We start from the raw sequence: 72089 nt of genomic DNA on the forward strand, positions 1-72089 counted from the left end.
ATCAACTAATGATATAATTTACCCTATATATTTAATTTGGAGATGTTGATTGCTTTTATTGCATTAGTTTATCAGGGACATTCCACTTTAATTTAACAATAATTTCTGTCGACTTCCAAGAAAATAATTCAGCTTTAATATAATGCAATAACATGCCAACAATTCATGTCATTGAAAAAAAAGAAAGAAAGGAAGAAAGAGGGGGGGGGGGGGGGTTCACTCTTTCAATTAAGTTTTTAAATTTTAAACCGAACTTTAATATAGCCTTCCAATCACTCTATCATTTAAAAATTGATTGAAAAGTTAAAAGGATAAAATTGTAATGTCCTGTGATTATTTTACAGCCTTTAAAATATGCTCAAATGGTCTCATCATATGAGTGAAGTTTGTTCATTTTTTTAAGGAAAACATACGTCTAAATTTTAACAGGTTATGATAATTAATAATATTTTTATTAAATATTATTAAAAAATATTATTAATTATTAATTTTTAATGATAGTTTAAAAGTTATCATAAAAAATGTTAGTAATTATGAGTTTTAAAGACAATTTAAAAAAATTATCATAAAAAAAACTAATTTTTAACTTTTAACGACAATTTAAAAAATTCGTCATAAAAAAATATCATTAATTGTAAGTTTTACCAACAATTTATAAAAATTATGACAAAAAAACACTAATTATTAGTTTTTAGTGACATGTGTAAAAAATCATCACAAAAAATTATTTTTAATAACGATTTTAGTAGGATTTATTTTTAATAAGACTTGATGAGAATTTAATCTAATTATTAGGATATATCATAATTTATATATTTTTATCTGTGAGTGACGGGAGGACTACGTGGAAACAAGTTAAAATTTTAAAGATTTAATTATTATAATTTGATATTAAAAATTAAAGTAAAATTAAATAAAAGGTCAAGGATGCAGGTGCAATTTAATCAAAAAAAAAAGTGACAACATTTAATATTCATATTTTATAGAGAATAGTGTACAAATCCAACGCACAAGACTCTAGACATTGGTTGGTCTAGGAATCTCGAATGCCAGATATACTTGTGTGAAAATTAATTTGGATAAGAATTTAAAATGATTGAGTTTCTTTTTCTATTTAGATTTCAATATGAGAAAATTGAGTGGTTAGTAGAGCTCATCAAGATTTTCATTTCGATGATTCAAACTATTATTTTGTAGGCTTTTAAATGCATGTTATTTATGAAAAATTTTAAGCCAATCCGACAATCATAATTGTTTCATTTTATTGCATTTATGTTTAAAAAATTGAATGGTCTATGTTAAAAATATATTTTTGCAGAGACAAATACAACATAATGAAAAAGTTATGATTATTGAATCAAACTAATTTTTTCATGAATAATATACATTGAAGATCTTATAAAATGAACCGTTCGGATTATTGAAACAAGACCTGTGGTGAGTCTTACAGATCATTCAAATTTTCTCACATTAAAATCTCAATATAAGAGAAACCCAACCTAATTTAAAAGGCAAAGGGAAATTGAGAAAAACTTTAATTTACATTTGTTTCATTATTCCTTTTCTTTCTTTCTTTTTTTTTATTATTATTTATAATTATTATCCAAATTTATAATTCGAACATTGCTTAATATCAATGTAGAGAGACTATTTCTTGTTTCATATTTGACAATCCATTATTAATTTTTTATTTTTTTTTTCATTTGGTTTTAATTAAAAAAAGAGATATCGATAATAGCATATTTGGCTAGGAGTGTTAATTAAAATAAACAAGGGACCTATTGGCATCAAAGGCAACAACCTTTGTTTACTTTTGGTGAGCATCTTAGTGGCAATCTCATTAAAGGGAATCATGATCTACATCTCCAATGAGACTCTACATACGAATTAATGAGAAAATTAACATATAATAGTCCCCAATGTCAATCAAGACCATGAAAATTTGGACTTAATTGTTTGTCTTTAGTATAGACTATGCATCGATCAGTCCATGTCTCAAGATTGTGTCTGGATTTTGGAATTTAAATATGCATAAATTGTTTATCTTAAATATAGATTAAGATATGCACTCGTCGGTCCATATCTCAAGATTATATTTAAATTTTAGATTTGAATAAGAATTTTTATCAATTTTTCCTTCTCTTTATCTCTCTAAACTTATATACAAATCCAAGATCAGGGCACTTTCTAACCAAATTCCATGATTTAGACATTCAATTTTGTGATTTTTAACAACTCATCTTGTTGCACCCTTCTCACTCCTTCACTTGATTATTAAAAATTATAAAAGGGACGTTTATTTTCCTTTCACTTTATAATGTATTGAATTTTTATTTTTTTTTATAAAAGTATGAAATCTGACATGGTATGGTTCATTGATTATCAAAATTATTTTAATCTTACAGATTAAAAATATCGGATGATTGTTCAGAAAAACAACAAAAATAAGAGCAAATAATTAAAATCCTCATCTTAAATCTTAAGTAAGTTTGAGCTTACAAAAATGATTTCACCATTGCCAGAATAATTTTATGAAAGTTTCTTTCAAACGATATTTTAGTAATCACTAATGATGAGATAAAGTTGGCTAGTCCAATAAGGATTAAAGAATAGAGAGCAGTCGGGGAGCCTAAAATTCAATATAGAAAGAGCATATACTGATCAAAATATTAAATTCATAATTAACAAGTCTAATTCTGCAAACTTAACAAAACACCTCATAATATGGAGAAGCAATCAATTAAACAAACCTTATAATAAGAAGAAAAAAAATGATCAATTAATTTAACTCTTGTCTATGACCTTCTATTGCAGAGGGTATAAAAATAGTCAAAAGAATCGAATATTGCACTTATAAAGTTTTACATGATTTAAGAATGGGTATGATTACAATTTTATGAGAAATAAATAAGAAATCATCTTTTTATGTACAAGCAAAATTTTTGTAAAGTTTGAAAAGGAGCTAGTTCATGCTTTATTAGCATTTAATTGGTGAATACTCTGATGAATTAACTTAATTTAATATATCTTTACACATCTCTACTAACAAAGGACTTAACCAATTGTAATGAAGCGAGTGCACCACCTAATGTTGTCCTTAGATTCAATGGTATTTTGAGGAGATAGTAAAAAGTTAATTTTTTATTTTTTTTTTATAATTTTTTAACTTTTTTATTATAAAAGAGATGATAAGATTAAAATACCCCTATGTAATATTCTTCTAAAGTGGGTGACAATGAATGATTGCATAGCACGAATTGAGCTTGATTCGGAACTTCAAATATGAAGTTTCAACATTTGAGTTTAACTAAATTTAAAATAAATAAATAAATAAAATTTAAAGTTATTAACACTATAAATTAATCAAATAAATTTAAATATAATACAATATGAATCACACACTGAATAAAGTGTACATATGTTTTGATTTTTAGCATCCTTAAATTTTTTTTTTGAAGTATGTGACATTATTATTGAAATTTAAGTTGTCACCAATTGTAGTGATCAGAATATTTGGACGAGATTTGACATTTAGGTGAACCATGGCATAATAATTGATCAATATTATAAAGGGTTATCAAATTCCAAGATTTGCTAGTCCATGAAGTGACATCTATACAGTTAAAAAGTGTTTTAGGTCTATTTTCATAACCGGGTTAAAAGTTATATTTTTAATTTTTTCATTTTTTTAATTACATTATTTTTTTATTTTTTTAATATATTTTTTAAAAAAATATAAAAAAATTAAATTTTAACTTACTTATCAAAATAGACCTTAATATATTTTTTAAGATTATGTAATTGCATTATGAATTTATGTATAAACTTTAAAAAGGAATGAAAAATGTAAAAGAAATAATAAGAAGTTTTAAATTATATTTCATTTATTTTTCGCTCAAGCAATTTCTATTTTTTTATATTTTTATTTAAATTTATAATTCAACTACAATTTAAAAAAAAAAACAAACAAACTTTTATATCAGACAAAACAAATTTTGTTTGCCACTAGGGAACATCTACTATCAACCTTGCAAAAAATCAATATCTGTGAAACATTAATAAATCACAAATAATGATTTTATGAACTATTTGGTCTTTTTTTTTCTTATACACCCAAAGGTCCCATTGTAATGCCTCCAAAAATACTATAATAAATCCAATCGTTAAAGCAAAGGAATAATAGAAAATAATATGCTTTCATTCATTAAAATTCATTTACAAAAGTTAACACATGCGATATACATTCACAAATGTTCATCGTGAATCTACAGCATGTGTTGCAATGTAAAGAGAATTAAAAGTAAACATATAGTCATATGCCCTATAAGCTTACATCTTTCTAAATCATTGCTTGGTTACACAAAAATGAGCCTAACTCAATACAATTTAAGTCCTTGGCTATACAAAATAATATAACAAAATAAAGAAATTCTTGCTCCTAAAAGTCCCTCGAAGCTATTGTATTGGCGGAGGCATGTCACCAACACCTGAAAATGGTTTTCCCATATAGAGTGAGTCAAAACCCAGTAGGAACAATCTAACATAATAAATGAGATTTAACAAAGATATAAATACAGTGTGCATATATAATGTTTACGAGAAGACATCCACATTTTATATGATCGTAAAGTTCCAAAGTTCATATTTCAATCCATTTTCCTTCAATTCATTTCAAGTTAATTTATTCTTCTCAATTCATGAGCCAATTTCATTATCTTTCAACAACTCAACTTAGACTACAACTCAGTGGTCCTCTAATCAACACAATTACCACACAAACACTTAAATCTGTCATTTTACGAAAATTTCGTCCGCGAGATCGACACCCATGTATATACGAGATTTCAGGACTTTCACCCTGGACACTTCGGCCAACTTAATTTCAATAGAGTACATCTCCTATCTCCTCCCAACTAATGGAGTACATCACATTTCTCCTACCAAACATCATACGTATACAATGTATTTAAAGCATAATCACATTCAATGACAACCAACATTAGATTAGTTTTGATTTACCTAATCATCATACAATTTCTACAACAATCTTAGTTATTCTCCACCGATAGCTCAATACAGATATTTCTAAACAGATAGACAATCTTCTCAATAGATAAATTATTCAAATTTTCATAGGTGAGAGACAACATGTGTCCAACTCCACCATTTACATCAACAATCATCCAATTGCACATTATCAATGTCAATTTTCGTTATTTATACAAAATAACAATTTAATCCAATTAAGGCAAAACTCCCAATTTTTCAAGTATCAACCCAAGTACCAAAATCAACAATTTTGACACAATATAACCTCATATTCAAACTTCATGCCCATTCATTTTACATTCACCAAAAAAAACCCCTCTTTTTATTTCACACCCAAACCGTAGGTTTGTTCAAACTACTTCCAAATCCAACCATTGTTATACAATGATAAATAACTAAGCTAAAAACCATATAAAGGTATAGAAAATCCCTACCTCAAAGAGAGAAGACGAGCCAAGCAAGAGTGAAACTTCAAAGATGTCCAAATCTAACTCTATTCGGATCAAAATAAAGATCTTGAGATGGTCTACCTTTTTATCAAAGGGATTAGGGTGAAGAAATTACTAGAACTAGGTGAAAAATTGAGAGAGAGAGAGAGAGAGAGAGAGAGAGAGAGAGAGAGTCTCAACTTTGGGTTTTAGGGAGAAAAGATCTGAAAAAGTGATGCAAAAAGTCATTTTTTCGATCTGATATACGCACAGTCTGCTCGAGTGCAAGAGTTGACGCTGGGGCGTCAGACATAATAAGTTGTTCCGCTCAAGTGCAAGAACTGACACTCGAGCGCAGAAAACACACATCAAGTAGTTTTGCAAACAACAAACCAACGCTCGAGCGTAAGAAAGGCCGCTCGAGCAGACACTCGCTCAAGCGTAGGAAACGCCGCTCGAGCATAAGAATCACTCTCCCAGTAGTTTTGTAGACTTGCAAAACTACTGAGAGTTTGCAAAGCCACGCGAGCGCAAGAACTGTTGCTCGAGTGAAGGACCAAAATTCTAGGCAACACAAGGTTTGAAAAAAACAAGTGACCAATCTATCCAAACACAACCACAGTAATCCAAAAGCCAATTTCAAAGAGATACAAGGGGAAGTAAGGGGTAAACAACAATATGAAAGCATTAAACCTGAGTCTGGGATACCACAAGAGTCAGATCAAAACCGGGATCGCTATAACATTCCCCCTAAAAGAATTTTGTTCCCGAAATTACAAATCACATTTCAAAACCATGTTTCAAACAAATTTTCACAATGATTTACAAATCAATTTTCAACACTATGACCCATCCACCGGTCACTCAATCCCATCACATGATGAACAAGTCTCAATATACATCTCAACATATATTTCCCGTAGTTTTAACCGATTTCAATATATATTTCATATTTTCGAAACATATTCAATGTTTACGATAAATTTGCATTTCCAAACATAAACAAGATATACAATGTTCATATTAAGCCTGCGTTTCCAAAACATATTCAACATATATAATGTTCTCATATTTCAAAACATATACAATGCTTTTACATTTCATTAATATAATCAAACCTCAATGTATGTTCAAACACCAACAAACAAGTTCGTATATTTCTCTCGGACTTCCAATTCATGCTCCTAAGTTGCTTCCTCAACCCTGTGATGTTTCCACAACACCTTAACCAAGGGAATCGTCTTGCTTCGTAAGACTTGGTCTCGAGTATCCAAGACCCTCACCGATCTCTCCTCATATGAAGTACCGTCATCTACCTCTAGGTCGGTCCAGTCCAATACGTGTAATGGATCTAGCTCATACTTTCGAAGCATACTAATATGAAACACATCATGAACCCTGAAAAACTGTGAAAGCAATGCCAAACGGTAAGCAACCTCTCCGATTCGCTCAAGGATCTCAAAAGGCCCAATAAATCGAGGGGACAACTTCCTAGTCTTTCCAAATCTCATCAAATCTCACCTAGTTGATATCTTCAAGAACACGTAATCTCCCACCTCAAAAGACAAGGGTCTCCTCCTACGGTCAACATAACTTTTCTGACAACTCTGAGCCATAACCAACCTCTTATAGATAAGTGTCACTTTCTCTGTCGTTTCCCGAACCAACTCCGATCCCAACAAAGGTTCATCACCCACCTTGGCCCAACATACAAGAGATCTACACGATCAGCCATACAAGGCCTCAAATAGTGCCATACCAATGCTCGATTAGAAACTATTATTATAGACAAACTCTATTAAGGGCAAATGCCTCTCCCACGACCTCTTGAAGTCAAGGACACAACCTCGAAGCATATCTTCAAGGATTTGAATGTTACGCTCGGACTGCCCGTCAATCTGAGGATGGTACGAAATACTAAAGGTCGTTCTAGTGCCCAAGGCACTCTGCAAGCTCTACCATAACCGATCTGTGAAACGTGGATCTGTATTTGAAACAATCGTCACAAGGACCCTATGCATCCTCACTATGTCCCTGATATACAGGTCGGCAAGATAGTCTACCGATTCACTCACGCGCATAGGTATGAAGTGCACTGATTTGGTTAACTATTTAACTACCATCTAAATGGCATCACTACCCCGTTGAGTCCTGGAAAGGCCCACAACAAAATCCATCGTGACATGCTCTCATTTCCACTCGGCTATAGGCAAGGGTTGTAACAAACTCGCTGGCCTCTGATGCTCGGCCTTCACTTGCTGACAAGTAAGGCACTTTGATACAAACACTGCCACATCCGTCTTCATACCTCTCCACCAAAACTAGCGACTCAGGTCATGATACATCTTTATGCCTCTCGGATGTACCGCAAGGCGTGAATGGTGAAATTATCCGAGTACTTCATCTCGGCAAGACTCCGACACGAACAAATAGTATCGGTATTTCACACCTTGGTTGGGATACAAATTCAAGCCCCTCTCCATTTTCCCACTGGAGATCTTCTCCCAGAGGGATTCCACCTCAAGGTCACCCGTCTATGCCTCCATCACTCGGTTCACAAGTGTAGGTTGGGTAACTACCGAAAACAAAGCTGCAGATTCAACGGACTCGCTATGATGCAAGTCAAACTCTCCAAGAGCACCCAACATCTCCCACTCTCGGATGGCAATATTAGCCACATTGCTAATAGATTTCCTACTCAAAGCGTCAGCTACAACGTTGGCCTTCCTCAGGTGATAATGCAACTCAAAATCATAATCCTCTATGAACTCCATCCACCTTCTTTGCCTCAAATTTAAATCTTTCTGTGTAAACAGATATTTCAGACTCTTGTGATCGGAAAACACCTCAAATCTCGCATCATACAGAAAATGTCTCTAAATTTTCAAGGCAAAGATCACCGCTGTTAACTCTAGGTTGTAAGTAGGGTAGTTCCTCTCGTGTGTTTTCAACTGCCGCGAGCCATAGGCACCTTTCCCCCAAACCTTCCCGTGAGGCATCACAATATACAGAATAGCACAAACCCTTCTCTGGAATAATCAAAACTGGAGCAGTAGTGACTCTAACTTTAAGTTCTTGGAACGATTTCTCACAAGACTCACTCCACACAAACTTGATTCCTTTCCTTGTTAGTCTAGTCAATGGTGAGGCTAGCTAGCCTAGAAAAATCCTTCACAATTCTATCGTAATACCCGGCCAACCACAAGAAACTACAAATCTTAAAAGCATTCTTAGGTAGCTCCCAATCTTGCACTGCCTCTATTTTGGATGAATCTGCAGTCACTCCTTCCCCGGATACCCCATGGCCTAAGAACTTAGGCCCCGTTTGTTTTGGGAGATAGAATGGAGGGGATTGATAGTGAAGGGATTAATAGTGAGGGGATTATTAGTGAGGGGATTGATAGTGATGGGATTAATAATGAGGAATTGTTAAATTATTTTTATATAAAAAAATAAAAAAAATTAAACATTATATTTAAAAAAAATTCCGAATATATAAAAAATAAAAAAATTTCTAATCCCCTCACTATTTTCTAATACCATCTCTATCTCCTCCTTACCAATCCCCCTTCCAAGGGTATTAGTAATACCAAGGGACTAATAGTCCCAAGGCTATCTCTGCAAACAAACAAGGGCATTAGTAATACCTTGGTATTACTAGTCCCAATACCCTCCCTATAGCCTAAAACAAACGGGGCCTTAACCTCTTTCAGCCAGAACTCATACTTCGCAAACTTAGCATACAGCTTGTGAGATAATGGATTAATAAAATGGGACGGAGGTTTCGTGTATATATATGGGCAAATTATAATATTGGTCCTTTTAGTTTTGAGTGAAACTAATTCAATTTCAATAATTTGAATCTTACATTTTTCATTTTTGTTGAATGTGATCCCTCTATCTTTGTATTTTTTAAAAAAATTCCACTTTGATCCTTCTAATTTTACATGTGTTTTTTTTGTGTTTAAAATATTGAGGATGCATGACAGAGTGACAAAATTGTTTTTTGGGTGCCATACCATAGGATGCTAGGGAGTTAATAAGTTAGATTAGGGCATCTTCGACGGTACATCAATTTTTTTTAATCAAATTTGAGTAAAAATTTGAGGAAAAACTCTCTTTGATATCAAGTGTTCCAACGGAAGGTTTTGTGGCTTCGTCGAACCACCGGTCGACCGGACTGACGATCGGGCAGATACCCCGTTGGTTCATCGACCAGTGCAAATTTTTTCCAATTTTTCTTCTTAAGGTGGTCATCTGAGGGCTCGACCAGGCAGACGACCAAGAGGACAACGGGGCGATCGACAGCCAGTGTAATTTTTTTACAAACTTTTACCTTGAGGCGGTCATCCGGTGAGGACATCCGGGGGACATCCAGTAGTAAAAATTCAACAGCAATGAACAATGATTTAATGAAAGACACATTAATTCTTAGTTTAATAAAAGAAAAATGAAATTCTAGATTTGATATCGATTTGATAAAACCGTTGGAGTTGAAAAAGGAATTATTTTTCATCAAATTCAAATTTGATGATAAGTTTGATACACGGTTGGAGATGATCTTACAACGGAAGGGTCATAGTTGCTCTATCGACTCGAACCCTTAACCTCTAACATTCTCACATTCTCAAGGTACAACTACATGAATAATTAGGCCAATCAAGAAAATGCTTTAGGTCTCAAATTTTCTATCAAATAAATGACCAAATGTCTCACATGGATGTGGGGTCTACAAAATTGTGGACCCACACCCATGTGAGACATCTGGTCATTTATTTGATTGAAAATTTGATATCACTAATATTACCCTGCCAATTATCCTGTCCAAGTGACAACATTATAATAAAATTAAAAATATAGAGTTAAAATTACTAAAAATAAAATTACGAAAATTAAAATAACATTTTAGTTAGATAACAACAACTAATTATGTAATTTACCCTATATATTTAATTTGGTGATGTTGATTGCTTATATTGCATTAGTTTATCAGGGACATGGCACTTTAATTTAACAATAATTTCTGTCCACTTCCAAGAAAATAATTCAGCTTTAATATAATGCAAGAACATGTAAACACTTCATGTCGTTGAATAAATAAATAATTAAATAAATAAATAAAAAATAAAAATTGGGGTTAAATTATACATTTCACTCTTTCAATTAAGTTTTTAAATTTTAAACCGAACTTTAATATGGTCTTCCAATCACTCTATCATTTAAAAGTTGAAAGAAAAGTTAAAAGGATAAAATTATAATTTCCCATAATTATTTTCCAGCCTCTAAAATATGCTCAAATGGTCTCGTCATATATGAGTGAAGTATATGATTGATCCGTCCATGATGTGAAAGAAGCTATTGGGTGGCTCAGGTGCAAAGCTAGTTCATGCTTTATTAGCATTTAATTGGTGAATACTCTGATAAATTAACTTAATTTAATATATCTTTACACAACTCTACTAACAAAGGACTTAATCAATTGTAATGAAGTGAGTGCACCACCTAATGTTGTCCTTAGACTAAATAGTATTTTGAGAAGATAATAAAAAATTAATTTTTTAATTTTTTTTATAATTTTTTAATTTTCTTACTATAAAAGATGTGATAAGATCAAGATACCCTATGTAATATTCTTCTAGAGTGGGTGACAATGAATGATTGCATAGCACGAATTGAGCTTGATTTGGAGCTTCAAATATGAAGCTTCAACATTTGAATTTAACTAAATTTAAAATAAATAAATAAACAAAAATTAAAGTTATTAACAATATAAATTAATCAAATAAATTTAAATATAATACAATATGAATCACATACAGTGACGTAGCGTATTGAGATTGGTCAAAAATCAAAAAAAAAAAAAAAAATTTTGGACCAATAGGAGCCGACCCCAGCACCCCAGCTGGGGTCTAAGGCATATTTGCACTGAATAAAGTGTACATATGCTTTGATTTTTAGCATCCTTTAATATTTTTTGAAGTATGTGATATTATTATTGAAATTTAAGTTGTCACCAATTGTAGTGATCAGAATATTTGGACGAGATTTGACATTTAGGTGAACCATGGCATAATAATTGATCAATATTATAGAGGATTATCAAATTCCAAGATTTGCTAGTCCATGAAGTGACATCTATACAGTTAAAAAGTGTTTTAGGTCTATTTTCATAACCGGGTTAAAAGTTATATTTTTAATTTTTTCATTTTTTTAATTACATTATTTTTTTATTTTTTCAATATATTTTTTAAAAAAATATAAAAAAATTAAATTTTAACTTACTTATCAAAATAGGCCTCAATATATTTTTTAAGATTATGTATTTGTATTGTGAATTTATGTATAAACTTTAAAAAGGTAAGAAAAATGTAAGAGAAATAATAAGAAGTCTTAAATTATATTTCATTTATTTTTCTCTCAAGCAATTTCTATTTTTTTATATTTTATTTAAATTTATAATTCAACTACAGTTTAAAAAAAGAAAAACAAACTTTTATATCAGACAAAACAAATTTTGTTTGCTACTAGGGAGCATCGGCTATCAACCCTGCAAAGAATCAATATCTGTGAAACATCAATAAACCACAAATAATGATCTTATGAACTATTTGGTCTTTTCTTTTTTCTTATACATCCAAAGGTCCCATTGTCATTAGTCTCTTGACTTTGTGTACAATCATAAGTTTTTTTTTGTGAACTTAATTTCTGTCCTTTCTTGTAAGGAAAGACATGTTCAAAAATCACAGCATTTTTAACTCTATAATAGTGTTCACATTTATATCAGGTATTTCTGATTTATAAGTCAAAAATTGATATGCACTATTATTCTGACTATAACCAATAAACACACAATCTACTGTTTTTGGTCATATCTTTGTTTTTTCGGAACAGGAACTTCAACTTTTGCCAAACACCCCCACATTTTTAAGTATTTGTAGGAAGGCGGTCGACCTTTCCACAATTCATAAGAAGTTTTTTTAGTTTTCTTGTGGGGTATTCTGTTAAGAACATAATTAGCAGACAATATTGCTTCCTTCCACAAGTTCTGCGGTAAGCCCGAACTTAGTAACATGACATTATTCATCAAACTACAGTACCCTATTCTCCACAGCAAAATTTGTGTCCTTAAGATAGATTCGTCCTCTCCACGGTGCTTTCAGAATATGGACATCTATCTCAAAGGATAAAATGATCAATCAACGAATAAATGTAGCATTATAATTTATTCGCACAATGAACACACTAAGTGTTTACACTCTTTCTCATAAGGAAATAATGCAGCAATATGTAGAGAATAGTTGCAGAATTATTTCGACGAAAAAATTGAATGAAAACTTCAAATGAGGGCTAGTCTATTTATAGATGTAGTGGCACCCTTTTATTTTGAATTGAACAGGTAACATACCTGTTTGAACAGGTACTGAACCTGTTGGGTTTGAATTGGTACTGTTTGGGCTCAAATTTGAATTTGAACAGATAAATCCCTATACAGAATTCCAATCGATTTTTTTTTTTTTTTGAAATTTAAACAGATTCAATTCTATTCGGGTAGAAAAAATTGGACCCAATTTTGAATTTAATTTCCAAAATTCAAATTCAAATGTTTTTGGCCAAAAAAGATAGGTATTGGGCCGGACAAACCCAACCCAACCTCACACCACGCAACCGCGACCAAGCCCAGCCCGATTGGACGAGCGGCGGCGGCAGCGCGCGTGTGTGTGATAATTTTTGGGTCCAATGGGTCTAGCCCATTTTGCCCATAACCTCCCTCTCTACAAAACTTGGGTGCCTATAGACTGCCCGGAACTCCGCTCCGCGCGCGAGGGCGCGAATCGTTGTTCTTAGCTACTACAGTTCAGACTCATGTCACGGTTCTGAATCTAATCTCACAAAGTGCAATGTAAGACTGATAAATCACCAAAGAGTCCAAATCCGGCATATTGTTTTGGAAAATCGATTTTAATCAAGAAGTGCCAAACATGGACTGCTTTGCCAGATTTCAGAGTCGCTACCTAAATATTTTGTTTTGGAAAATTTAGGAAACCCTGACTCGTGCCTAAGGCCACGTGTCTGTTATCACCAAAGTTGCCTCGGCTCGGGAACTTGGGTACGAGAGGGCAAGGTCCTGGAATGTGCACCCCCGCTCGCTCGATCAAAGATCGGCTTCTACTAAACGTGATATGTTATTTTTGAAAACACATGTGTTCTTATTCCGATTTATTAGCTAACCTTTACTATGTGATGCGCACAGCAAACAATTATAGACTCAATCACACGGATTGGAACAAAATGGCTCATGTTTGTTTTTGAAAGTGGTTTGAAAGTGCTACTCGCAAGTAGGCTAAAGCGTGGATTTGCCACCCTTAAGTGGGCTTTAAAAAAAAACATGATTTTGCCACTTCAAGTGGGTTTAAAACTCACAATCATCGAGTTGTTCCAATCTAGGTAATCAAACCTTCACCCACAGGCACTCATGCAGTTATATCAAATAAGCACATAGCCTCATGACAAGCATTCTGTCATGACAACACTCACACTCATGCAAGGATGCTAAAGCATAAACACTCACAGTGTACTCCGAGCTAAAACAGAAAACTAGTTAGAAATCAATGCATGATCCTAGTTATTGTAGCACGCGTCCGCGAGGGGCCCTCGCTACAGTTCGGACTCGATTTTGTTTGCAGTTCTAAATCTGAACCAAAGAGTCCAAATCCAGCAAATCGTTTTAAGAAACAGATTTTTGAAAAGAAGTGCCAAACATGGACTGCTTTGCCAGATACAGAGTCGCCACCTAAATATTTTTTATGGGGAAATTTAGGAAACCCTGACTCGATGCCAAAGGCCACGTGTCCGTCATCACCAAAGTTGCCTCGGCTCGGGAACTTAGGTACGATCGGGGAAGGTCAACTATGAGCACCCCCTCTCGCCGGGTCCGAAAACCGGCCTCTACTAACCGTGATATTCTGTTTTGAAAACGTTATGTGCTCTTAAACCGGTTATTAGCCTAGAATTACTATGTAATGCGCACAACAAACAAGTATAGACTAGATTGCCTAATTTGAAAATAAGCATTGCATATCCATTTGTTTTTGGAAAATGTTTTGGAATTTGCTACTCGCAAGTAGGCTGAAATATGGATTTCAACGAGTTTTTCCAACTCAGACAATCCAACCTTCACCCACAGGCATTTAAATAGTCTATCACATAAGCATCTAGCCACATGGTAAGCATGCTGTCATAATAGCATTCACACGCATGCGATATGCTAAAGCATGAAAATACTTAAATCGTACTCCGTGCCAAAACAATAAACTAGTTAGCCAACATGCATGGTCCTAGTTCATGTCAAATTAACTAATGCAACACATACAGGATGCAATTAGAGTAGGCTCGGCTAACCTAAACATGGCATGTGAAATGCAATCAATTGATGCACGTATTCAATTCGGAATTGAAGTACAAATGCAGTTAGCATGATGTACCGAGCCTGGTGCATGCGAGACAAATGTATGGATGCACGCATGCATAGCATAAGGTATGCTAATTTAAACATGCCCTAATCTACCTTCATAAGTAGGTAAATAAAAGGGAAGAAAGAAGTGGGGATTGGAAGACATGCACGCACACGCACCCACACTTATTACAAATTAGCCCTCGCTCGGAGGGACCGAAAGAATAATACAGTTCGAATAATGAATTAACTATCCTAGCTAATTAATCATTACAGACCAACTAAATTAATTGAGCAAATTGATTAATCTAATTAAGCAATAAACAGTTCCGGGATGAAGGTGCAGTACAGTGCGCGCTCGGTTTTGCTCGGAAGTACACTGCCATGCACAAGCTGCCTCTATTTTCCCTACTATACTCCTCTGGAGACTGCCAAAGTCTCAGGATTGCTTCCCTGGACATTGAGAGACACCACCGGCTGAGTAGAATAGCCATCGGCAGTGGTATGTGATCATCGACTGTTGGTGAAGCTATCGGCCACCAATGGATTGCCAGTCGGCACTAAAACACTGCCGGTCGGTAGAAAGTTCCTGCAGAATCTGCAATTGACAGCAACAGAGGGCAAGGCATAGCATGGCAATGTAATTCAAGCAATGTATGCACCAATCCTATCCCTCATCATGTGTATGACTCAAAGGGACATGGTTCTTGGTTCTCGGACCATCAAACGCGCATTTTCATGCGTGATAGCCTAAGGGACCAAGTGTGCATTTTTGATATGGAATGCCATGTACATGAACAAACCAATGGGACTCAACCTCTATCACAAGCATTTCAAGAGGCCAAGCATGCATGCGAATGGAATGCAATCCTAGGCATGTGAGCTAAGGATGCGACATGGCAATGCAATGCATTCATGCAATTATGCAAGCAAATATGCGAGGCAAACATGCAAACAAGCAAAGGGTGGACTTAAGCATGGTTTAGGCAGCCCTCACTAAGCCCAAAAACAGTGGCTAAGGTGCCCAAAATGAGGGACTAATGGCATGCAAACATGCATGCAAATGATCTCCAACACTTCAAACATTAAAGAGCAATTCTCAAGAACCACTACAAGAAAAAACACTTTTGGTGACCACCTATTTTTTTTGGTCGCAAATAGTCCACTTTCTGCGACTAAAATTTAACTTTTGGCGACCACAATTTTTTGGTCGCGAAAAATCACCTTTTGGCGACCAAAAAAAAAAGTTGGTCGCGGAAAGTATACTATTGGCGACCAAAGGCTTTTTTGGTCGCGGAAGATCACATTTTGGCGACCAAAAAAAAAGTTGGTCACGGAAAGTATGCCCTTTGGCGACCAAAAAAAAAAGTTGGTCGCGGAAAGTATACTATTGGCGACCAAAGGCTTTTTTGGTCGCGAAAGATTACCCTTTGGCGACCAAAAAAAAAAGTTGGTCGCGGAAAGTATGCTATTGGCGACCAAAGGCTTTTTTGGTCGCGGAAGATCACCTTTTGGCGACCAAAAAAAAAAGTTGGTCGCGAAAAGTCTACTATTGGCGACCAGAGGCTTTTTTTGTCGCGGAAGATTACCCTTTGGCGACCAAAAAAAAAAGTTGGTCGTGGAAAGTTATGGCGGGATAAATTTAAAAAAAAAATGATACTACAGTAATTACATGCTATTTTTCTATTTAGGCATTAAAAGTTTTATAAAATAATATATAACCCAATTTTTATGGGTTATATATATTTTTTTTGTCAAATATGAACAAGAAGTATGTTATTGGCAGAGTGGCAGAGTGGATTGGGTGCATGGTAACTCCTTGGTCAGGAGTTCAAGTCCCAGAGAGCACAAAAGAATTATTTTTTTTGGGTCAAGGCGCTGACTTTTGGCGACCAACTTATCTTTGGTCGCTAAAAGTTTACTTTTGGCTAATATGAATTGGACTTTTCGCGACAAAAAAAGTTGGTCGCGAATGGTCACTTTTAGCGACCAAAGGCTTTTTTGGTCACAGAAAACTATCTGTGACGAGGCTTTAGCGACCAACTCGCGACCAACATATTTTGGTCGCGAAAAGGTTTTAGCGACCAAATATGGTACTTTTCGCGACCAAACATGTTCGTCACGGAAAGTGTTTTTTCTAGTAGTGAACACTTAAGAGGATGCAAACATGGACATATAGCATGCAAATTAAGCCTTGAAAATCATGCAAGAACATGGTGCCAAACCAAGCAAACAAAGTAGGCTAAACATGCAACAAATGGCCCAAGCATTCAAGGCAAGCTAATGAAGTATTTGACCACACTTAACAAGACCAAACATGGCATGAATTTAATGACCAAAAACAGAGTTTTAGCACATAAAACAAAGCCAAAAAGACCACTTAGACGTCATCTAAATCGCTTGAATTCAAAAGCATACACAAATGCACTTTCAAGGAGCATACAACATAAGCTCATAAGGCATCAAGGAGGCATCCAAGGCAAGCATACAAGCATGCTAAAGGGACTGAAATGATGCTACAAATGGTGCCAAACCACTGAAATAAAGCGAGTAATGCATGCTATACACTCACATACTTAAGGCCAACAAACCAAAATGCAAAGGGGCTATACTAAACATGTCATGGCCGACCAAAATGACTAAGGACAGACCTCAAACATGGCAAAATAAGCACAAAAGCTTCACAAAGCTAAGCCTAAAACATGCTTGAACAAAGGTTTACAACCTAAGGCGTATTAAGGCCTAAACATGGCATTACAAGGTAGGTATGCTAAACATGCATGGTGTACCAAAACCAACATACAACAATGCTATTTCATGGCAAAATAAGCATAAATAACAGTCAAGACATGGTCAACATGAGGCTTAACTAGGTGCTCATTAAAGAGGCAAAAATGGCCCTTTTCAAGGACAACAAGGAGAGGGGGTGACCCTCTCCTTCTTGGGACCTCAAGGAACCATCCTCACCACTGAAATCCCTCAAGATTTCAGTGGTGAGGAGGCCCAAACACCAAGGTCTCGAAGCTTACACGAAATAGCACAAAATGGAGCCTCTCAAGGCTTAGGAGGGGTCAAACACCTCCAAAGCACAAAACACTCTAAACAAACTATTTAAAGGGCCTAAAAATAGAACTTTTTTATATTATACACTAAGCTCAAAAATAGTTCTAAGATAGGCAAAAATACAATGCAAAAATGGGGAATAAAGGGACAAACTTCTTACCCTTGAAGACCTTCTTCACAAATGAAGCTCCAGCAGCTTCTTGAGCTCCAAACTAGGTCCAAAACTCTGAAAACAATCTTTTAGAAACTCAATAGCCAAGGGAAGGTGTAATAGTAGGTGTTTGTGTGCAATACTATGAACAAATACACCTAGAACACTCAGGAGGGAGAGATATATAGAGATAGAATATATGTAAGCTCTAACCCTAGAACCAGAGATTCTAACAATGTTTTTCTCTCTAAAATGTCCAACCCTAAAGCCAAGAAGGGAGGGCTCCTCTTATAGAGAAGCCAATCTTGTAAAGCTTACTCAAGAAGCTAACAAGGAAGCCATCCCTCCATACACGTGTATGGAGGGGAACAAAATGCAAGCCAGCTGTATTAAAATATCTGCAAAAGCAGATGAACAGTAGTTGGCTGCTCAAAATTGCCATTTTGACAAAATGGACTGCCGACCGGCAACAAAGAATGCCGACCGGCAATAAACATTGCCGATGGCAACAAAACACCAGCCGGTGGCCTCTGGCCATGGCCGGTGATGTGTGGGGATGCCTCACAAGGCATTCCCTGCCCCTCCAAGGCAAAACACAAGTGCTTGGTGCAAAACCAGACACTAAACAGTCGAGTTCAGAGATCCTGAAGCAAGGCACGTAGCCGAGACCTCCGGGAACTCCAAACGAACACAAACATGGATGATCACCGGGTGTTCAAACGGTGACGTCCAAGTCTTGAGGACGGTCAAAAATGGGGTGTCTACAGTTATGTTATCAATGCCTAATGCAACACATGCAAAATGCAGCTAAATAGGCTCGACTATTCTAAGATGACATATGAATGCGACAATTGATACATGTATTCAAATAGGAATTGAAATACAATGCAGTTTGAATAATGCGCCGAGCTCGGTGCATGCAAAACGAATGAATGATGCACGCATGCAAAACATAAGTATGCTAATTGAAACATGCCCTAAAACTAACCATCGAAAGCTGATAAGTAAAAGGGAGAAAGACGTGGAGTTAGAAGACATTCGCACACACACGCACACTTATTACAACAATACGCCCTCTCGCAGAAGGGTCCGAATGAATTTAGCTAACTAGCTACGCTAATTAAACTAATTATTACAAATTAACTAATTAACTAACTTAGCTAATTAATTACAACACATGTAATTAACTAAAACTAGCTAGTAAAGCGGTAAACTGGCCTCGCGGGCGAGGAAAGCATGCATGCTCGGTCGTGTCCTCCCGAAAATCCATCACCTTGCCTCTAACTGCCTCTGTTTGCACACTTCTATATTTCTGAAAATCATGCTAACTTCCAGAATGTTTCTGACCCACCTTAGGAACATGCTGAGGGATGGTTGGCCAAGAGGGATAGCCATCGGCCAAAGTTAGCCATCGGCCAAAGTTGATGGCCATCGATCACTTCTAATAACCGATCAGCAGCATTGGTGGTCGGTCGGCAGCTTTGATGGCCGATCGGCCACTGCTTCCTGCAATTTCTCCTTTTTTCTGCAACAGAGCACAAACAGAGGCATGATAGTGTATTTGCAAGGGAATGTGTGCACCACCACACTCCTTATCATGCCTCAAGCTCAAAGGAGTGTGGTATTTGACTCTCGGGCCACCAACCGAGCATCGCAATTCATGAGGCCGAGAAGCCAAGTTTGTACAAGTCAATGAATGCACAAATAGACTCGATAAGCCTCCACCCTATCATGCATGATCAAGGGTGTCGGCGACTAAGAAATGAAGCACGTTTCATCACTTCAATGATGAAACGTCTCTCATTTCTTGTGTTTGGATTAACGTCCGATCCAAACACATGCAATGCAACACAAACATGTTATCTTGGCATGTTTTACTTTGATTCATTTTGTTTACTCATTTTAACATTACCAATCCATTCATTAATCAACTTGTCCAAATATGAGAGTCCTCTAATGAGAGAGAGGTCTATCAAAGAGAATGGTTTAAGGTATGGGAGAGACCAATGCCTTTGACTAGGAGTAACCCTTAAAAGAGGGTTGAAACCATTTAAGCATAGGCCTCAATCCCAAGCATTAAACACAACCTCAAGACTAACCAATCCTCAAAACAAATCAAAAATGAAGAAATGAGGGAGATGGCATATTTTTCAGTGCTAAAGTGGTATGATAAACAAGACTCTAACATGCAAACACTTCAAGTACAACATGCTAGAAGGCTTAAACATTGAAACTAGTGAAGGACACAACACTAGAACCATGCAATACAATGCTCAACGGACTAAACCAGCCCTAAACAGACCTCATGCATGCCAAAATAGTGGCCAAAATGAGCTGAGATGATAGCATGAAAGGCAAGAAAATGATGCTCATGCAATGGCTCACAAACAAGGCATAAAGGTGCAACTCTCAAGAGCACTTAAAGAGTGAAAAACATGGAAGTGTGACAACACTATATGCTCTGAAATAACATACCAAATGATGCCAAGACATGCAAATACCTCAAGCCAAGCATGCAAGATACCTCAAAACTCAAAGCTAGTTAAGGTCGTTGCACTACAAGCATCATATGACCAAGAAGGCTCAAAACAGAGCTAAAGCATGCCAAAGTATGAATAAAAGCATACTGGAGTATAGCCAAAATGAGCTAGAATAATAGACTAAAGAGACAAGTATGCAAGGCTAGCTAGCAAGGATTACACTACAAGTGTATAAAGCATGCAAGAGGTGAGTCCACCAATCAAAATCAGAGTTATAACATGCCAAACTAACACCAAAAACATGCTTGAACTAAGCTAATTCAAACCACAAGAGCATGCTACTTTGCAAGGCCACAAGTAGGATTACACTACAAGTGCAATAAGCATGCAAGGGGTGACCAAGACAGCCAAAAATAGAGTTATTGAAGGTCTGAAAAGTCACAAAAATGAGCCTAAACAAAGCCACAAAGAAGTAAAAACACAAGCTCATTTGGTGAGCCAACAACACATGCAAACAAGAGAAGAGGAGGGGGAACCACCCCCACCTATTTTGGCCCTCAAAACAAGTTTTCTACCACTAAAATTCCTTTGGAATTTAGTGGTTTTAAGGCTAAAAGGAAGTTGTTTGAAAAGCTTGAAAGTTAGCTCAAAAGGCCTTACAAGCCAAGGAGCAAAAGGGAGGACAACCTCCTAGCCAAACAAGGCACAAACCAACATTTTTAGGACTGAAAAACAGAGGTTTTAGTAGTTCAACACCACCCCAAAAAACAGCCCCAAAGTAGTGTGAAAAGATGGCCAAGCAAACATGCAAAATAAGCTAAAAGGGAGAGAGTTCTTACCCTTGATGCATAGCTGCAAAACAGCCTCTTTTCTGAGCCAAGCAACCTTCCAACAGCCCAAAAATAGGTTCCAAGGGACCTCATCCCAATGATATGCAACTTTGATGAAGGATGCCTAGGCAAACTAGAAGTATTTTTCTACTTCTATGCACTTTTATGCACAAAAGGGGCAAGAGAGAGTGAACTATAGAGAGAGAGGTAGAGATTTAGCTCTGAAATTTCTAGAGAGAGAGGACTTTTTAGAGTGAGAAGCTCTCGAATTTTCCCTAAGCCTTGAAAATGTTCTAACCCTTTGAATATGAGATATAAGGCTCTCATATATAGCAAAATATCAACTTTGGTCGAAAATATCTGAGTTAGGACAGAAAATATCTGAGTTAGGACAGCTGGCACAAGTTGGAAACAGCTGGAGGAGAAATATCTTCAAAAAAAATGAATTTGGGTCACTCTTGGCCTACCGGCCATCTTTGGTGCCGATTTGCTACTTGTGATGGCCGATCGGCCATCTCCATGGCCGACTGTGCACATTTGTGGCCGACTGCAAATTCTACTTTGCAGGTCTAATTTCAAATGGACATAACTCCTTCATATGGACTCCTTTTCAGGTCATTTTTGTGTCCAAAATGAAGCCCCAGAAGTAAAATTTCCAATGGTGAAAGCCTTGCATCAAAATTCCAAGTGTGCTAAGAGATATCCCTCTTTTAGTGAACGCTGCTCAGTTTCGGTCCAACTAGAATGATACCCAACTTCAACCAGTCATATCTCCCCCATCTGAACTCAGCTTTAGGAGATTCTTGAGTGAAAAATGAAGCCCCAGAAGTCTTCTTTCTAACGGTGGTGGCCTTATATCTTAAATCTAACTGTATAGACAGATAGGCCTGATTTAGCGAGGACCGTTCAACTCTCTCTTAGCGATTCATATCCACCTTCTTCTTCAACTTGGTTTCTTCCCTCTCCTCCAATTTTCTTTAACTCCAAACCCCTAAACAAGGTGTTTTGAAAGATTTTCCAAAGATTTCATCTCTCTTTCATTCATTTCCACTTTGTCCTTGCTCAGTTTACCGAAAAGCGCAACATTTGACAAAATGCAAGCCTCGGAACATCGTAGAAACTTCTTTTCAAAAATATTTTGAAAGAAAGGGTTTTAAAGTCTAAAAACCATTCAAAATAGTTTTAGTCCAAAAAAAAGGGGTGTGAGGTTTGGATTTGACGCTCTCCTTGCCAAAGAAACCGAACCTTTGCACTGCACACCTCATCACCAAGTAAACAATCAGTAGCGCCCAAGTCTTAAGGGCGGTCAAAAATGGGGTATCTACAGTGCCCCTTGGGGCCTACCCCAAGTTCCAACTCCAAGATTTATAAATCCACTCAAAGTTTCCCACCAAATCAATGTGGGATAAGCCATTTTTCAAACCATAAGGAATTTTCACCAAAAACTCCATTTCCATGGAGCTCACTTTGGCTTCAATTTTCCATTCACCTGATAATGGTTTTGAGTAACCAAATATACCACGTGAATCGCAACGCGACATAGAACGCGCTACCACTTAGACCTGCGAAATTCGGTGCATGGGTCCTACCTAAAAATTAGACCAAAGTTGATGAAAAAAATTTTGTTATCCAAATTTTTCAAAAACCATTTCTAACAATCCCCTACATGAATAGAATTTGATGACAACGGAAATGTAATAATATGCAAAATTTGTCGAAAGAGTATAAATCGAAAATATCATGCATCAAGATAGGTAGCTTTCGGCCTTGAACCTTCCCTAGTGATAACTTATCAGACTTTTGAGCTAACCAATAGACGCGATGCCTTGAATTTTTAACCGTTTGTGTAAGCCAAGAAAATAAATTTCACACAAAATATCTTCTAACGCATCGTGGTTCTCACTGTTGTGTTCATTTTGGCCTTGAATGCTCCTGGTTTTTATGAGTACTTTTTAGAGAATTTAGCCTCTTCATTCTCATAGAACCGGCCCCAGTTCGACACTCATATAGGTGATTCTTATTGTGAGTATCTCCTTATACTCATCTTGATTTTTATGCCTAAATCAAGATATAAGTAATCACTAAAAGCTAAGCTTATCCTTAGGCCCCTGCATACAACACATGTTACAGATATCACTCTTACCATAGGAATGTGTAGGGAATTTTAATCCCTTGGTGATTTATGCCGAGCCACACATAACTTAGTTGTCCCTTTGAACTTAGTTCTTGTTATCTCCAGTCATATAAGTAGGGTTACCATTATGATGACTCTTATGTAATAGGCTTTAATCCTATTCCCTTCGATAAACTATACACTTACTCTTTTGTCAAACCTTTTGTTAACGGATCCGCTATATTTTCTTTAGATTTGACATAATCTATTGAGATTATTCCATTTGAAAGCAATTTCCTTACGGTATTATGTCGACGACGAATATGTTGTGACTTACCATTATACATATGATTATGTGCCTTGCCTATTGCAGATTGACTATCACAGTGAATATAAATAGCTAGCACAGGTTTTGGCCACATTAGAATGTCTTCTAAGAAGTGACTCCAGCTTTGTCTAAAGCAATGAACTCGGATTCCATTGTGAATCGTGCAATGCATGTTTGTTTCATGGATTTCCAAGAAACAGCAGCGCCTCCCAGAGTAAAGACATATCTACTAGTGGATTTTGAATCTTTAGCATCCAATATCCAATTGGCATCACAATAACCTTCGAGTATTGCTGGATATCGAGTAAAGTTCAAACCATGATCACGGATAAATCTTAGATATCTAAGAACCCGAATAATCTCTTTTCAATGGTCTTCTCTGAGATTACTAGTGTATCTACTCAATTTACTGACAACATAAGCTATATCAGGACGAGTACAATTCATTAGGTATATTCGACTTCCAATGATTTGGGAGTATTTCAACTGAGACACCGCTTCACCTTTATTTTTCGATAAATAAAGACTGATGTCTATAGGTGTTCTACCTTCATTCATATCATCCTTGATAAAGTTACCAAGAATTTTCTCAATATAATGTAATTAAGATAATGCATATCTGTCAGATGTTTTAGTAATTTTCATTCGTAATATAACATCTGCAACCCCCATATCTTTCATATCAAATTTTCTATTAAGCATTTGCTTAGTTGATTTAATCGTGTTTGGACTGCTTCTATTGATAAGAATGTCATCCACATAAAGACAAACTATGACATATCCTTGGTCAGTGTTTTTAACATAGACGCACTTGTCACATTCGTTTATCTTAAACCCATTAGTAAGCATAGCATGATCAAATTTTTCATGCCATTGCTTAGGTACTTGTTTTAATCCATAAAGAGATTTTACAAGCCGATAAACTTTCTTTTCTTGCCGCGGTACTACAAACCCTTCGGGTTGCTCCATATAGATCTCTTCATTTAGATCACCATTTTAAGAAAGCTGTCTTAACATCCATTTGATGTATTTCTAAATTAAACAGCGCTGCTATAGCAATAAGCATGCGAATGTATCTTATTCTTGTCACAAGGGAATATGTGTCAAAATAGTCCAAACCTTCTTTTTGTCTGTAACCTTTTACTACAAGTCTTGCTTTATACTTGTCTATTGAACCATCTGTTTTCATTTTTCTCTTGAATATCCATTTATATCCAAGAGGTTTAAATCAAGGTGGAAGATCCACCAATTCCCAAGTCTGATTTTGCATAGTGGATTCAATTTCATTATTAACAGTCTCTTTTCACAAAGGTGATTCAGGACCTGTCATTGCTTTCTTAAAGCTTTGAGGTTCATTTTCTAACAGGTATGTCAGAAAATCTGGACCAAAGGATTTTGATGTTCTTGCTCTTTTACTTCGTCTTGGTTCATCATCAGTTAAATCCTGTTGGTCGAGACCATTATTAGTCTCTTGTGTTTGATTGTCATTAGTCTCTTAACTTTGTGTATAATCATAAGTTCTTTTCTGTGAACTTAATTCCTGTCCTTTCTTGTAAGGAAAGACATGTTCAAAAATCACAGCATTCCTTGACTCTATAATAGTGTTCACATTTATATCAGGTATTTTTGATTTATAAGTCAGAAACCGATATACACTACTATTCTGAGCATAACTAATAAACACACAATCCATTGTTTTTGGTCCAATCTTAGTCTTTTTAGGAACAAAAACTTCAACTTTTGCCAAACACCCCCACACTTTTAAGTATTTGCAGGAAAACGGTCGACCTTTCCACAATTCATAAGGAGTGCTGTTAGTTTTTTCTTGTTGGGGTATTTTGTTAACAACGTAATTAGCAGACAATATTGCTTTCCCCCACAAGTTCTGCAGTAAGCCTGAACTTAGTAACAAGGCATTCATCATTTCTTTAAGGGTTCTATTCTTCCTTTCAATAATTCTATTTTGCTGTGGAGAATAGGATGTTGTAGTTTGATGAATAATGCCATGTTGTGCACAAAATTCATTTAATGTTGCATCATATTCACCACCCCTATCACTTCTAACCATTTTAATGGTTTTTCCAAGTTGATTTTCAACTTCTATTTTGTAGAGTTTAAACATTTCTAAGGCTTCATCTTTATTTCTAAGTAAATAAACATAACAATATCTTGTACAATCATTGATAAATGTTATGAAATACTTTTTACCTCCTCCAGTTTGAACAAATTTAAGATCACACACATCTGTATGAATTAATTCTAGAGGTTCGGTTTTTCTTTCAACCAATTTAAATGAAGCCTTAGTTAGTTTCACTTCTACACAAATCTCATATTTGTGATTAAGATCAATTTCAAACTTTGGTATAAAACCCAAACCAATTAATCTATGCAAAGTATCAAAATTTATATGTCCTAATCTACCATGCCATAAATTCAACTCAAGAATATAAGCAAAATATTTGTTATTCTTATTAATTGTAACTTTTGGTACAACCGTCATTACATTTAATTTGAAGAGACCATCATTCATGCATCCCTTACCAACATACATACCACTCTTTGTTAATACAAATTTATCAGACTCAAAGACAAGCCTAAAGCCATTTTTACTTAACAAAGAATCAGAAACTAAATTCTTCCGGATGTCTGGTACATGCAGTACGTTGTTGAGGGTCAGTTCCTTCCCTAATGTCATGTTCAAGATCACCTTTCCTTATCCAGCCACAGTAGAAGTAGAAGAATTTCCCATGAAAAGTTGTTCACTATTTGCAGCCTCATTATAGGTAGTGAACATCTTCTTGTCCGCACATATGTGACAAGTTGCTCCAGTGTTAACCCACCACTCATTGAGATTTTCAACCAAATTAGCCTCAGACACCATAACAGAGAGATTAATGTCATTTACCCCGTCATAGATGTAATCTAATTCTGTCACATTGGCTTGATTGGTGGTCTTGCTTGTACTTCCACGATTCTTCTTAGGGTGGCAGCAGTCAGAAGCTTGATGTCCAGTCTTGCCACAGTTATAACATTTTCCTTTGAACTTCTTATTGCCATTGTTGTCGCCTTGTTTAGGACCATCTCTAGTAAACATTCTCTTTTTGTTATGTGGTTTGTGAACTTGTTCAACTACATTAGCCTTGGACTCAATGAGATTTTTCCCATTCCTCTTTTCAGCCTTTCGGTTATCTTCCTCAATTCTCAATCTTACAATCAATTCATCCATGGTCATCTCCTTGCGTTTATGTTTTAAATAATTTTTGAAATCTTTCCAAGCCGGTGGTAAACTTTCCACTAAAGCAGCGACTTGGAAAGCCTCGCTAAGAGACATACCTTCTGAATGAATATCATGAAAAATTATTTGAAAATTTTGAACTTGAGAAATTACCGTTTAGGAGTTTACCATAACAAAGTCCAGAAATTTACCGACAACCAATTTCTTTGTGCCGGCATCCTCTGTCTTGTATTTCTTCTCCAAAGAATCCCACAATTCTTTTGTTGACTTCAGAGGGCTGTAAACATTATACAACATGTTGTTAAGGCCATTGAGGATGTAGTTTCTGCACAGGAAACCTGAATGTTTCTAAGCATCTACAACGGCAACAACTTGCCGATCACTTTCATCCTCTCTCAGTACTGGAGCCTCTTCACGGAGAAACCAGGCCAAATTTAGAGTTATAAGATAGAACAACATTTTCTGCTGCCATCTCTTAAACTCTGTGCCATTAAATTTTTTCGGCTTTTCTCCATGATTTATCGGAACTTGAACATGGTTCTAGATAGGGACCAGAGTTGGTGTAACAATTGGAGTATCACTTCCAGTTGCAGTAGCCATAATATCTGATTACAAAAATCAGAAAAAACCAAAACACAAATTAATTTTCTAGTTACTAAAACCAGAAAATAAATTATAACACAAAATAATTTTGTTTTCATTGTTACTAAAATTAGAAAAATAAAATACTACAATAATTTTCTGTAACACAAATTAATATTCTGTAATTGTTAATGACACCAGTATATTACTGCTAGTTGTCAAAGAAAATAAACAGTATATTACTACTATCTGTTAAACAGTATATTACTACTATTTGTTTTCCAACCAGAATATCACTTTTATGAGAACACAGAAAATTAAATACAATGAAGACACCAAAAATTAATCTGTCTTAAGATTGTTGGACAATCTTCACTGTATTTAAATAAATAAATTTTGTTTGTGTACTAAACTACAAACAGAATACAAAAGAAAAATTGGAAATGAGAGAGAATGTTTGATTACAAAAATCAAATTGATTAAATTCTTGAATAATATTTTGATCAAGTCCAGTGTTTGACACTGTGTCCTTAAGACAGATTCGTCCTCTCCACAGTACTTTCAGAATATGGACGTCTATCTCCCAGGATAAAATGATCAATCAATGAATAAATGCAGCACTACAATTTATTCGCATAACGAACACACTAAGTGTTTACACTCTTTCTCATAAGGAAATAATGCAGCAATATGTAGAGAATAGTTGTAGAATTATTTGGGCAAAAAAATCGAATGAAAATATCAAATGAGGGCTAGTCTATTTATAGATGTAGTGGCACCTTTTTATTTTGAATTGAACAGGTAGCATACCTGTTTGAACAGGTACTGAACCTGTTGGGTTTGAACTGGTACTGTTTGGGTTCAAATTTGAATTTGAACAGATAACAACCTGTACAGAACTGTTTAATTCAAAATGAAGAGTCACCTTTACACCTCTATATAGACAAGTCTCTCACTTGGTTTTTCACTCTAATTTCGTCCAAAATATTGTATGTCTTCTTTGCAATTTGTTGCATCTAAATTTCTGTGAGAAAGAGTATAAACACTTAGTGTGTTCATCGTACGAAAAATTTATAGTGCTGCTATTTTTCGTTGATTGATCATTTTATCTTGGGAGATAGACGTCCATATTCTGAAAGTACCGTGGAGAGGACGAATTTGTCTTAAGGACACAGTGTCTAACACTGGACTTGATCAGAATATTATTCAAGAAATTAATCAAGTAAGTTGTTAATTTATTTTCTGGTTTATTATTTATTTAAATCAGATTTTGATTTTATTTTTGTAACAAAATAAAATTCTATTTTTTATTTCTTTATTTTTATTTATTGATTTAATTTTTGTAATCCAACAATCTCTCTTCTTTCCTATTTTTCTTTGGTATTCTGTTTGTAATTTAGTACACAAATATAATTTATTTTTCCAAATACAGTGAAAATTGTCCAACAAAAACAACAAAAATAAGAGCAAATAATTAAAATTTTCATCTTAAATCTTAAGTAACTTTGAGCTTACAAGAATGATTTCACCATTGCGAATATTTTTATGAAAGTCTCTTTCAAACGATATTTTAGTAATCACTAATGATGAGATAAAGTTGGCTAGTCTAATACGGATTAAAGAATAGAGAGCAGGGGAGCCTAAAATTCAGGCCAAGTTTGGCTAACAAAAAAAAGTGCACTTATTTCATCTTTTTATCTTTTTTGGGTCACATCAATCATCATCTTCTCTCTACTTTTTCTACACATAATACAAAAAAAATCAAAAAGTACACTTATTTAGTCTTCTCAAACTTGGCCTCAATATAGAAAGAGTATATACTGATCACAATATTAAATTTACAATTAACAAGTCTAATTCTACAAGCTTAACAAAACACCTCATAATATGGAGAAGCAATCAATTAAACAGACCTCATAATAAGAAAAAAAAATGATTAATTAAATTAACTCTTGTCTATGACCTTCTAATGCAGGGTGTATAAAAATAGTCAAAAGAATCAAATATTGCACTTGTAAAGTTTTACATGATTTAAGAACGGGTATGTTTACAATTTTATGAGAAATAAATAAGAAATCATCTTTTTATGTAAAAGTAAAATTTTATTTTTTTATTTTTTTGGGGGGGGGGGTTGTGGTTTCGGAGATTGATCCGTCCAAGAAATCATCTTTTTATGTAAAAGTAAAATTTTATTTTTTTATTTTTTTTGGGGGGTCCATGATGCATGATGTGAAAGAAGCTATTGGGTGGTTCAGGTGCAAAGGTAGTTCATGCTTTATTAGCATTTAATTGGTGAATACTCTGATGAATTAACTTAATTTAATATATCTTTACACAACTCTACTAACAAAGGACTTAATCAATTGTAATGAAGTGAGTGCACCATCTAATGTTGTCCGTAGACTAAATGGTATTTTGAGAAGATAACAAAAAGTTAATTTTTTAATTTTTTTTTTTAAATTTTTTAACTTTTTTAGTATAAAAAATTAGAGACGTGATATGATCAAAACACCCCTACGTAATATTCTTCTAGAGTGGGTGACAATGAATGATTGCATAACACGAATTGAACTTGATTCGGAGCTTAAAATATGAAGTTTCAACATTTGAGTTTAACTGAATTTAAAATAAATAAATAAATAAAATTTAAAGTTATTAACAATATAAATTAATCATATAAATTTAAATATAAAACAATGTGAATCTCACACAGAATAAAGTGTACATATGCTTTGATTTTTAGCATCCTTTAATTTTTTTTAAAGTATGTGACATTATTATTGAAATTTAAGTTGTCACCAATTGTAGTGGTCAAATTATTTGGACGTGATTTGACATGTAGGTGAACCATGGCATAATAATTGATCAATATTATAAAGGATTATCAAATGACAAGATTTGCTAGTTCAGGGTACGGAAGATTTTTCAATAACAAAAAAAAAAAATAAAAAAAAAACAGAGAAGAAAAAAAAAAGAAGAAGAAGAAAGCGACATCTATACAGTTAAAAAGTGTTTTAGGTCTATTTTCATAACCTGCACTGCTGGAAATAGGGCTTTTAGCGGCGTTTTAAAAACGCCGCTATATCTGTCAAAAACGCCGTTAATTAATTTTGTGGCGTTTAGTACCAAACGTCGAAGCTGCGGCCGTCGCTGTAGCTTTGCGACGTTTTAAAAACGTCGTGATATTAGTATAGGAGGCGTTTTAAAAAACGCCGCAAAATGTCTCACTATACACACGCTGACGTCACCAACGATATTTAGCGACGTTTTTGAAACGCCGTTGTATCTGTGTAAAAAATATGACCGTTACTATTGAGGGTTTAGGAGGCGTTTGTAGAAACGCCGTCATATCTTATTTTTTTTATTTTATTTTATTTTTTTTTGGTGAGATTGTGCTAATTTTATTTGATTAAATTAAAAAGAATACCTGTAAGAAAATATTGAATTTGGTTTCTCATTCAATTAATAAAAAAATACTTGTAATAAAACTAACGTACAAAATATTAACTCCCATTCAAATACCTGTGATAAAACTAACAGATAAAATAGTAACTCCCATTCAAATAACAAATAAAGCATTAATTCAGTTTCTCATTCAATTAATATCCAATCACCATTACCCACAAAATAACATATCCAAATCCAAAAACCATGTTTTTACATTGTCCATGTAGCTTTTGCCAGAAGGAAACAAACTGGGAGTGATTCCAGCTCTATGAAACATACTGGGTTGTCTCCTGTGCTTGAGAAAGAAAGGGGAGGCTCTTTCCCTATTGCCTGTTTGATAAAAGTGTCAAGTGAATCATTCCCCTCTGATTTCATAGCATCTGGGGTGCCACTGTCCTATTCATTTTGTATTAAACAAAAAGCTCCATCATATAACAACCTACCATAATAAACATAGTGATGACTTCACCTCTCATCCAACCACATCCATAAGATCACCTTCATAGAATTCAATTTTCATCCAAACTAGTACCTATAGCAATCTTGGATTAAATTGACAAAAGCAGGTGGCCATCAAAGTACAAAAACTTAATCTACCTATCAAGCACTCTGTGCCCATCATCTACGCAATATAACATTGGGTAAACTAATATCCCTAACAATTTGTGCTCATAGCAACATTGGATATCAAGTTATACATCATTCACCTTGAAGTTTGAAATTTTATGGAAGGAAAATTGGTTCATGGAAATCGAAGGTAATCTAATTTTATAACTGCTTATCTGGATGAAACATTTATCACCACCAGAAATGAGACCTGTGTAAAATCTATGATACTGCTATAGATGTCAAAACAAGCTTATTGACACATGAAATACTCAAGTTACTCAAGAGTATCACATATCTATAGCATTCTCTTTCCTATATCTATATCTTTAGAAGAACACTGAATGAACTTTCCTATAAGCCACTAATTGTCAGTAAGATTATTAGCATTCTCTTTGTTTTTCTATACGCATGCAATCTCTTAATATTTAAAACAATGATGCCAAAAGAGAAGAGAGTATTATAACCCAGTTCAATGTCAGACTATGTCCCTACAAAGTTCCACATAACCTCCAACAAACAATAAAGAATGTCACTGGCTATAAATCCTGAAACTATAAAATGAAAATTTCAAAACAGCTGGGTGTGTGCATCCTAGCACTTGAAAGGAGTTTTTCTTTCAAACTTCATCTCATTTTCCAGCAGTGGTTCTAGTTTAGATACTTCTGCAACATAGAGAAGCATACTGTACAGCCAACAGGAGAACATTCTCCAACAAAATTAATTACAACTACAGAATTCTGCAATAGTAATACAAACACAAGTTATAGATACAAGTATTTGTTTTCAAGTCAAGCACGGAGAAACTAAAAGCATTCACTAATCTACTTCAATAGGTTAGAAAGAAACTGCATATAACAAGATCCAACCTCCTTGGAGTCTGGTCTTAACAACCCACAGTGGATTTGCTGCAATTTCTGTGACAGCACCAGCACCTGAAGCAGCAATCATATTCGCACCAAATGTAAGTTGAGAACTGTTATTCACTGTATTATCACAGTATGAAATGTTAAAAGAAATTAAAACAATCAACTGAACAAAAATCAGCAATTATATTAACACGGAAGAAGGATAAAAACATGTAGCAAAACCTTATAAAACAATGAAAAAAATATTGTTGGGAGAGATTGGCTTGCGCCAGCTTTTAAATTAAGGGGGGAAAGTGAGAGGATTCTACTACATTTTGCACAAACAATTACCAAAGAGGTAGCTTCTAATATGGTTGTTTTCCCAAAATGACTGGATGAAACTAGAAATACAGATATTGCTTTGCCCCTGAAAGAATTCCCAGGGAGAACAGATTACTAGATAAATAAAGAAGAAGCAAAGGATAAGATTGGAACATTCATAAGACCCACATGCAGTAGTAACAACAAAAATTGCCTTAGAACACTGGTAAATGAGCCCGCTCCATGGGCAAAATCACACATCTTTTCATGATATTTGCATCAAACAAAATCACACATCTTCTTCACACATCTTCATCAAACAACCATGTAACTTATTTTCATGATATTTGCATCAAACAAAATCACACATCTTCTTCACACACACACACACCTAAACAAACCCACACAACACAAGCTCTTCTAAAAACATAAAAACCATAAACAGAGAGAGTGTGGACAAAAACAGTCAAGCATAGCAGTCTAACCATGGCAGTCATGAACAGTCTAGCACCTAAGCATAGCATTCTTGCATCAAGCAGACAAAGTTCGACAAAAACAGCAGCGAACTGTCAAATTTATCTAGTGATAGCATGCACATTGGACTACTTGCAGCTGCAGCTCATGCTGCTGCTACTAATAGCTGTTTCACTAATGCTGCTGCCTTACAAATCAAATGAACATAAACCACGAACCAGTGATATTAGTACGTTTACCTTGTTAGTTCTTCTTCTTCTTCTTATTCTTCTTCTCTTTCTTTGAAAGGTGAACCTATATTTAATAAGAGCAAGTATTGTAATTAATAAGATATGTTATTTGTCAAAAAAGCTTTGATTAAATGATTGCTCACCTCTTGGGATGAAAATGCATGAGATTGTTGTTGATGTGACATTGGCCGAACAGTGGGATGACTACTAAGTGAATCCACAACCTATCATTCAATAAGAGACTTAAATTGTATATTAGCTCTAGGCAATTTAAAGTAATAACTAGTAAAAATAATTAAAATACCTGCTGCCTATGTAATGGGTTTGATGGTGCAACAACTGGATCAACGGGCACGCCTGCAGCTTGCAATTGAGATTCCAAAAATTGAATTCGTGACTGAAAATCTGTGCGTATAGCCTGAATTTGTTTCTCCATTACTTCATTCATCTTCGACTCAAACTGCATTTGATACCGTTGAAGTTGCTCTTGAACTTGTTCTTGAACTTGAGTTTGGAAGAGACGATTCTGCTCTTGTGACCGCCTATATCCACCTCCAAAAACATCAGTGGGTGACGGTCCCAATCCAAACGTCCGAACACGACCAGGTCGCTCTGGGCCCATAATTTGTGTGAAGATTTGCTCCTGTAATGCTGCAGGGTCAGTAGAAGATCCCTCCATGTGCTCTGCTAACTCATTCATTTGAGTCTGCAAGTTTGAATTCAATAATTAGCCTCCAATATAAATATAAATCATATTAAAAGTCCAAAGATAAAGTAGTATTACATACCATAACCTCATTAACTGAATCACTATTTGACGTCCCATCTTTCATGTATGCGGCCATCCACACCTGTGACCTACTAGCAGGAACCCCATTGTTCTTTTTGGTCTCCTATAAATGAAAGACAACCAAAATCTTAAGATAAATAAGAAAATTAAATAATTAAGCAATTAAATATGTGAACAAGTGTAAATAAAATAAACAACTAAGCAAATAACATCTGTTTTTGTAGAACTGGTATAAATTCATTATGGTGCAAATTGTTGACACCTTTTTAGCACATATAGACAGCTATAGATGACAAAGAATGAAAAGGATGAATGGAGAGAATAATTATACCTCCAGTCGAACTACTGAGAAAGGCTTTCGGCCTGTCCTATGATGTAATGTCTTCTTCTTCCGGATTTTTCTATTCTTCTTGCTTGATTTCTGTCCAATATGAAATTTATTTAAGATGTTATAAAAAATTATCATATATAAACATTGTTTCACATAAATAAAATTTTACCGATGCACTCTGAGTGCCCCAATAGTAGACCAAAGCCCGCCACTGATCCTCATGTACTCTATCTGGTCGATGAGCCAACCTTTCTGCATCATTCTTGAAGGGTTTGTATCCCATTGTTTTCACTCGACTTTTCCAATCTCTCCATTTCTTTCCAAATGAAGCCATTATTGTTCTCTTCATGGATTCATCTGCATCCGTATGAGCCTGCATTACAATTATAGACACTTGTAATATGCAATGTCAACTACACTTGTAATATGCATTTCATATGGAATACAATTGTAACTTATTTCATATTAAATATCCATATATACCTTTATCTCCCTCCATATGTTATCTTTGTTTTGTTTTGGAACATAATGCCAAGTCGTAAAAGTGAGTGGTGCAAGACTCCCATCTCGTGCCAAAACGCCCAAATGTGAAGCAAGGGATGTGTGTCCTTCAACTACTTGATTCAACTCGTTTGGAACAACTTTTAAAATGCCATCTTCACTAGTACCCCATTGACCATGCACATATGTGGGACCCCTTGTCTGCTTTTGTGTGGCTTGACTTGAGCTAGGACCTACAAAACAATAGTAATAAGCTTCATATCAGTTTCTTTATGATGCAGTCAATTGGAAGCTTTCTTTTCTTTTGTGTGGGCCTTTTCACTGTTGATCCAAAAACAAGTAGCAAATTTCAATTTTGATTGAAGCTATGTGAAGGTCATACATGGAAGCTTTCTTTTCTTTTCTTTTTTTAACACAGCCATGTGAAAATAGAACTTGAAAATGATAGGAGGCCCCTCACATCACATGTATACTCATCACAACAGCCACTACTAACACAACAGACAGTCCAAGGAAAATCCATCTATATCAAATATATGAATGAACTATGCACTACCCTCTCTCTCTCTGTCTTCATTCACAGCACAGCAAGGTAGAGAAGTTGTAACAGCCCTTTCAAACACCTCACATGATTTAGGAGGTGCCTCACCCTCTATTACAGTGTTAACCTGGCAGAATAATATAGTTCTGTCAAAGAACAAGGCCCAAGGAGCCAACAGCACAATGACATAGCCATTTGCAACATAGAAAAAGAGACACCCTCAGAGTCTGGGTGCCTCGAGTCTGAATAATTCCAGAGGGTCTTATTGCCTGGTGGTTGCTAAGGCAGGTAATTCAGTGCAACAAACAGAACACAATGTAATAGACAGATGTGCCAAAACTGGAAGGAGACACCATCGCTGGCCAGTGCCTCAAGTCTGGAGGAGTTCCAGGTCTTATTCCAGGTGGTGGGTAAGGCATGTAATTCAGTGCAACAAACATAACATAATGTAAAAGGCAGATGCACTACTTCAGCAAACCTGCAACTGATGCTTGAAGGTTGAAGCACGTTCCCATTGAAACTAGGCTTATGGCCCAAGAAGTTGGGTACCAACCAAGTATCTCCAGAGAAACACTGATATGGGCTTTTCCACACCTTTAACTCACCAAACTTAGATCTGGTTAAGCATAACCACAAGTAGACTTATCAACAAGATATTGTGAGAGGGTACATGATTAGGCTCTTGACCCCTCGAATCCCAAAAAGACAGTGATATTGGAGCTATTTGAAGCCTGATCAGAGTAATACTGGTAAACACCGATTGGCACTAGGTTTGACCCAAAATTCTGGCAGTACATCTTCCATGGCATGGTTCATGACGACCAAAGATTATTAAAAGCTTACACAATTCATCATTCAGCCTGACAACATGTAACATGTAAACACAAAGCGGATGTGAAAAAGTCCTGTCATCCGAGATAACTACATACCAGCAGCCACTTCCATTGGAGGATTGAGGCTCAAAACATGCCACATATCGTCGAGGAACAAAAAGCAAAGGAAAGAACACCATAAATTCAACAAACCAACTTCTATCAAGGGCTAGAAGAGCTATATATCTCATTGCTATTATGCTCTCCAAGAACTAAACTATATACCTCTACATTTGAAAATGACAAAAAACAGAGGAGGCACAAATCAAGTCCATGAAAATTCCTTCTGTTTCTGGATTAATTCAAGTCGAAGCAGGCAAAATGGACACACACAAAAAAAGGCTTGTTTTCTCTCCAAACAGGCATTGGTTCTACTATGAACCAAAAAAGGTCTATGTGGTGGAACCTACTGCGCCCCAGATAACCCCTAAGATGACTACCAGAGTATCAACTGGAGCTAAAATCACTGAATAAAACACCTTAAATTACAGTTAAATAAACTACCAGATAGCTTTGTTCACTTTTATCCACCTAAAAACCAAATACACAAGGACAAACAAAACAGAGTGGTAAACATGACACTCTAAATATGGGCAGAAAAACCAAAATAAACATCAATGAAAATAAGTCGATACAGGGATTTCAAATGCAATTATCCACTATCATTTTTATTGTTATGCATGATGTACATAATTTATTGTTATGCATGATGTATGATAGATAGGACTACAAATCTAACTCAAAAACACCATAAGAAAATATCAAGCAAAGTTGATACATACCAGCTGAAACAGAGCCATGTGATGTACTACCGCTACGTGATGTGGTAGGAAGACTGCCTGGTGGATGCCATGATGCCGGTGGATCGGGTATGACTTTCATCTTGAGTGTGTTCTGAGTCTCATCTGAACTAAAACTACTAGAGCTTGATTGCTCACTTTCACTAGAAGAATGGTCGAAGCTAGAACTCATAGATAATATCTATAAAAAAACTACAAACATAAGAGTAAGGACATGATAATCTATAAATATCTACTGCATTCAAAACAAAATAAGAGTACATGAAAGGTAAAAATGGCCATTTAAAGAAAGGTACAAAGGTACAAAAGCAAAGATTTTATTAATATGAATATCCATACAGAAAACACAAATGTAAAAGTGAATATGCTGCCAATTACAATATCATATCAGTTCTTCGTCATCTTCAAATTGTGCCTCTGTCGATGCTTCAAGAGGTCCAATAGTTTCATCAACAGTTGTTCCATCAATACCCTGCCTAACCCAATCCATATCCTCCTCACAAGTGAAGGAAGCTACATCTAACTCTTGATCACCAAATCCTTCCACTTCGTTGTGATGTAGTCCTTCATCAATAGTTGGTTGTTCTCCACACACCTCATACAAGTCTCTAGGTTTCATCTTGAGTACAACATTCCAATCTTCATCAACAGAATCATTAACATAAAAGACTTGTTGTGCTTGAGATGCTAGGATGAATCAACATCATGCAAGTACCTTGAGCAAAATTATTGGGTCACGTTAATATCATATAATTAAAAAATATAATTATAAATTATAAATATATGATATTAACGTGACCCAAAATTCGCATTATTTATAATTTATAATGCGGAATTCTTTGTTGCTTCTTCTTAACATCATTCTCCTCCCCCTCAAACTGTTTGTATCTAGGCATATGACACACTATGCAATCATCCATACCAGCTGTTTCCTTCCAATATAGTGAACAATCCCTTGGGCATGCATGTACCTTATGATAATCGAGGCCCAAGTCCCTAAGAAGTTTCCTTGTTGCATAAAATGACTTTGGCAAAGTTTCACCCTTTGGGAACGAATCCTTCAAAAGCTCAAGCAACATCGTGAAAGACTTGTCACTCCATCCACTAAGGCACTTGATGTGCAATAACCGAACAATAAATGAGAGCGTTGAAAACTTCTGACACTCAGGATACAACTCTCTTTCGGCCTCTTTCAATAAACTGAAGAATTTTTCGGTTTTCTCATCTGGACCTTGTTTAATACCAGAACTTGCTGCCTCGTGAATAAAGCTTGGTGGAGGAAGTCCAAATCCTTCGTATAGCATTTCATAAGTTTCATCACCATCGTTCGAATCAGTTTGCCCGACATTCACATTGTGTGGCACAGGCGATGACAAATTCTCCCCATGAAAAATCCAACTGGTGTAACTTGGAAGAAACCCGTTGATCATTAAATGTTCCCCTAACAGGCCTTTCTCCACCAATTTGACATTACGACACCGTTTACATGGGCATGTGACTTCATTCAACAATGGCTTATTTTCGCATGCAAATTTAATAAATTCCTTAACCCCTTGTATGTATTCCGGGTGCAACCTATGTTGATTTATCCAACTTTTATCCATCTGACTCCGTCTTACACTACAAATGTCACTGCCAAATCAACAAAGTTTAAAATTACGATTCCATTTTAATTAATCTCAACTTCAATTAAGTACCTTATAATGCATGCGACATGACATCATTCACCTCTAACTGGTCTCTAATATGTTGGTTCATCCTACTTTCCCATTCAGGAATGCACGGTCTATATTGTAAAAAGCAGTTCATACCGCTTTGTTCATCTCTAACAAAATTTCGGCAGCATCTCCCCATGGTTCTCCAAATACACGACATAGACTAGGTGTACTGCTACACCTTGTCTAGTATGCACTCGGAGAACACAAGGAGTTGCTACACGAAATCTATACGAGATGGACTATCAGCAGTAGAACTACTAATTACAATACAGACTTGTGCTCCTGAACTGTCCAAACTGGACAATCCAAGAAGAGCTTCATCAAAGATGACTAGGTATCTCTAATGAAGATTCTTGGACGGGTCTAAGGCTATTTATGCATGCATGCACCATTAATGATTGCATCCCGGTAGTGCAATCTAAATTAGCACTATCAAGCATACTAGAAGCATATCTAGTATGAAGCATATTAATGAAGAAACCAAAAGTTTCTACAATGCTCTTGATAGATTATTATAGATTCAAGAAATACATTGCTCTCTCAAATCCATCAATAATAGAATAATTTTGGCAGGAACTCATGGATGTGGGAAGTTCAAACCCACTACCCAAACCAATAACTGTACCAAAGCTCGAATACTTCTGATGATGATTCAAAAAACACCAAAGAGCAGCCACCAAATGAGGAATCACATTCACAATCACAATCACAACCACAACCACAATCATATGATAGAACAAAATTATTTTTATCAACTAAAAGCACAACATAAGATGTGATAAGAAATTGCTTTGCTTCTAAATTAATGCTCATACAAGGACACATAAACTACCAAAGTCAGACTCTTGGAACTCAAGAGAAAGTGAAAAATCTATAAACTTAGTCATAGTTTTGATGAACATCCAATGAGAAAGACAATCATAGTTTCTTGAAAAATTCAAAACCCAACATAAACATAAACGCGCTACTAAAAAATAAAGCACAAAAAATAAATGAATTTTTTTCTGAGGGTAATTGAGACCAACTAAATTAACAATTCACAGACAAAATCACCCTATTATCATATTCAAGGGGGCAATCCATGGTTAATATCACAATAATTGATCATTACGGAAAAAAGATTCATCAAGCACTATATATATACACATATATTTCACAAAAACAAAGATTATAGGAGAGTAAGATAAAGGAATTGAGATCAAATAAATTAGTAACAATTAACAAAATCAAATACCCTATGAAGAGACTGGCACACCTTTGCTGGCAAAACATTGACAAAGAGAGGATTAAAAAGAAAAGAGGACCAGAATGAAAGTGTTTTTTTATTGAACAAAATAAACCTATAATTTCTAACATCATAATGAAAAGTCTAATTTTAGTTCAAAAATCATAATGAAGAGTGAGGAAGGGCATTGTTACCTCACTTACTTATGACTTCAAACAAACAGGGCATCAATGAAAATGATAATGGGTACTCATTAAAGAATGAGCAACTGTTGTATTCAATGACCAAGTAATCAATTGTTAACATTAAAATTTGTATTAATATGATCAAACTTGGAATATTCACTCACCTCTGGGCACAATTTTATGGTGCGTTAGTGTTTCAAATAAACATAATAACAAATTACATAGATCTACCCCACAAAGAGCTTTTAAAAGCCAAGTTTCTCCTTTCTTTCTAGTTAATAATTTTTCACAAAAGCTTTTGGCAACTAGTAGGAAGAGTCAACAATGCAATAACATTATATCTTCCCATGACCAAAAGTGGTGCTAATCACCAAATTTTAGAGACAAACAAGATTACTGTCTTCACAGAGACCATTTCACTACTATAAGAGCGATCAAAACATAAAACAGCTCTTATCACCAACCTAATTTCCATCCTACAATTTCCAGTTATCATAATATTCATCTGTATATGTGTTTATCATATCTAACCATCTATCTCTCTCTATATATATATACAAAGAGGAAAAAAATGCTCCTTTAAATTGCCCGCTTAAGAACAAGAGGGTCCTTTCCAATTGGCATCAATGCAAATGATGTCCAGGATTGACTTAGAAGATGGTGCATAACACTCCTATTTTGGAGTCGCCTCTTGGGCTTGGAGCCCAAATAGGCAACCCGTAAGATAGGCCGTTAGGTTCAAGGTTTCAAATAACTAACAGTATCAAAATATATATCAGTATCAATGATATAGTCATATATCAGTCAATATCAACTGTTATATTCCAAGTTTGATCATAAAATGGCCTTGCTAATAAATGTATTGACTACTCTCTTAGTAGGTTTTGAATTTTGTACCTACACTTGTGAACCTCAAAGTCTTGAATTAAGGATGGATTAGCAAGGCACATTCTGAAGCTTGGCTCTCCAATGAATTTTTGGTATCTCATAGATTGAAAAAAAAAGTAAAAAAAAAAATTATTCATATCATTATTTATATTAAATTAACCCTAGTTTATAAAACAAAAACATATAAAATAGGAAAACTAAATCAATATGAAATAGGGAATGTAACTTAAATTTCAAAAAATCTTCAAAAATTAAATCAAATTGAATACTTATGCTCTGTTTGAGTAAGTGAAAAATATTAATCAGAGAGCTAGACAATCTTAAATGTTAATCCCGAATACAAAGGAAAGCAAGCATTGTCTCTTACAGTTCAGCAACAGAGAGCTAGACAGTCTTCATTTTTCCCAAAAACCAGAAATAGAGCGAGACAGAGAGAGAGAGCGAGTACCGATTACAGTTCAGAAACAAAGTAGACTATTCAATGGAGGTTGAAATGCGAGTAATCGACGGGTCAGAGTTCAGATCTGAATCTTCGAAATCGCTTCAATGGAGCTTCGAAATCGCAGGCGATGGAGCTTCAATCTGAATCTTCGATGAAGCATAGATTTGAAAGTTCGATGGAGCTTCGATCTGAATCGATCTGAATCTTCGATAGAGCTTAGAGAGGGTTGAGAGAGAGAGACAGAGATCTGTCCGTATGTATTAAGGGTTGAGAGAGAGAGAGAGAGAGGGGGGAGAGATCTGTCCGTATGTATTCAGATTCAAATATGGTTCAAAAAAAAAAAAGAAGGAAAAAAAAAAAAGAGGCGCGTGTGGCTACCGCATTCGGAGGCGTTTCTAAACGCCTCCCATTATAAAACGGTGTCGTTTTGTGAAATAGAATAGGCGGCGCTTTATAAAACGCCGTTAAATACTCATAACAGTGACGTTTAAATAAACGTCGCTATAAAAACGCCACCACATCCTCTTTTTCCTGTAGTGCTGGTTAAAAGTTATATTTTTAATTTTTTTAATTATATTATTTCTTTATTTTTTTAATATATATTTTTCAAAAAAATATAAAAAAATTAAATGTTAACTTACTTATCAAAATGGGCCTTAATATATTTTTTAAGATTATGTGTTTGTATTGTGAATTTATGTATAAACTTTAAAAAGGAAAGAAAAATGTAAAAGAAATAATAAGAAGTTTTAAATTATATTTCATTTATTTTTCTCTCAAGCAATTTCTATTTATTATATTTTTATTTAAATTTATAATTCAACTATAGTTTAAAAAAAGGAAAACAAACTTTTATATCAGACAAAACAAATTTTGTTTGCTACTAGGGAGCATCTATTATCAACCCTACTAAGAATCAATAGCTGTGAAATATCAATAAATCACAAATAGTGATCTTATGAATTATTTGGCCTTTTCTTTTTTCTTATACATACAAAGGTCCCATTGTAATGCCTCCAAAAATACTACAATAAATCCAATTCTTAAAGTAGAGGAATAATAGAAAATAATATGCTTTCATTCATCAAAATTCGTTTACAAAAGTTAACACATGCGATATGCATTCACAAATGTTCATCATGAATCTACAACATGTGTTGCAATGTTAAGAGAATTAAAAGTAAACATATAGTCATATGTCCTATAAGCTTACATCTTTCCAAGTCATTACTTGGTTACACAAAAATGAGCCTAACTCAATACAATTTAAGCCCTTGGCTATATAAAATAATATAACAAAATAAAGAAACTTTTGCTCCCAAAAGTCCCTCAAAGCTATTGTATTGGCAGAGGCATGTCACCAATACCTGAAAATAGTTTTCCCAAATGGGGTGAGTCAAAACCCAGTAGGAACAATTTAACATAATATATGAGATTTAACAAAAATATAAATACAATGTGCATATATAATGCTTAGGACAAGACATCCAAATTTTATATGATCGTAAAGTCCAAAAGTTCATATTTCAATCCATTTTCCTTCAATTCATTTCAAGTTAATTTATTCTCCTCAATTCATGAGCTAATTTCTTTATCTTTTAACAACTCAACTTAGACTACAACTCAGTGATTCTCTAATCAACACAATTACCACACAAATACTTAAATCTTCCATTTTACGAAAATTTTGTCCGCGAGATCGACACCCATGTATATACGAGATTTCGGGACTCTCACCTTCGACACTTCGGCCAACTTAATTTTAATGGAGTACATCCCTTATCTCCTCCCAACCAATGGAGTACATCCCATTTCTCTTACCAAATATCATACATATATAATGTATTTAAAGCATAGTCACATTCAATGACAACCAACATTAGATTAGCTTCAATTTACCTAATCCTTACACAATTTCTACACAATCATAGTTATCCCCCACCAATAGGTCAATACAAATATTTCTAAACAAATAGATAATCTTCTCAATAGATAAATTATTTAAATTTTCATAGGTGAAAGACAAAACGTGTCACTACAAGAAAAAACACTTTTAGCAACCACCTATTTTTTTTGGTCGCAAATAGTCAACTTTCTGCGACTAAAATCTTACTTTTGGCGACCACAATTTTTTGGTCGCGGAAAATCACCTTTTGGCGACTAATAAAAAAGTTGGTCGCGGAAAGTATGCCTATTGGCGACCAAAGGCTCTTTTTGCAACAAAAAAAAAATGTTAGTCGCAGAAAGTATACCCTTTAGTGACCAAAGGCTTTTTTGGTCGCGGAAAGTATACCTTTTGGCGACCAAAAAAATGTTGGTAGTGGAAAGTATATCCTTTGGCGACCAAAAAAAAAAGGTGGTCGCGAAAAGTATACCCTTTAGTAACCAAAGGCTTTTTTGGTCGCGGAAAGTATACCCTTTGGCGACCAAAAAAAAATTGGTCACAAAAAGTATATCTATTGGCGACCAAAGGCTTTTTTGGTCGCGGAAGATTACCCTTTGGTGACCAAAAAAAAAGTTGGTCGTAGAAAGTTATGGCGGGATAGATTTTTAAAAAAACTGATACTACTGTAATTACATGCTATTTTTCTGTTTAGGCATTAAAAGTTTTATAAAATAATATATAACCCAATTTTTATGGGTTATATATTTTCTCTGCCAAATATGAATAAGAAGCATGTTATTGGCAGAGTGGATTGGGTGCATGGTGACTCTTTGGTCGAGAGTTCAAGTCCCAAGCAACACAAAAGAACGATTTTTTTTGGGTCAAGGTGCTAACTTTTGGCGACCAACTTATCTTTGGTCGCTAAAAGTTCCCTTTTGAGTAATATGAATTAGACTTTCCGCGACCAAAAAAGTTGGTCACCAATTGTCACTTTTTTGGTCGCCAAAAGTTCCCTTTTGGCTAATATGAATTGGACTTTCCACGACCAAAATAGTTGGTCATGAATGGTCACTTTTAGCGACCAAAGGCTTTTTTGGTCGTAGAAAACTATCTGTCACGAGGCTTTATGTAATAACCCATATTCTTGCCTTAGTCACGTTCATGTGCATTTGTATGATTTTGTCTTGTTAAGTTTGCATTTGTAGACTTTGACTTGTTTTGCCTAAGTAAAGGTCCTTGTCTTGTTTTGCCTAAGTAAAGGTCCCTGTCTTGTTTTGTACTTATGTGATTTGCTGTCTCAAGCCTAGGTCATGTTAAGCCTAGGTCATGTTAAGCCTAGGTCATGCCAAGCCTAGGTCATGTTAAGCCTAGGTCACGCCTTTGAACCTCTTACACCTAGGACCATCTTGGAACCACTTTGGTTGACCTACACCATCACCTAGGCATATTGGCCGAGATGTCATCATCTAGGCCGAGGTGTGCATCACCTAGGCCGAGATGTGTATCATCTAGGCTGAGATGTTATCATCTAGGCATCCTAGATCTTTGATCCCTGCACCTAGTGATCTTATGTCCAGGACTGGTATGACCTAGACTGAGGTATGGCACATGTAGGCTGAGGTGTGGCACAGCTAGGCCAAGTGTTACCCTTCCTAGCCGAGATCATTGAAACCTTCTTGCCGAAGCCTATGTCCTAATCCGAGATCATTGCCTTGTCAGAGTGCCTTGTCACCTTACTTGTTGTACACCCTTTGTTATGCTCTTGTCTTGTCATTCTGTCACCTTTTTTAGGAGAGCCAACCAGTCATTGCCACGTGTCCCAGCAGAGGGTTAAGTCAGCCGGCAGAGAGAGAAAACATATCATTTTCATATCTTTGTCCTAGGAAGAGAGAGAAGCTCTAGGGAAGAGGAAGAAGTTCTTAGAGTGAGAGAGAGCTAGATTTCCAAGCTTGATCTTCACACCTTGAATTGTTAGATTCGTGTTTTGAGGTTAGATTCTTGATCTACTCTTCTTGTTCTTTATGTTGATCCGATCACATTGCATGATCTAGCATGATTCATGAGCTATGCATTGATTTAAAGCTTGTTTTAGAAAGAGAAAATGATGTTCTTGTGTTCTTGAAATAAAACCATGTTTTGATCCGAAAGTTTGTATCAAGATCCATGTTTTTGTGTTTGTTTTCATAAGATCTTCAAGTATGGATATCCAGGTCCATGTTTTCGAACTCATCTCATGAAATCTCAGATTTTGAATAAAGAAGTTATGATTTTCGCATTCATGTTCTTCATGTTCATCAAGAGAGGGAAACCCAGATTTTCAGACCTCATTTCCCTAGGTGTGGTCGCCGAGACCACTCTTGCCTAGATCTCACACCTAGGCCAAGCATCGTATCTCACATTGGCTTACCTTGCATGATCACTTGCACCATTAGTCTATCTTGCATGCACACCTAGGCTAACCAGTGCACACCTAGGCCGACCATGGTACACCCTTGCCGGCACCTTGTAACACCTCGGCAGACAGCTGCACACCGAAGCCTAGGTAACCATACCTCTGCCAAGACCTCATGAGTTCACCCAGCTAGGTCATTTTTGCCTAGATCATCTCTGTGCATCCATTCCAAGACCTGGTTGGTACCCAGCATGTTTTCCCTAGATGAAAAAATAGTGATTTAACTCCCAGCATGTTTTACTTTGTCCTGGCTTGGTTTGGAAAGAAATGCCAGGATCATTTACACTCATGTAAAGCTTGTTTTAAGAATGGATTTCATATCCATCTTTGAGCATCTCTTCTTGTCTTCTTAAAGTGCATTTAGTAGACTTTATTATGTATTTGTAGGTCTTGGATCCTTGCCTTAATCCCTACACCCGAAGAGCTATGGGAGTGGTATTTTTAATAAAACTATGTTATAAAGTTTTGATAAAGCTTTGCTTCGTTTTGGAAAAGTATTTGATCAAGCATGAATGATTATCCCTAGTTTTTGTATCAAATATTATCTTGTTTTGATGACATTCTTGGAAAGTCCTCCTATGCTAGGGGACTTTAAGCCCATGTAGCACCATGTTTGAGAGATCTTTGCCATCGACGGTCTTGTATAGATGGCCCCACCGACGGCCTTGTGCGGGTGGATTTGTCTAATCGATTACGGGTCGATTATTCCCTTGTTTTGTCCGGAATATCATCCCCCATGTATTATGTAGATGTTATTAAACATCCCAAGAAGATTTGAAAGATTTGATTGATGAACTCGATTCATCCCAAGTTTTGTTACAAGCTATGATATGTATCGTTTTGATAAAGATCTCGGATATCATTCATTCAAACCTTTATTAATTATATCATTCACTGAGTATTCAAGCTCACCATCTCCTTTATATATATGTAGGTGGTGAGCAAGAAGGCGGTGACGCCTAGATGTTATTTGCAAGTTTTGGATTCATTTTGCTAACCTCTTGAAGATTATGTTTCTTAGTTTTAATTCACTTCTTTTGTATATGTCGGCTTGAGAAGCCTTTTGATCAAAATGTAATATGTACTTTATTTTATTTGTATCCAAGTTGTAAAACCATGTTAAGATGTATGTCATTTCATTTGATCTATGCACAACTCTTATGGATTACTTAGATTTAAATATATTGCTTCCGCACATGTAAGCCCCATATGTATACTCTGATTGTGTGTGAATCTTTGTAAGTTGGCTTTTGGTAATCTCGGATTACTGGCCATCACAGCACCATTCTACTAGGGGCAGAATGGGGTCGTGACACTTTAGCGACCAACATATTTTGGTCGCGAAAAGGTTTTAGCGACCAAATATGGTACTTTTAGCGACCAAAATGTTATTCGCTGAAAGTGTTTTTTCTTGTAGTGTGTCCAACTCCACCATTTACATCAACAATCATCCAATTGCACATTACCAATGTCAATTTCAATTATTTATACAAAATAACAATTTAATCAAATTAGGGCAAAACTCCCCTTTTTCAAGTATCAAGTATCAAAATCAACAATTTTGACACAATATAACCTCATATTCAAACTTCATGCCCATTCATTTCACATTTAGCAAAAAAAATCCCTTTTTTTATTTCACACCCAAACTGTAGATTTGTTCAAACTACTTCCAAATCCCACCATTGTTACACAATGACAAATAACTAAGCTAAAAACCATATGAAGGTGTAGGAAATCCCTTCCTCAAAGAGAGAAGACAAGCCAAGCAAGAGTGAAACTTCAAAGATGTCCAAATCTAACTCTATTCAGATCAAAATGGAGATCTTGAGATGGTCTACCTTTTTATCAGAGGGATTAGGGTAACAAAATTACTAGAACTAGGTGAAAAGTAGAGAGAGAGAGAGAGAGAGAGAGAGAGAGAGAGAGAGAGAGAGAGAGAGTCTCAACTTTAGGTTTTAGGGAGAAAAGATTTGAAAAAGTGTTGTAAAAAGTCATTTTCGTGATTTGATATATGCACAGTCCGCTCGAGTGCAAGAGTTGACGCTGGAGCGTTAGACAAAACAAGTTATTCCGCTCAAGTGCAATCACTGACGCTCGAGTGCAGAAAACACACATCTAGTAGTTTTGCAGACAACAGACCAACGCTCGAGCGTAAGAAAGGTCGCTCGAGCACCTACCTGCTCAAGGGTAGAAAACGCCGCTCGAGTGTAAGAATCACTCTCCCAGTAGTTTTGTAGACTTGCAAAACTACTGAGAGTTTGCGAAGCCCGCTTGAGCATAGGAAGAGCTGCTTGGGCGAAGGACCAAAATTTTGGGTAACACAAGGTTTGAAAAAAACAAGCGACCAACCTATCCAAACACAATCATAGCAACCCAAAAGCCAATTTCAAAGAGATACAAGGGAAGCAAGGGGTAAACAACAATATGAGAGCATTAAACCCGAGTCTAGGATACCACAAGAGTCAGGTCAAAACCGGGATCGTTATAGCATTTCCCCCTTAAAGAATTTTGTCCCCGAAATTACAAATCACATTTCAAAACCATGTTTTAAACAAATTTCCACAACGTTTCACAAATCAATTTTCAACACTATGACCCATCCACCGGTCACTCAATCCCATCACATGATGAACAAGTCTCAATATACATCTCAACATATATTTCTAGTAGTTTTAACCAATTTCAATATATATTCTATATTTCCAAAACATATTCAATGTTTACGATAAATTCGCAGTTCCAAGCTTAAACAACAAATACAATGTTCATATTAAGCCTGCGTTTCCAAAACATATTCAACATATATAATGTTCTTATATTTCAAAACATATACAATGCTTTTACATTTCGTTAACATAATCAAACCTCAATGTATGTTCAAACACCAACAAATAAGTCTGTATATTTCTCTCGGACTTCCAATTCAAGCTCCCAAGTTGCTTCCTCAACCCTGTGATGTTTCCACAATACCTTAACCAAGGGAATCATCTTGCCTCATAAGACTTGGTCCCGAGTAGCCAAGACTCTCACTGGTCTCTCCTCATATGAGGCATCCTCATCTACCTCTAGATCGGTCCAGTCCAATACGTGTGATGGATCCAGCTCATGTTTCCGAAGCATGCTAATATGAAACACATCACGAACCCCAAAAAGCTGTGAAAGCAATGCCAAGCGGTAAGCAACCTCTCCGATCCGCTCAAGGATCTCAAAAGACCCAATAAATCGAGGGGACAACTTTCCAGTCTTTCCAAATCTCATCAAACCCCACCTAGGTGATATCTTCAAGAACACGTGATCTCCCACCTCAAAAGACAAGGGTCTCCTCCTACGGTCGGCATAACTTTTCTGACGACTCTAAGCCATAACCAACCTCTTATGGATAAGTGTCACTTTCTCCATCGTTTCCCGAACCAACTCCGATCCCAACAAAGGTTCATCACCCACCTCGGCCCAACATACAAGGGATCTACACGGTCGGCCATACAAGGCCTCAAATAGTGCCATACCAATGCTCAATTAGAAACTATTATTATAGGCAAACTCTACTAAGGGCAAATGCCTCTCCTACGACCCCTTGAAGTCAAGGACACAACCTCGAAGCATATCCTCAAGGATCTGAATAGTACGCTCGGACTGCCCGTCTGTCTGAGGATGGTACGCAGTACTAAAGATCGTTCTAGTGCCCAAGGTACTCTGCAAGCTCTACCATAACCGATTTGTGAAACGCTGATCTCTATCCGAAACAATTGTCACAGGGACCCGATGCAACCTCACTATGTCCCTGATATACAGGTCGGCCAGATAGTCTACCGAATCACTCACGCGCATAGGTATGAAGTGCGCAGATTTGGTTAACTGTTTAACAACCACCCAAATGGCATCACTACTGCGTTGAGTCCACGAAAGGCTCACAACAAAATCCATCGTGACATGCTCCCACTTCCACTCGGCTATAGGCAAGGGTTGCAACAAACCCGCTGGCCTCTGATGCTCGGCCTTCATTTGCTGACAAGTAAGGCACTTTGATACAAACACTGCCACATCCGTCTTCATACCTCTCGACCAAAACTAGCGACTTAGGTCATGATACATCTTTATGCCTCCCAGATGTACCGCAAGGCTCGAATGGTGAAATAATCCGAGTACTTCCTCTCGGCAAGACTCTGACATGAACAAACAGTATCGGTATCTCACACTCTGGTCAGGATACAAATTTAAGCCCCTCTCCACTTTCCCACTAGAGATCTTCTCCCGGAGGGATTCCACCTCAAGGTCACCCCTCTGTGCCTCCATCACTCGGTTCACAAGTGTAGGTTGGGTAACTACTGAAAACAAAGCCGCAGATTCAACGGACTCGCTAAGATGCAAGTCAAACTCTCCAAGAGCACCCAACATCTCTCACTTCCGGATGGCAATATTAGCCACATTGCTAATAGATTTCCTACTCAAAGCGTCAGCTACAACGTTGGCCTTCCTTGAGTGATAATGCAACTCAAAATCATAATCCTCTATGAACTCCATCCACCTTCTTTGCCTCAAATTTAAATCCTTCTATGTAAATAGATATTTTAGACTCTTGTGATCGGAAAATGCCTCAAATCTCTCATCATACAGATAATGTCTCCAAATTTTCAAGGCAAAGATCACCGCTGCTAACTCTAGGTCGTAAGTAAGGTAGTTCCTCTCGTGTGTTTTCAACTGCCACGAGCCAGAGGCACCTTTCCCTCTTGCATCAAAACGCAACCCAAACCTTCCCGTGAGGCATCACAATACACCGAATAGCCTAAACCCTTCTCTGGAATAATCAAAACTGGAGCAGTGGTGACTCTAACTTTAAGTTCTTGGAACGACTTCTCACAAGACTCACTTCACACAAACTTGATTCCTTTTCTTGTCAGTCTAGTCAATGGTGAGGCTAGCCTAGAAAAATCCTTCACAATTCTATCGTAATACTCGGCCAACCCCAAGAAACTACAGATCTCAAAAGCATTCTTAGGTAGCTCCCAATCTTGCACTGCCTCTATTTTGGATGAATCTACAGTCACCCCTTCCTCGGATAGCCCATGGCCTAAGAACATAACCTCTTTTAGCCAGGACTCACACTCCCCAAACTTAGCATACAGCTTGTGATATAATGGATTAATAAAATAGGACGGAGGTTTCGTGTATATATATGGGCAAATTATAATATTGGTCCTTTTAGTTTTGAGTGAAACTAATTGAATTTCAATAATTTGAATCTTACATTTTTCAATTTTTTGAATGTGATCCCTCTATGTCTGTATTTTTTTTAAAAAAAATTCCATTTTGATCCTTCTAATTTTACATGTGTTTTTTTTGTGTTTAAAATATTGAGGATGCATGACAGAGTGACAACATTTTTTTTTGGTGCCATACCATAGGATGTTAGGGAGTTAGGGAGTTAATAAGTTAGATTAGGGCATCTTCGACGGTACATCAAATTTGAGTAAAAATTTGAGGAAAAACTCTCTTTGATGTCAAGTGCTCCAACGGAGGGTTTTGTGGCTTCATCAAACCACCGGTCGACCGGACTGACGATCGGGTAGATGTCCGATTGGTTGATTGGCCAGTGCAAATCTTGAGATGGTCATCCGAGGGGTCGACCAGGCTGACGACCAAGAGGATAATGGGGCGATCGACAGCTAGTGTAATTTTTTTACAAACTTTTACCTTGAGGCGGTCATCCGGGGAGGGCATCTGGGGGACATCCAGTATTGAAAATCCAACGGCAATAAACAATGATTTGATGAAAGACACATTGATCCTCAGTTTGATAAAAGAAAAATGAAATTTTAGATTTGATACCGATCTGATAAAATCGTTGGAGTTGAAAGGCATCACTAGAAACATAGCTGGAGCATTGGTTAGCCCAAAAGGCATCACTAGAAACTCGTAATGGCTATACCGCGTACGAAATGCCATCTTCGGGTTATCTTCCTCCCTTATCCTCAACTGGTGATAACCCGATCTCAGGTCTATCTTAGAGAAACAACAAGACCCCTTCAACTGATCAAACAAATCATCTATATGAGGCATTGGGTACTTGTTCTTAACAGTTACCCAGTTCAACTTCCAATAATCTATACAAAGTCGTAACGCTCCATCTTTCTTTTTAGCAAAGAGAGTCGGTGCTCCCCAAGATGAAGTACTTGGGCGAATAAAACCCTTATCCAATAATTCTTGGAGTTGAATCAACAGGTGCAAACCGATACGATGCCATAGAAACCAGTGCTGTGCCAGGCATTAAATCAATAGAGAACTCGATCTCTCGGTGAGGTGGTAAACTAGTAAGATCCTTAGGAAAGACATTTGAGTATTCGCAAACTACCCTTGGCAACACCACCCGGACTTCATCACACTCACCACTCAAGAAGATAGCAAGAAGACCACTAAGTTCACTCCGCCCACGCGGATCATATGCCGGTGATAAAGCTCTATTCACCCAGTCCCCCAAGAAGTAAAAACAATCACCGTTTAAGGTACATATAGTAACCCTCTGACGGTAGCAATCTATAATAGCCTGGTATGACGATAAGCAGTCCATACCCAAAATGACATCAAAACTAGACATATCAAGCAATACAAATGCAAAAGTTAATCAGCGACCAGCAACCTCAATGTCACAATCCCGGGCACCCTTGTTTCAGAATAACTTCACCACCAATAGGTAACTCTACACAAATAGGAGATGCCAACTATGCCAACTCCAATCCTAAGACCGATACAAATGCAAATGTGATAAAAGAATAGGATGGACTTGTATCAATTAACACATCAACAACTGAATTGCAAAATAAGAAGGTACCTCTCACTACAGAAAGAGCTGGTACTAGATCCAGCATTGTAACAGTATACACACGCCCCGTAGGTCTCTGCTCAATCTGCTCACCCCTTGGAGCATATGCCTGATGCATTGATTGAGTCGAAAAGGCTCCCTAATTGGCCCTTGAGGCTTGTGTTAATTGTGCAGGCTGATGGTTCTGTGTCTGCCTCGAATCAGACGCACCAGATGTGCCACCCAACTGTGGGCAAAACCTCTTCATGCCCTGCCTGCCCACACTGATAACAAGTGAGCGGGTGGCCTCTCCCCTAATTCTAGCATTAAGAACGAGCAGAAGACGGTGCTCTCGCTGCCTTCCTCCTCTCTACGGGCAAGCTGGAGATTTGTGGCCTAATTGACCACATTTGAAACAAGTGATGTCTTATTGACCACTATAGACACCCCATTTTTGACAGCCCTCAAGACTTGGATGTGCTTGCAGGTACATCTGATTACAAGTTTGATTGCTCGTTGAGCACTCAACTTTCGCGATGGAATGTCAGGTTTGCTCTTTCCAAACCCTATTTCCATTCTGTCTCATTTTTGGACCATGCCTTGGTCCCTCCATATTGTTGTTTGTGATGGCCTGCCGGCCATGGGCAAGGGGCTGCCAACCATGGATTTGGCCCCGCCAGCCATTGATAAGGTCTGCCGGCTATCAATGAGGCACTGCCGGCCACCATTGATGGCCGGCATGACACCTTGTTTCAGTAGATATTATTTTGGATCTTTTGAGCCATTTGTTTTTCACTGAGCCATCCTCCATACACGTGTATGGATGGATGGAGGCCATTTCAAGCTTGTCAAGCAAGCTTTGCATTGCATTGCTTTATATAAGGGGAGGCTCCTCACCCTTTCCAGAGGTTCTGAATTTTGAGAGCTGAAAATCTCTTTCTTTCTCTAAAGTTCTCATACTCTTTCTCTATATTGTGCTCAATAGTGCCTAAAGTGTGTTTCTCTTCATATATTTGCACTAAAACACCTAGTGAAACACCATTACCTTGTTGCTGAGGTACTTGAGGGTGTTATTTGGACTCAAAAAGATTGTTTTAACTCAGAGAACTTGCTGCCTTAAAGTTGTGCTTCAAGGGTGAGTGTTTTCCCTCTTTAAGCTTTATTTTGATCAAGTGTTTGGCCCCCTTTGCATACTTTTTTAGGCCTTTCTTTCAACTACAAAAAAGTTCTATTTTTAAGTGTTAAAGATGGCTGTTTGAGGCCCTGTGGGAGTTGGGGGTGTTCCACCCCCTTGTTTGCCTTATTTGTTAGGCTTTTGAGCCATCATTTGAGGCTCTTGTTTTAGCCTTTGCATGGCCTTTCTACCACTGAAACTCAGAGGAATTTTAGTAGTGGAAAGGTGTTTTTAAGGTCCAAAATGAGAGGGGGTGGTCCCCTCTCCTCTTGTCTTGCTTCCATGCCTTGTTGGCCATGTACTTGAGCATGCTTTTCTACTTCTTTTAAGTTGAGTCCAAGCATGTTTTTGTGACCTTTTGAACCTTCCATAACTCTATTTTGGGTTGGTTTGGTCATTGGTTGCTTGCTTTTTGTACTTGTAGTGCAATCATGATTGTTGGCCTAACGTGCTTCATGCTTTAGTTCATCATTCTAGCATGTGTTAGCTTTGCTCCAACACATTTTTGCCACTAATTTAACATGCTTGAGGTCTATTTTAAGTGGTCTTGGTCATAGGTGGCTTGCTTTGTATAGCTATGGCATAGCTGACTTCACTAGCTTTGTGTTTGAGGTCCTTAGCATGCTTGGAATGTGATGTTTGCATGGTATAGACTCATTTCTCACATGATTTCAGAGCATATTTCATTGCCATACTCTCACATGTTTCACACTTTCAATGTTTTTTGAGAGTTGTGTCTTCATGCCTTGTTTGTGAGCCAATGTGTATGGATGCTTGTATAAGCTTTTAGGCTCCCTTTTCAGCATTTTTGGCCTTTGTTTTGGCATGGTTGAGCTCTGTCCGGAGCTGGTTTAGTTGTTTAAGCTTAGTATTGCATGCTCCTTGTGTATTGCTCTTTACTAGCCTTGTGCTTTAGGGCCTTTTGCATGCTATACTTGTGTTGTTTGAGTGTTATACTCTCATGCTTATCACTCTTTCAATGCGTTTAAGGGTTGAGCTTTGTGCCTTGCTTGCGAGCCATGAGTTGAGCATGCTTTTCTTGCTTCTTGTGTTTAAGTTTCAACACATTTTAGCCATTATTTGGGCATGCATGAGATCTGTTTGGGGTTGGTTTAAGTCCATTGAGCATTGTATTTCATGCCTCTTGTATGATGCTTTTTGCTTGCTTTAGTGTTCTTGGCTCCATAACATGTCTTGCATGCTTAGCTTGCATAGTTTAGTGTCTTTAACATGCTAAAATAAACATGTGTTATGTTGCATTGCATCGTGTTCATCCGGATGTTGTGTTGAACACAAGGTGGATTAGTTCATTTCATACTTGAAGTGATGAAGTGAGCCAATCACCCTTGGTCTCCATTGCCTTTGATTTCTCATGATAAGGAGATGGTCTAAGTGTCTTGTTTGTCATGCATTTATTGAATTTGTACATGTTGGATCTTGACCATCGTGCATTGAGATGCTTGATTAATGGTTTTGGATCCAACGGTGCCTCTCTCTTGATGTTTCGAGGTGATATGGAGGGGCATAGTACGTACATACCCTTGGGAGACCCTCCATTTCTTCTGTTTTGTGCTCTGTTGCAGCTTGGTGTCACAGCACACCAGTGGCCTGCACTCTCTCATTGTTGGCCGGCACCTCTTCATCCTTGGCCAGTAGAATGCATTCTTGGCCGACAGAAAGGTCGGCAGCAACCATTCATGGCCGACAGGCCATTGGTGCACTCCCCAGCACTGTTTTGGTAAGTTTCAGCAGCAAGCACTGGGAGACACCCTGCAAACAGAGCCTCTTGAGAGCAAACCGGAGAGCTTTTTGGGGCGAAAACCGAGCATGTATCCTTCATTGTTCAAGACAGAGCCGAGGCAGCCTAACTTAGATCTTTTTCATACTTAGTTGGTTTTGTAACTTAATTAATTTGTTAATTAGTTAAGGTTTTGTAATAATTAATTAGCTTAGCATAGTTAATTAGTTGGTTTGTAATAATTAGTTTAATTAGCGTAGCTAGTTAGCTAATTCATTCAGACCCTTCGTCGAGAGGGCACAATGTTGTAATAAGTGTGTGTGAGTGTGTGAATGTCTTCCAACCCCACGTCTTTCTCCCTTTTATTTGCCAGCTTTTGATGGTTAGTTTAGGGCATATTTTATTTAGCATACCTTATGACTTTCATGCGTGCATCATTCATTCGTATTGCATGCACTGGGCTCGGCGTATCATTCAAACTGCATTGTATTTCAATTCCTATTTGAATGCATGTATCAAGTGTAGCATTCATATGCCATCTTAGATAGCCGAGCCTATTTTAGTTGTATTTTTGCATGCGTTACATTAGGCATCTTGTATAATTAGGATAATGCATGATTTCTAACTAACATCTGTTTTGGTTCGGAGTACACTGTGAGTGTTTTCGTTTTAGCATCCTTGCATATGTGTAAGTGACTGCCATGATAGCATGCTTGCCATGGGGCTAATTGCTTAATTGATTAACTACATGAATGCCTATGGATGAAGGCTTCATTACTTGAATTGGAATAATTCATCAAAATGTGCATTTTAAGCCCATTTTGCGGAGTGGTAAAATCATGTTGTTTTCTAAGCCCACTTGATGGTGGAAAATTCACGTCTTACCCTACTTGCGAGTAGCACTTTCAAACCATTTTCGAAAAACAAACATGAGATATTTTGTTCCAATTCTTGCGATTGAGTCTATACTTGTATACTGTGCGCATCACATAGTAAGTTAGCCAATAAACCGGAATAAGAATGCATGTGTTTTCAAAAATAACATATCATGTTTAGTAGAGGCCGATCCTTTGATCGGGCGAGCGGGGGTGCTCATTTCATGACCTTCCCCTCTCGTACCCAAGTTCCCGAGTTGAGGTAACTTTGGTGATGACGGACACGTCGCCTTAGGCACGAGTCAGGGTTTCCTAAATTTTCCAAAACAAAATATTTAGGTGGTGACTCTGAAATCTGGCAAAGCAATCCCTGTTTGGCGCTTTTTTTTTATTCAAAATCGATTTTTCAAAATGATTTTCCAGATTTGGACTCTTTGATGATTTATCAGTCTTACATTGTACTTTGTGAGATTAGATTCAGAACTATGACAGGAGTCCGAACTGTAGTAGCTAAGAACCAAATCCGCGCCCTCGCGCACGGAGCGGAGTTCGGGCGGTCTACAACCACCCTTCCTAGAACCCGAACTTGATACTGGAAAAGTGGACCTCGACTGAGCTCCCTGGGACGACTGGAGGTTAGAATCCTTCTGCCTCTTACTGTCCCCCTAACTGTCCTGACTCCTCCTAGAGCCCCTCATCCTCTCCTTCTTTGTCTGCATAATAGTCTCAAGATGGGCTGCCGCCTCCACAAGGCGTCCATAATCTCTAATCATGGATCCGACCACTCTAAACATGAGCTTGATCCTTAACCGCTTCTCAAACTCCAGACAATGGTGCTCCTCAGTCGCCACGATTTCTGGTGCAAACCTCGACAAACTGGTGAATGTGGCCACAAACTCGGCCACTGGTGTGTTTAACTACACCAACTTAGAGAACCGATCTCTCAACTTCTCCCTAACAGTGGAGGGAAAAAACTTGTCCTGAAAGGCTCAACAAAAGCCTCTCAAGTCCTTCCAATGCGCCTTCGCGCATACTTCCACCATTGACCCGCGTCTTCGTTTAGTTGGAAGGACACCAATGTCACTCTCAAACCCTTGTTTTCAATGCTGAGCCTCTCAAATGTCTTCACCATCTGCTCTAGCCACTTATCCGCTTTCAGTGGCTTCTTAAGATCACCCAAAAACTCATTTGGATTCGACTAGAAAAACTCCCTCTTCCGAAAAGATGGCCCTGTCTTAACGACTTGGACCTAGACTTGATTCTCAACCCTCAGAATGTTTATAGATTCCAGCAAAGCTTCGACCATTTCACTGGTTAAGGAGCCCATGGCCTGTTGGCCAACTGGTTCGACCACATTAGCCTGACAAACCCTTTCTTCCTATGCCAGAATATCATCCGGTAGAGGTATCTCATGCCTTCTAGGCCTACCACGCCTACCACAACCACGTCTACGTCCTGACATCTTAATAAAGGTAACAAAAGGTATTAGTACATTTACAAATGTGCCGAACCTAACTCACTCACGTCCTAATGCGATGGACAACAGTAGATCACTCCACATAAGCACGTAATCACATAAACACATACGAAATTCCTTCCTAGATAATAGCCGTCCCGCGGCGTTGTTAGAGTTCTAGTTAGAAACAACAGTGATCAAGTGCTCTTCTAATAGGACTTCTAGAAACTTGTAGACCCAATCAATATCTTAGGAACTAAATCTCATACCCATATAATCATATAAGCATGTTATCACATAAGCATACAATACATACTAACGTCTCAACCAAGCGAGACAAAACCATTGTGGTACTAACCACTTTCCACGTACCCAAAGTATTCAAATTTGGTACGCTCTGATACCAAGTTGTAACGCCCCTAAAAATACTACAATAAATCCAATCCTTAAAGCAGAGGAATAATAGAAATAATATGCTTTCATTCATAAGAGTTCATTTATAAAAGTGAACACATGCGATATACATTCGCAAATGTTCATCCTGAATCTACAGCATGTGTTGCAATGTTAAGAGAATTAAAAGTAAACATATAGTCATATGCCCTATACGTTTACATCTTTTCAATTCATTGCATGGTTACACAAAAATGAGCGTAGCTCAATACAATTTAAGCCTTTGGCTATACAAAATAATATAACAAAATAAAGAAGCTCTTGCTCCTAAAAGTCCCTCTAAGCTATTGCCTTGGCAGGGGCATGTCTCCAATACCTGAAAATGATTTTCCCAAATAGGGTGAGCCAAAGCCTAGTAGGAACAATCTAACATAATATATGAGATATAACAAAGATATAAGTACAATGTGCATATACAATGCTTAAAACAAGACATTCACATTTTATATGATCGTAAAGTCCCAAAGTTCATATTTCAATCCATTTTCCTTCAATTCATTTCAAGTTAATTTATTCTTCTCAATTCATGAGCCAATTTCATTATCTTTCAACAACCCAACTGAGACTACAACTCAGTGGTCCTCTAATCAACACAATTACCACACAAGTACTTAAATCTTCCATTTTACGGAAATTTTGTCCGTGAGATCGGCACCCATGTATATACGAGATTTTGGGACTTTCACCCTAGATACTTCGGCCAACTTAATTTCAATGGAGTACATCCCCTATCTCCTTCTAACCAGTGGAGTACATCCCATTTCTCCTACCAAAAATCATACATATACAATGTATTTAAAACATAGTCACATTCAATGACAACTAACGTTAGATTAGTTTTGATTTATCTAATCTTCATACAATTTCTATAACAATCATAGCTATCCTCTACCGATAGCCCAATACAGATATTTCTAAACAGATAGACAATCTTCTCAATAGATAAATTATTCCAATTTCCACAGGTAAAAGACAACATGTGTCCAACTCTGCCATCTACATCAACAATCATCCAATTGCACATTACCAATGTCAATTTCAGTTATTTATACAAAATAACAATTTAACCCAATTAGGGCAAAACTCCCCATTTTCCAAGTATCAACTCAAGTACCAAAATCAACAATTTTGACACAATATAACCTCATATTCAAACTCCATGTCCATTTATTTCACATTAACCAAAACAAACTACTCTTTTTATTTCACGCCCAAACCCTAGGTTTGTTCAACTACTTCCAAATCCCACCGTTGTTACACAATGACAAATAACTAAGCTGAAAATCATATGAAGGTGTATGAAATCCCTACCTCAAAGAGAGAAGACGAGCCAAGCAAGAGTGAAACTTCAAAGATGTCCAAATCTAACTCTATTCGGATCAAAATGAAGATCTTGAGATGATCTACCTTTTTATCAAAGGGATTAGGGTGAAGAAATCACTAGAACTAGGTGAAAAGTAGAGAGAGTATTTTAGAGAGAGAGAGAGTCTCAACTTTAGGTTTTAGGAAGAAGGATTTGAAAAAGTGATATAAAAAGTCATTTTTACGATTTGATATGCGCACAGTCTGCTTAAGCGCAAGAATTGACGCTCGAGCGTCAGACACAATAAGTTGTTTCACTCAAGTGCAAGAAGTGACGAGCGTAGAAAACACACGTCCAGTAGTTTTGCAGGCAACAGACCAATGCTCGAGCGCACACCCACTCGAGTGTAGGAAACGCTGCTCGAGCGTAGGAATCACTCTCTCAGTAGTTTTGCAGACCTGCAAAAGTACTAAGAGTTTGCAAAGCCCACTCGAGTGCAGGAAGTGCCGCTCGAGCGGGGGACCAAAATTAGGGGAAAACACAAGGTTTGAAAAAAACAAGCGACCAACCTGCCCAAACACAACCACAGCAACCCGAAAGCCAATTTCAAAGAGATACAAGGGAAACAAGGGGTAAACAACAATATGAAAGCATTAAACCCGAGTTTGGGATACCACAAGAGTAGGGTCAAAACCGGGATCGCTATACACATTCTAGTGTAAATTACATAAAGGGGCAACCAAAAACGCGTGTGTATTTTGTGTTGAGAGACAAATGCAGGTTTTCTCATAATATTAAGATTATTAAGCGTAACACTTCAAAAAAACTTATTAGTGTACTTTTCTTAAATACAACAACGTAGCACTCTAAAAAAACTCTTTAGTGTATTTTTTTTTTCCAAATGCAACACTCTAATCAATGTAACACACAAACGCCGTAGTTTGTTTTTTCCAAACGCAATACTCCAATGTAACACATTAAAAAGCTCCTCAGTGTAGTTTAATCAAACATAAAAATGTAACATTCTAAAAAAATTCATTAGTGTACTTTTACCAAACGTAACACTCCAATTAATATAATACACAAAAACTCTTTTAGTGTATTTTTTCCAAAGTAACACTTGAATGTAACACACTTAAAAACTCTTTAGTGTGCTTTTCTCAAACATAACATTCTAAAAAAATTCCTTAGTATATTTTTACCAAACGTAATACTCCAATTAATGTAAAACACAAAGACTCTTTAGTGTATTTTTTTCAAATGTAACACTCCAATGTAACACACTTAAAAACTCTTTAGTGTGCTTTTTTCAAACGTAACATTCTAAAAAAATTCCTTAGTGTATTTTTTTCTAAATGTGACACTCCAATCAATGTAACATACAAAAACTTCTTAGTGTACTTTTTCCAAACGTAGTACTTTAATGTAACACTTCAATTTAACAACAAAAATGTATATTTCCACACTTCACAACTAATACTTTAGCCACAAAACCCTCAAAAAAAATCTTCCACACCTCATCTTTCCATTCTCATCCTATAAACTAAAGAAGTTATCACAGGAACATCAACATTTTCTCCCAACACTCAGCATTCGTCATCACTACTGCCTCTGTCTGTTACAGCTTCTCCATCATAAGCCTAGTATTCCAATGACATGCTACAATGGAATTGGTTGTGGTGGTTAGTTAGTTTGTTATACAGTAAGTTAGTGAGTTAGTTAGTTTGTTGAGAATTAGTTTAGCTTAGATATTTTGTATAGTTTAGATATTTGTGTTCAGTATAAAACTACATGTAAGCCACAGATCTGTTTCAATGAAAATGTATTTCAAGATTCTCATTATGGTATCAGAGCTATAAGCTCTCGTGAACAAGATCCACAACCTTTCAATGGCAGATGCTTCGTTACCTCCAAATCTCAGTTTACTAATTTCGAATTTCAATTCTCTCATCACAGTGAAGCTCGAGTCAAACAATTTTCTCATATAGAAATCATAGATGACGAATGTGCTTAGAGCGTTTGGATTTCTTGATCATGTAAATGGATCTCATCTATGTCCATCTTCAGAAATCATTGATGCTTCTAGAAAAACTATTTCAAATCCGAGTTATGCCAAATGGCAATTGATCGATGCTCATCTGCTCACTTGTCTGACAGCAACTCTATCTTCATCCATTTATTCCTCTGTTCTTCACCTGACTCACAGTGATCAGGTCTGGTAATTCTTAGAGAAACAATTTACTTCAGTTTCACGTTCTCATATTCATCAACTAAAAACCAAACTTCAAACACTTTGTAAGAAGTCATCTTCAATGGAGGTGTATCTGTCACAAATCAAAGATCTCGCAGCTCAGCTGGCTTTGGCTTCTGCAAAAGTTGATGATGAAGAACTGGTATTTCTCACCTTGAATGGTTTACCAGAGGAATATGATGCTTTCAAAACCTCTATTCGTACTCGATCTGAACTTGTCAAAATGGAACATTTGTGTTCTTTGTTATGTTCAGAGTCCATTCACATTGAACAAAAACTTAAACAGTCTACTGGCATTGATCTTAATGTTGCCTACTCTGCCTCACGAGGATCTTCATCTTTCTCTCAGACTAGCTATGATTCTTCAAATGCTTTCAATCGAGGTTTTCACTCTGCAAGAGGCAGAAGTCTATATCATGGTTCTAGTGGAGGTAGACATACTAATTTTCGAGGAGGCAGATTCAATAATAGGTATAATAATAATAGATCTAGAGGCAATTTTTCTTCTAACTCTGGCTGTCAGATTTGTAGAGGTCTGAGTCATAATGCTTTTGATTGTTGGCACCGACTGGATCCTACTTTTCAACCTTTCACTGGCAACAACTCATCTCAGTCCTCTATGTCTCCATCAAAAGCATATACTGCTTCAGTACCTCAGAATTCTGCTGGTCCTCTCATACCTCCTTGGTATGTTGACTCTGCTGCCACCAATCATCTGACAAATGACTTGACTAATTTTCAACAATTTCAGCCTTATCTAGGTCAAGAACAGGTTCAAATTGGTAATGGTTCTTCCTTACAAATCAGTCATATTGGTAAAGGTGTCTTGCCTACACCACATCATTCTTTTAAGCTCTCCAATCTTCTTCATGTTCCTGTCATTTCTTCAAATCTTTTATCTGTGCATCAACTTACCAAAGACCACAATTGTCTTGTTATTTTTTATGCTAACACTTTTGTCATTCAAGACAAATGTACGAACAAGATTCTGCATAGAGGTGTTAATATCAATGGTCTCTACCAGTTCCTTCCATCATCTCAGCAATCCTCTTCTCCTCAAGTTTTCCAGTCTAGTACTATAGCTCCTGTGTCTGCTAGCACTGCAGTTTCTGTGTCTGCTAGCACTACAGTTTCTGTGTTTGATATGCTTTGGCATCAAAGATTAGGTCATCCATCTTCTTTAAAGCTTCAGCATATGGCTGGTTTCTTACCAAATAAACTGTCTTTGAAAAAGGCCTTGTCTTGCCTTGATTGTAATGTGTCTAAATCTCATAGACTTCCTTTCACTTTGTCTAATGCTTCTGTCAATTGTCCTTTTGCTTTAGTTCATAGTGATGTATGAGGTCCTTTTACAGTGGATAATGCTCCCTTTCATTTCTATGTTTTGTTTGTAGATGATTATAGTAGATTTACTTGGGTGTATCCTTTGAATTACAAGAGTGAGGTGTATGATAAATTGCTTGTATTCAAAGCATATATTGACACTCAGTTTCAGACTTCTCTTAAAATCCTTAGGACTGATTGTGGTACTGAATTTGTGAATAAAAGAGTTGATACTCTGTTGTCTTCTCATGGCATTGTTCATCAAAGTAGTTTTCCATATACTCAGGCTCAAAATGGCATAGCTGAACGTAAACACAGACATCTTATTGAAACTGCTATCACATTGCTTCATCACTCCTCTGTTCTAATCAATTTTTGGTTTGATGTTATTGCCACAGCTACATTTCTCATTAACAGAATGCCTTCTAGCATTGTACATCACAAGACTCCTTTTGAAATGTTGTTTCATATCATACCTGATTTTTCCCTTTTTAAGGTGTTTGGTTGCCAATGCTTCCCTTGGTTAAAGCCTTATGCTCACAAACTAGCACCAAAATCTGTCTCTTGTGTTTTTCTAGGCTATCATCCTACTATTAAAGGTTATAGATGTGTTGAACCTCTCTCTGGAAAAATCTACATTTCTAGGCATGTCATCTTTAATGAATCATGTTTTCCTTTCTCTCAGCAGCATCCCTTAGGTTCTTCTCATTCATCTTCAGATTTATCTGCTCTTATTTCATTTTTCTGGCCTTCTTCCCTTAGTTCTCCCTCTGTGCCCTTATCTGTGAATTTTGCTACTTCTCAGTCTTCTTCACTGTCTGTTCCATCTAATGCTACTTCTGAGCCTTCTTCTTCTTCTTTTCCTACTCCTACTCCTATTGCTCAGCCTATTCCTATTACTTCTATTACTATTGATTTACCTCCTCCTTCTCTTCCTTCCTCTGTATCTAACACACATCCTATGATCACTCGCTCTAAACATAAACTTCCTCACTGTTTTCTGCTCCAATTTCTCTTCTTGAAACTGAACCTACCTCTGTTCAAGATGCTCTTAATTCTCCTGTGTGGTTTCAAGCCATGAAGGAAGAATATCAAGCTCTTCACACAACAGGGCATTTGGGACCTTGTTGCCCTTCCATCTCATAAGATTGCCATTGGATGCAAATGGATTTTTCGCATTAAAAGAGATTCCAATGGCACAATTGCTCGCTATAAAGCTCGTTTGGTGGCAAAGGGGTTTTTGCAACAAGAAGGAATTGATTTTCATGAGACTTTTAGTCCTGTGGCTAAACAACACATAATTCGAATTTTCTTAAGCATTGCTTTTCAGTTTCAGTGGTCTATCAAGCAGCTTGACATTTCAAATGCATTTCTTCATGGTACTCTTCAAGAAGATGTCTACATGCTGTAGCCTCCAGGGTTTGTGCAATCTTCCACTCATGTCTGCAAGCTTAAAAAGGCTTTGTATGGGCTCAAGCAAGCTCCTAGGGCTTGGTACTCCACCTTTTCTTCCTTCTTGCTCTCTTAGGGATTTATCGACAGTCTGTCTGACACTTCTCTTTTCATCAAAAAACCTCTGCTAGTCTCACCTTGCTCTTGGTCTATGTTGATGACATCTTACTTACTGGTAATGATTCTGCACTCATTGCTCATCTTCTTCAGCAAATGCACAAGGCTTTTTCAATGAAAGAACTTGGTTCTCTGTCTTATTTTCTGGGCATTTCAGTTCAGTCTTCTGCTGAGCATGGTTACTTCTTATCTCAAGCCAAGTATGCTGCTGCCTTATTGTACAAAGCAGTTTGGAGGACTGCAAACCATGTTCTTCTCCAATGGTTGTTAAGGCTACATGTTCTGCAGCTGATTCTCTGCCATTTAATCAACCTTCCCTATATAGAAGTTTAGTTGGTGGTCTGCAATTTTTGACCATCACAAGACCTGATCTTTCCTATGCTGTGAATCAGGCTTGTCAGTTTATGTATCTTCCCACTAATGCTCATTTTCAAGCAGTTAGGAGACTTCTTCGATATGTCAAAGGGACTTTGTCTCATGGTCTCTATTTCACGCCTAGTTCTTTTGATCTTTCAGCCTTCTCAGACTCGAATTGGGCCAGTGATCATCTTGATCGCAAATCAACCTCTAGCTATTGTGTCTATCTTGGATCCAACTTGATTTCCTGGTCAGCTAAAAAGCAAGCCACTGTCTCACGATCATCCACTGAAGCTGAATATAGAGGTTTAGCTCATGCCACAGCTGAGCTTACTTGGATTCAGCAGTTGCTTAAAGATTTCTGTGTTTCCTCTTCTACTACTTCTGTTATCTGGTGTGATAGTCTATCTGCAATGGCTTTAGCATCCAATCCTGTTTTCCATTCTCAGTCAAAACATATAGAAATCGATTGCCATTTTATTTGGGAAAAGGTAGTTGCCAAACAGATTGAACTTAAATATATTCCTACAACTGATCAGGTGGCTGATATTTTCACTAAGCCTCTTTCTCCTTTCAGATTTCATTATCTTCGTGACAAGCTGTTAGTGTTTCCTTGCCCTATCAGCTTGAGGGGGGCTGAAGAAGTTATCACAGCAACATCAACATCTTCTCCCAGCACTCAGCATTCGTCATCACTGCTGCCTATGTCTGTTACAGCTTCTCCATCACAGCTCTGTAAGCCTAGTATTCCAATGACATGCTACAATGGAATTGGTTGTGGTGGCTAGTTAGTTTGTTATACAGTAAGTTACTGAGTTAGTTAGTTTGTTGAGAATTAGTTTAGCTTAGATATTTTGTATAGTTTAGATATTTTGTGTTCAATATAAAACTACATGTAAGCCACGATCTATTTCAATGAAAATGTATTTCAAGATTCTCATTATGAACGAATCAAAAAATAAAAAGTGAATTATAAAAGTACATTCATTTAAACTCAAATAACACCAAGTCAAATAAATATAGCTTTCTAAAATAAAAATAACTAATTAATTCATAAGAAAACTCTTAGAATTAAATAGATTAAAATCTCCCCATATAAAATTTATGGGTAAATTTTGCAATCAATTTTTGGCATTTATATCTCCACAAGTGTAAGGCCGCTGAGGCTATTGTCTTAGACCTCTCAATGGGAAAGATCATACTTCTTTGTAATATATATATATATATATATATCACAATTTTGTTCTTGAGGACGGTCAATTTTTCCGACTCCCTCTCGCGGGCTTTTTTCTGCCTTGATGAAGAAGTAGTCGGGATAGATTTTATTTCTCCTTTCCCAATTTTTTTTTTTTTTGAATATGATAAAATTAAAATCTAAATTATTATATTTAAATTTTATTTGAATCGTGAATTAAGATAGAGATTTAAAAAAAAATTGAAAATAAAAATGAGTAAATGTGAAAGAAATATAAATTAATTTTTTTTGTCAATTTTTTTTTTCTTTTTCTAAATCTCTAAACACAACCTTAGTGTTCATTTTCACTTATTTATTTCTCATCATATATCTTTTAACTTCCATTAATTATAAACCACTATCCATAATATATTATATTATCTATATATATATATATATATTTTTTTATCAGTGTTATAAGGATATTAATTAACAAAGTTTAAAATATTTAGGACAAATTACACCCCTTAATCTCTACATTTTGTTTTTTGTGTCATTTTGGTTCCTATACTTTCAATTGCCTCAATTTTGACACTTAATTTTAGATTTTGTATCAATTTGGTCTAATTGATAATATCATTAGTATTTTTGATGAAAAATTATCACTAAATTGATCGAGGTTAACTCATTGAGTTGAATAAAATTATAATTTTACCCTTAAAGTCATGACACCTGCTACTTATGTATGCATTTTTATCAAAAAAAAAAAAAAAAAATTGTATTCAATTGGATTAAATTGAGACATAATCATAAATTTATGATCAAGATCGAGTCAATTGAAATTACATTGATCAAAATACAGGGATACTCAGTATAATTTGCCCAAATATTTATGATTGTACTGACACCCCTAAGGTTTATGTTTAGTACAGATCCCTTATCATATTTAAAAAATTACACTGACCCCCTGTTAGCGTAATTATGTTGGCGCTTTTAACTTTTGGATTAAAATGACATATTTGCATCTTAGCCTTTATACATATAAAATAATAAAATAATGCAGATGTTTTTTCATGTCATTCTAAAGAAAATAACAATCATCTTGTTTGGTTTAACTCACTTATAAAAAAAATTGATTTTTTTTTGTTTGGCATGTTCTTTTGTTTTTACAGAAGTTTTTTAATATTTTATGCAATTTTTTTTTATTTTTTTTAGATACACATAGATTTATTTAAAAAGAATAATATTTTACATTTTTTAAACTCACTAAATACAAAAAAATATAAATATATATATATATATATATAAATTCAGTACATTATCGTATTTTGTAGTATTCAATGAATTTTTTAAAAGTTTTTTGTACAAATTTTATACTTTTTAAGTGTATCTAGATTAAATGGATCTAAAAAGTAAAAAAAAAAAAAAAAGATTAAAATATTTTTAAAAATTATTAAAATTATAAAAATAAGAATTAAAAATTCAAAAAAAACATATCCCATGAGGCTGTGGAGTACATTTTTGTTGATTTTATTTTGTATAAACAGATATATATATATATATATATATATATATATATATGTGTGTGTGTGTACACTATATTTTTGTGCTTCCAAATTTAATTGGGTGGTTGGTGAGATTTTACGTGAATGGTGGCGTTTGCTAATACTATAATAAATGCGGGTGAATTGACGAGAAAGAAAATGATAGTGTAAATAAAAATGAAAAAATTTATTTGTATACAAAATTTATATAAAAAATATCATAAAAATATTGTGATAATGATATTGTTATAAATATAAATCATCTCTACGAGTGTCTTGGTTTAAAGTGAAAGGTTATCATTAAGCTATATGACTGTGCTTATATAAAATTTATATTTATATATTATTATTCAATAAGATTATATTCATGAAGAATTTAATGATGAAAAGTTATAGAGTGTAGTCATCATGATAGGAAGTAGAAATGATAGAGAAAATGGTAAGATGGTCATGCACAAAACTTTAGGGTACAACATCATCAATTTTTGTTTAGTTCTTAATGTCCACTTAACAAGATGAGACAATTTGTAATAAGATTACAAAATTCAGTAAGGAAAATATAATTTTTAAAATGTGAAGGGAAAACGATATTAAAGGGATGCCAATGTAATTTACGCTTATGTATTTGTTACAATATACGTTTATAAATATACGTTTATAAATAATGTACAAGTATTTGAAAATTTTAACAAGTGTTTTGAAGGTAATATTAACAAAAGTCATATATATTTTTAATGTTTGTCTTCTAAACCTCAAATATTTATATTTGTGCTGCTATAAGCTTTAATTATCTTTTTATTTTCTATTTAATGTTAAAAAATTAAAATAACTCAATAATGATAATTTAAAAATATTTTATTAATCATATAAGTTTTCTGAAACATGATTTTTTTTTTTTTTTTTCGTTTTGATAATTTACTTTACTTTATGAGTAAACAAATTTCAATTATTTTTTTTTTATAAAAATAAGAGAAAAGAAAAACATACCAATTGACAGACAAAATAATATTAAAGACTAGATTCCTTTTGCTTATTATTATCAATAACTGTTACAATTGCTTTTGCAAAAATAAAGTTTTCAAATTTAAAATATTTTAAATCTTACTTAAAACTGACTATGTCACAAGAAAATAAAGTAGATTTCTCCATTTTATTAATCAAAGAAGATCTCTCAAAAAACTTAATGACAAGCTTAATTAGTAATTTTGCTTATAAACAAGCAAGAAAAATTAAGACCCATTTTTTCTTAAATTCATTTTCACCTACTTATGTTTCATTTAGTTCACATTATTTTCTTATATTCTAATAAGTACTATGGGTGATATAGTTACCAAAATACCCCTAATAATATTCATATTTGCAGTGCGAATATTCTGTGATGTGATTGTTCACACCGTCAATGTGAATGTTCACACCATCAATGTGAATGTTAACATGTCAATATGAACATAAATATTGTCAATGTGAATGTTCACACTATCAATGTGAACACTATCAATGTGAACATTCACACATCAATGTAAATATTCAAATTGTAAAATATGAATGTTCACATCATTAAATTGCTAACCGTTCAAAAAATATTTGTAAGGGTAGAAATGTCTATAAAATACCTTAAATATGAGAATTATAATTTGATAGATCAAATGTTCAAATAATAGGACTTATTATCTTATGGACCAATTGGGATATAAATACTTGAAAATGAATTTTTTTAATAAATCTCTCAAAAATTAATTATAGATGAAAATAAAATATTAAAAATTATAATTACAATTTAAATATGAATATTTCCGTGGGCTCTGAAAAAGGTTCGGTTGCACATTGGATGCAGACGATGTATATAACGAATTTATAAAGTGGTTTTTAGTTTAAGATTCTAATAATATTTTTTTTTAGAAGGATAAAGATAATACAATTTTTTATATTAATTTAGGTGTTTCAAAAAGATGGTGACAATTCTATATCTTTTTTAAACTCATTTGAAAATTTTAAAATTCTACAACTTTTGATGTAGGCCGCTATCTTTTTTTTTTTTTTTTAATATATATGATTTGTATTTTTGAAATTATTTCATCAAGATCTATAAAATAAGATTCAAAATTAATACAAAATTCTAAAAAAACAAAAAAATTGACAAAATTTCACTGATCTGAAACAGGTTATTGAAATTTCAGTTGGTTAGTGATGACTAAGTCTAAGTCAATGAAATTTTGTTTGGTTAGTGAAATTTCGATGACCAAGTCAGGTCAATGAAATTTCGGTTTGTTGGTGAAATTTTATGATTTTTTTTTCAAGAATTTTAATACGTGGGAAAATAAGTGAAATATATCTCTTTTCAACTTTGTGTAAACGGTGAGGTCAAAGATTTTTTTTTTTTTGTTTTTTTTTTTTTTTTTTAATTAGGTTAAGGTTTCTCGATGAAATTTCTATGTGAAATTAGAGAACTTTCTACATGAAAATTGAAATTTCTCTGAATCGAATTTTCTCTGTAAAAATGTTGAGGGACCTTAACTACTATAAAAATATTTTATATTCTTTATCTTATAAAATTTTAATATCATGGACCTTAAAAAACAATTTCCCTTTGTATTACTCATGAATCTTGTTTAAAAGAACTTGTCTATAGGATTCTAAAAATATAATTAAAAAAAAATGGAAATGTAAATAAAAAGTTATGAAATTTTAAAGTTTTGAAATCACTTAAATAATATAAAAGGTGGAATAAATGACTTAAATACTAAAATAATAACTGTGAGATATCTTATCTAGGAAATGAAATTATTTTGGACCTCTTCAAACTACTTAAATTATATGGATGATGTATCGCTAATTTTCCCTTTTATAAAGTCAGTGTAAGACACTTCTTTTTTATGCTATGTTTAGATTATGAATTTGAATAGAGATTTAAAAAAAAAATAAAAATAAAATAAAGAGAAAGGGAGAAACAAATTTAGTTTAGATTTTATTTATATATATATATATATATATATATTTTTTTTTTACCATTTTCAAATCTCTATCTAAATTTATGATCTAAACATAACCTTCAAAACACATTTTCAAATGAAAAGAACAAATTGGTAAAGCCAATTAATGTTATATGTCATAACGGATAATACTATCAAGCGAAAACTACATCTTCAAGGCCTTAGAGTTGCTTTCATGCCATCATAGAATTGGAAGGAAAATCAGAGGATCTCATAGTTAAAAACCATGATCTAATCTAACTTGACAATCATACAATTATTTTTATTGTCACATATGAAGTCATTGTACACGTGGGATTGATTTGGAGAACCCGTCTAAGATATGATTATAAATTCATAGAAAGGTACTTAATTATATTCATATAAATAAATGCATATACTAATCCATTTCTATAAATTCTTGTAAAATTTTACAATCATTCTTGAGAGTTCCTATTGGCATACCTTTTTCCAAGATTCCACAATTCCATTCTCATGTATTCTGTAAATATGCATAGTGTATGAGATACCAGAAGCTTAAAAGAGAGTGCAAATAATGCTTGCCTAAGTCTAATCTTGTATCCAAAACTAGCTACATATGCAACTCTGTGTTAAATCAATTTTTTACTGGGAAGTACTTATTCAGGGTGAGTTTGTTTTTTATATTTTTTTAGAATCTAAAAGAATCGATATGTTCGAAAATTGTTAAAAAAAATTATTTCTTTGTTATGAATAATTTTTTTATGGGTCTTTAATCTTTTGCTTTTGATGATAAATTACCATATTAGCTTTGTTGTGTTGTGGAGCCTTTATTAACATACTAATTACCCTGAAGACA

At 35.7% G+C, this 72089-nt stretch overlaps 2 protein-coding genes and 1 long non-coding RNA gene across 4 annotated transcripts in view; 1 reads left to right on the forward strand and 2 right to left on the reverse strand.

The window, feature by feature from the left end:
- Positions 1 to 32512: 32512 nt before the first annotated feature.
- Positions 32513 to 33229, reverse strand: LOC145812761 (uncharacterized). Its single transcript, XR_014356274.1, has 2 exons — positions 32963 to 33229; positions 32513 to 32698 (listed from the first exon to the last, which is right to left on the reverse strand). It is a non-coding gene; the product is annotated as an uncharacterized LOC145812761 (long non-coding RNA).
- Positions 33230 to 33641: 412 nt separating this feature from the next.
- Positions 33642 to 37646, reverse strand: LOC145789404 (uncharacterized). Of its 2 annotated transcripts, XM_082907927.1 has the most exons (8): positions 37454 to 37646; positions 35241 to 35491; positions 34927 to 35130; positions 34758 to 34847; positions 34425 to 34529; positions 33941 to 34342; positions 33780 to 33860; positions 33642 to 33700 (listed from the first exon to the last, which is right to left on the reverse strand). In XM_082907927.1, exons 1-8 carry the CDS (start codon positions 37641 to 37643, stop codon positions 33650 to 33652), a joined length of 1374 nt encoding a protein of 457 aa, XP_082764053.1. In that variant the 5' UTR covers positions 37644 to 37646; the 3' UTR covers positions 33642 to 33649. The 2 variants fall into 2 exon arrangements, with proteins under 2 accessions (XP_082764053.1, XP_082764054.1); XM_082907928.1 differs by lacking the exon at positions 37454 to 37646 and having other exon boundaries at positions 34927 to 35114; positions 35241 to 35393.
- A 33992-nt stretch (positions 37647 to 71638) lies between these two features.
- The window catches only part of LOC114278444 (stemmadenine O-acetyltransferase), a 1941-nt gene continuing 1490 nt past the window's right edge, over positions 71639 to 72089 (forward strand). Inside the window, exon 1 of the mRNA XM_082908726.1 lies at positions 71639 to 72089. This exon is cut by the window's right edge and continues 1490 nt beyond it. The gene's annotated coding sequence lies outside the window, so the exon portion shown is untranslated.

The sequence above is a fragment of the Camellia sinensis genome, chromosome 15, assembly GCF_055761805.1.
Source record: "Camellia sinensis isolate YWXY chromosome 15, ASM5576180v1, whole genome shotgun sequence".
Classification (NCBI taxonomy): domain Eukaryota; kingdom Viridiplantae; phylum Streptophyta; class Magnoliopsida; order Ericales; family Theaceae; genus Camellia; species Camellia sinensis.

Coding starts and splice junctions, on each gene's coding strand:
- LOC145789404 (XM_082907927.1), bottom strand. CDS start 37,643: ATGAGTTCTAGCTTCGACCATTCTTCTAGTGAAAGTGAGCAATCAAGC. Junction 34,343..34,424: donor ATTCAGTTAATGAGGTTATG/GTATGTAATACT, acceptor TCAAACTTGCAG/ACTCAAATGAATGAGTTAGC. Junction 33,701..33,779: donor ATGCATTTTCATCCCAAGAG/GTGAGCAATCAT, acceptor TATTAAATATAG/GTTCACCTTTCAAAGAAAGA.